Source organism: Lipophrys pholis (genome assembly GCF_963383615.2).
Source record: "Lipophrys pholis genome assembly, chromosome: 20".
Classification (NCBI taxonomy): domain Eukaryota; kingdom Metazoa; phylum Chordata; class Actinopteri; order Blenniiformes; family Blenniidae; genus Lipophrys; species Lipophrys pholis.
In genome coordinates, this window is record NC_137648.1 from 19596482 (window position 1) to 19668011 (window position 71530).

Sequence of the window (71530 nt, forward strand, 5' to 3'; positions counted from 1 at the left end):
AGGAGCGGGTCCACTGCTGAGCTGGTCTTTGCTTCTGCTTTCCAACTTCGTCCGGGACGAACTGAACCGAACGAGAGTCTGATGAGAACATTTCCACCTGCAATCACTGGAAAGCACCTTGTAGCATCCGATGCTGTAACAGCTAAGCAATAGTGCCGTGTCTGTCCAGTTTGCTGATCAATAGTATATGGAGTGGATGGCACAGTTGTTGTTAACTCTGCCAACAAACGTTGTATTTGGCCGCATGTATTTCCCTATTTATTGGTTTGTATGTATGTATTTGACCAACTTTATGCAAAAACTATTAACCCGAATCGCATGAACTCTTCAGGGATGATTAGTCATCATCCAAGGACCAATCAGTTACATTTTGTGACATTAACATCTAATCCTTTCAGAATAAATCCCAAAAAACTGCGAAAAAATGCCCCATGCAAAGAGGATGAGCGAGGCACCTCGTGGAGATCAGTGGAGATCAGCGTCTGTTGCCATGGCGACGTGGCTTTCACAGAAACTGTTTACCTGAGTTGCATGACATTTCCAGGGATGATTTGTCTTTTACCAAAGATGGTCCCATTAAATATCGAGAGCGATCGGGTCAAAGGTCAGGGAGGGGGGTCACACGTCCTGCACAGGAAGACCGTCCTCTTCACCCCCCACACCGTGGACTCCAGCTACGGCACCGGCACCCGTCATCTGGGAATACTGTACTACGACTTATGCCATTGATTCACTAAACCGTGACAATAATAAATCACACAAAAAGATTTGCCATTCAAAGCGGATGGGGTTTCGGTGAAAATGGTAGACAGTACACAAAGAGGACATCAAAACGTGCGGCAAATTTGGGAATAATGTGGCATGACTTTTGCTATTGATTCGCTAAACCGTTACCACAAACATAAAAACAAAACGGCGAAAAATTTGGCAAACCGAGGACAGACCAGTCAGCGGCGAGCGGCACACACAATATTCCAGTTCAGATTTCACATTCTCTAAACTTCACCATCTTCAACAGCCTCTGAATGTTTAACAGATCCGTGATTTGCAGGAATGCAAAACGCCAACATGTTTTTTTCTTCAGGCGGTTTTTCCTGGATCTTCCCTCGTCCTCCACCCTTCCCCTCCCCCGACGAGTTCCTGAAGAATAAAGGCATTATGGACCGAGGCCTGGCTGCACATGCCCCAAATGCCGATTTAATCAAAAGAAAACAAACCTGGACAAATTCACATCTTGGCGTCTGCTTAAGTGAACCTGGAGAAATGAAAACCTTGTGTTCTCGAGCCGCACGCCCTCCGACGTCACGCTGGAGTTAAGGAACCCGAGTAGCACCACGGCTCGCTGTCGCACAAAACATGAGACAAACACCGTTACGGGTTGGTGGAACACGATAAGAAGTAAAGGATCTATCTTGGCTGTCTCTGCGTGTTGGAGTGATCGGGTCGTCGCCACGCCGCGGCGTCCGGAGAGCAGCCGCCACCCGGGGGCCTTCTATGTGTGTTCCTCGCCAGCTGCCGCTCGTACGAACCCTCCGTCGCTAACACGGCGGCGTTTGGGCTTTTCTTTGAACCACAACGCGGCTCCTGTTACAGAGTATTTGGGGATGGATTTTTGTGGCGAGAGGCTTCCGTCCAGGAAAAAAAAACACACACACACACATACACACAGCTCCAGCACGCTGCTGCCTTCGCCGGCGTGGCCTCTTCCTCTTCTTCTGCATCATCCCAGACGGCGATATCGTGTTACCATAATGAAGCCCTTTAGAGGAAAGGGTCCGTCTCTCCCGGGCCCCCAGTCGTGCTTCAAACCCCCTTTTTTCTACTTTCTGTCCAAGTTCTTCTCTTTTCCTTCACTCTGAACTTTGTTTTGCTTAAGAGAGACTTCTAATGATCTCTGACACTGGAACGTGGACGACGACGCTCTTTCAAGATCCGTCGTCGACGTATGATGGGATGTTTCCTCATGCAGAGGGGCCAGGAGGATTTAGGCATGCAGGACATAAACACGACTAACTTAGAGCTCTGAAATGAACAATGATAGGCTGGTTCAAGGGTTTGCTTTGCTACGAAGCCCCAGGGAGCTTGAACCCGACTTCCTTTCTCGATGCCGACAACACGCAAGGGGGAATCGTGTGTGAGATCGATCACTACCATCAGTTATAACATTTCAGGTATCCTTTTTTTTTTTTTTTTTTAAATTAATACTTTTTTTATTTAGTAATTTTTTTATTTACATTTTTTTAATTTTAATTTTTAAAAAAATATTTAAGAAAATTGCAAGTATCCTTTTTTATTTTTAATTAATACATTTTTTGGATTTATTTTTTTGATTTTAACATTTTTAATAAAAATTTTATTTTATTTTTTTATTAAAAAAAATTACAGGTATCCTGATTTGAAGACCCACAGCAATAAGGCCGAACGCATTGCGATGAGTGATTCACTGCAACACTTTTCTGATCGGTTGCTTATTCCGGAGCCGTCGCTCCGGGTCCGGCTCAGGTCGGAGGAATAATTCATCCCAGGGGAAAAAAAAAGAAAAAAGAAGCTGTTAAATTGTTCAACAGTTGTTCGTCGATCAAAAAAAGGCAGAAAGGAAAAGTCTGCAGTGACGGCAGCTCCTGCCGACTGTGCACTGCAGTGTGCAGTCATGAGATACGCCGAGACCGATCCGATTTTTCCTGCGATGGAAATGCATATGGTCTGAGCTCGGCCCGCCTCCACACGGACAGATGCTCACAAATGGCTTTTTCAGATTGGTTGAAAGGTTTTCAGAAGTCTGGATTTCTTAGAGGTCAATAAGTTCGTGGGTCATCGGAGCTGAGCTGAAATTTTGCACTTCAGTTGATGACTGACGCATCTGAATAGAAGTAAATGGGCAAATGTTACTGCTTATTTTGCATTTCTGGCAAGATTTTATGGTTCTTCAAATACTTTGTGTCCATCCATCCATCCATCCATCCATCCAATTACCTCATGGAAGTTTTTGACAACAGCTTCTAAACTTTCTGAAAATGCCAGGACCCCATGGAAATGGCAAATAAGGAACTTTTCTGAAATGCAACGACTGCACATGTGCATTATAGTAAACGGTTCTGTAAGTTCCGGAGAAAGATTCATCCATAACAATCAATGCAGCGTCTTCACTCTCAAATTTAACAGCTTCTCACATAAAGGGAACATTTACAATTTTTATCAATTCAAAACCCAAATCTATATCAAGGTCCAGCGCTGCAACTCAATCGTGTGTTCAGTGGTCGTCGCTATTTAATAGCTTAACTTAGTTTGGTGTCAAACTGTTCAGAGGCGACGTACAGTCTAGTTTCTTTTTGAGCGAGTATAATAGTGCCATAATGACTTTTAAATGTAAAAAATTTAAAACTCCTCTTTGTTGTGTTGTTGAGATTTGAAAAATTCTGTTTCTTCAATCTTAATCTTAACATAAAGTCAATTTAAACGGTGCAAAATAGAGTGAAATGTCCCAAAAAACTTCCTAAAACTGTTGCATTTTGCAGCATTTTGTCATATTTTGAAATATTTTGAAGCATTTTGCAGCATTTCGTAGCATTTTGTAATAATTTGTAGCATTTTGCAGATTTTGTAGAATTTTGCAGCATTTTGTAGTATTATGCTGCATTTTGTAGTATTTTGTAATAATTTGTAGCATTTTATGGCATTTTCTAGCATTTGGCAGCGTTTTATAGCATTTTGTAATATTTTCTAATATTTTGTAGCATTTTGCAGATTTTGTAGCATTTTGTAATATTTTTTAGCATTTTATGGCATTTTGCTGCATTTTGTAGCATTTGGCAGCATTATGTAACATTTTGTAGCATTTCTTACAAACTCCCCCTTGACATGAATGACTTTGAGAATGACATTAATCTGCTCACAATGAGGTAGCTCGTCTGAGTCTCAGTGTTGTGTTCTCTCCGCTTCCATTAAGAAAACGGTTAAAAAGTCTCAGGTTTCATTGCATTTCTTGAAATAAATAGTTTCCTGGGTCAGATTGGAGCCTCTTGGGCCCGTTTTGGAGGGAACGTCGAGAAATGACGGAGAAACTCTGTCATTTACCAGATAAATAGTTAAAGACAAGAAAACATTCAGCGCCAACGAGCTCTAAAGACTTTAAAGTCGTGTCTTGTTGTCTTGCTCTGACAACATAATGATTTAAGCCTGTTTTTGACCAACGAATCAGCAAAAGTAAACAAGCCGGAGTGAGTGCATTATAAAAGTACAGGTCAATCGGTCTGGTCAGCCACCCAGCCGGGCGATCACCCAATCAGCCGCCGGGTCTCCCACGTCAGCGGGCCGCTACAGATGCTCGCTAATGAGCGGCGAGCCTCTGATCCGGCGGGCCTCGCCACATTCCACCGGCTCTAATAAGACCTCGTCCCGCTCTGTGAGCTGATTGCGGCTTCATTAACCACACAATGAACCTGCACAGGAAGCCGACGGGGGGTTTTATTGGGATTTCATTACGCAATAGGAACCAGGCCGGTTTAATTGGAGCCAAGGAGGAAGGTGGAAGATGGCGGGAGGAGGAGGAGGAGGAGGAGGAGGGAGCAGAGGCGGCAATCTGCATTTCATCTCTGCCTTTTTTCTGCCTGATCTTGAGGAAATCAGAGGCGGAGGCTGAGATGAATAGAAATGTGCCGCAAAAAATATGAAAAATAAATAAATAAATAGGATAATACTCCCGAGGACCACGGTATGTTTGTTCCCGCCGAGCTAACCTGGATCCAGACATGGAGGAGGCGTGATGTGTGACAGAAACAGGCTCCGGAGCTTTTTCTTTCTTTCTTTCTTTTTTCTAACATGTTTTTAGGAATTTGGGTTGATACTAAGTATGGACACGGCCATAGTTAGCGCAGGGCCTATATTTATCCGACAACCTCTCCCAGCGTAGACGTTTCAAGTTGAGGCGATATGAGAGCCGCCGTCCCAATTTTAGCTTCAACAGATAAATGCGGGGCGAAGTCCTCGTTCCCCGTGACAACGGAGACGCCGTGACCGATTGGTTGTTTTTTTTGGAACATTTGAATTGTCCCAGTGACGGAAATTAGTTTATACAACTTCAGAAAGAAGTAAAAGAGTCAGGAAGTCTCCTGGCATTGGTGAAACAAAAAAAATATGGAAATTAGATTTGGACATAATTAATGTAAGATGTGAGATAATTGATTTCAATTTTATGGTTTTGTGTTTGTATATTGTAAATACTGTACAGAAATACACAAAAATACATGCAAAACTGTAAATATTTAGAAAGTTGGACATTCACAGGATAAGAGACTGACGTAAAGGAGCAGATATAAGACTGATCTTCTCTTCATTCAGGCTGAATTGGAGGTTTTGTTGTGGGGAGAGTTTTGTTTTTTTTAATTATTAACAAAAAGAACAAACATTTTATTGACATTTGATTGTATTTACGTTGACTGTTGTCAAACAATAACAATAGTCCTGAGATTGGGCCCTAATCTCTCTCTCTCAAAAAAAAAACAAAAAAAAAATATATATATATGGTTGCAATAAAGAACCGGGGGGGAAAATAAAGAATAGACATACTTCAGAAAAAAAAATACTAAATTAAAAAAAGAGGCATAGGCAGCCGATCCAACAAGGCGTCTGCAACCTGTGGCTCTTCAGCCCCTTTCACTGAATTCTACGCCAATGAACAATTCATCTTATTTTTACCATTTTTACCCACCAGTCATTTTCAAAAGGACACTTATAACTTTTATAGCTTTAAAAACAAAAAAACAAATATGGAAACTTGCTAAAATTGGAATGGCTGAAACCACAAGATCTGAGAAAAAACTGCTAAAACAGCTATAAAAAAAACCCTCAGATAAATAAAACTTTTTTTACCTAAATTTGTAAAAGAAAAAGAAAGCTTAAAAATGGGGAAAAAAGATGAAAAACTGCTTAAAAAAAAAGAGATGAAATTGGTAAAACATCTAAAACGTGAATAATTGTCTCAAACAAAAATGCTGCTTCTTTCTATTTAAAACAGCTGAACACACAATGCACTTTATTATCCTAAATCATGACTGAAACTTCAGAAATGCAACATATGATATAGTTTTTGTACGTATAGTAAAAGTATATATAACGGCTCTTTTGGTCATAGCGGTTGCAGAACTCTGCCGCGGGCGGTTCGACCAATAAGCTGTTATCATGAGCTCAGATCAAGAAGTAAAAAAAAAAACGTTAAAGGTTCCCGGGAAAAGTTCCCTTTATTTCTACTCTTCCTTTAACTTCCGTCTAAAAGTGTCGTACGATGGGGGCGACCGATTTGGTTTCTGTTTTTTTTTTTTTTTTAAAAAAGACTAGAAACGTGTCTCCCGCTGTCCCGACGTCCACATCTGGACGGGTTCATGTGATGGGTGGAGGGTGTGACTGGGTGGAGGGTGTGACTGGGTGGAGGGTGTGACTGGGTGGAGGGTGTGACCGGCGGGTGCTTCAGACACAATCCCGGTCTGTGTTCAGCCGCCAGCTGGAGCACAGCACCGGCTTTGTGGCGTCCGCCTTCACGTCCAGATTGTCCCGAACTGAGCCCGGCCAGCGAAGCGCTTGTTTCCTCCCTCCAGGAGCGTCTCCACATTCTTCTTTCCCACCACTCTCTACAAGGAAACACGCATTTGTGGGATGAGCAGCAGAGTTTGCGGGGTTATTCCCCTTAAAAACAAATTGCCCAAAACAGCTTTTCATTGCTGAGGCGACTTTTATTCTGGTTTGGAGTTTGATTGGCAAGTCTGGGAGGAGGAAGGATGTTCAGACCTCGCTGCAGTCCCGCAGAGTACCGGGACGCCGTGAGAACTACAACCAACACGAAATGAAGAGTATAAACTCAATAAATATACAAACATATACGATGAAACAAAACCTCATGTCACGGAAAGAGTCTTTAGCTTTCTTCTTTTCTCCTTTAAAGTCCGTTTACGTGAGGTTGCGTTCATGAACTGTGTGGCCCATTGGTAAAAACACCAAAAGCACTTTCAAAATAATGTCCTTTTATTCATACAAACATGACATTACAAACATAAATTAACACATTTCCTTAATCATATAAAACATAGATTAGGACCTTTTCCAACACTTACAGTTAAAAACAATAAACTTCCTATAAATTGTACCACTTCTGCACAGAGAATAAAGCAAAACACCAAAATAAGAGCATCACCAATCATTTCCAACCTGCAGTTTCCTGAAGTCGATCACACCAAGTCGATACGTTTGCAAATAAACCGTCAAACTGACGTCGTCTTGGGAAACCTGCCGCCCGCAAGGGTTTCTGGGAAATCAAAGATGGCGTCGCGGCAGCTCAAGCGGAAATATCAACATTGGACCCAAAAAAAGATACAAGTAATGTAATGAATTACTGTAGGGATTACATATATGTTTCACAATAAATGCATCGTTTAGCGATGAATACAAAGAATTTATGTTTTAAATATTTATTATTAGCACGAGCACAATAACGAGATGAGTTAGAATTGTAATTACAGTCCTGAATCGAACCGAAGAACTTCAAGTTCCGGGAAAATTATAAAAAGCAAAATGATTTAATATCATAGCCATGTAAACAAGTACCGTATTTTATGGACTAGAGGTTCCACCAGAGTATAATTACTGCGATACAATGGGGTGAAAAAAAACCGTGAAATTGCAATAATAATGTTTTTTGTTTTTTCAGTAACCATGACAACGTAACTACAACAAGTAAGCAACACTAATGAAAGAAATGAATGAAGATAGCGTCAACAGACGTCATTTACTTAAACATACTGAAGTACTTTTCATCCCCGGACTTGGAAACTGTGAGGAAGCGTGGGTCGTGACCTTGGCACCGTGGAGGAACGTTCTCCTAAACCTCACGTTTTGTGGTTTTGATGCCCGGATGAAAGACGCCGTAATGTATTTATTGCCGCCGTTCCTATAAAGCTGAAGTGAGCCTCTAACCTGTGTAGAGCTGATGGAGCAGAGACGGCTCGCTTTCCAACCCAGGATTGACGCTCGCCTCGCGGGGAAGTGTCCTTGGCCGTGACTGAAGTATAATTGTGTGCGGGCATCTTGCGTGGCAGCTGTTGGCGCCAGCAAAAAACCTGAAAAAGGGGTGAAAGTGACGGATCGCGCTGAGACTGCAGAAGCAGTGGAAAACGTTGCACTCTAATAATCACGGATTAAGATTATAGTCATGAGAACCAACCGCTGCCTCTCTTCTGGACCGACGCCATTCAAAGCGGTTCAAGACCAATGATGAATAAAACCACGGCGAAAAAAAAAAAATTAACGCGACCCCGAGAAGCGATATAATAACATGATTATATGATAGCGGCTCCATAAAATGAGCCAAGCGCCACATAAAGCCACATCCATGAAATGCATAAAATTGCCAGGACGAGTGAGATAAAATCTAGTCTGAGAGGCAATGAAATTGAATTATGTACTTAAAACACCCATTATATTTACTTTAGGTTAATTAACAGTGCACGGACGGCCGGAAAAACTTGGTTTGTTCATCGAATTACAGATTCCTCATTTTCTGAGTGGCTTTTAATGTAATAATAATACATTTAAATATCCATAAAGTCAAAATATGACACTATCTCCACGAGTAATGATATGGGTATCGTGGAGGTAGTGCCATATTTTCACCTTATGGATTTTCAAACATATTTTATAGTAAAAACCAGCAAGAAAACCAGTATCAGACCTGATACTGCAACAGGTATAGTCGATAACTGATACCAGTCCGACACCAATGAAGTTACCAAAACTGATATCGGAATCAGTTCCAATACCAGTATTGGTATAGGAACACTAGTATCAGACATGATACCGATACCTGTCCCTAGGCATGTCACCGATAACAAATTTTGCTGGACGATAAATTGTCCCAGAAATTATTGCGATAAACGATAATATTGCCGTTTTGATACAATTTTTCCACTAATATATTAATAATGGCTTAATAATGCAAGTATACCCTTTTAAAGATAAATAAACTTTTATTTCTTAAGAATATTCAAAATTGGAATTGTATTATGAAAAAAGAGATTGTAAATATCCCAAATAAATAATTAAAACAACCTCTCTCTCCTCCTCACGGGGCTCTCATACTGCTCTCAGTGTTGGGAAAGTTCAGTTTCTACATGAACTGGTTCAAAGTTCAGTTCACAAATTTTAATATGAACTAGTTCAGTTCATAGTTCTAAATTCATAGTTCCAAAAATGAACTAGTTCATAATTCTTTTATTTCAATAAGCTTTGGAGTTACGTGATGCACCTGAACGCATCACTTGCTATCAGCAGCATGAAGCTTGTTAACCCTTAAAAAGCAGAGTCGTCCTCCTTCAAAGCATATATAAAAAAAAAAAAAAAAAAAGTAGCGGCTTGTCGTCCGGAAAGTACGGTAACCATACGAAGACGAAGTATTAATCGTGGAGACAGAGTATTGGGTCGTGCTGCTGTCTTATATTTGTCATGACGCTTCACATTTTGATGATGTATGCGGTGGTGTGACTCTGCAGGCTGCTGTTGCCAGATTGGCTGTTTTCCCCCGACATGTTAAGTAAGTCCCGTTTACAGTGAGCCTTACCCGGGTTTTCCACTGGAAGGCTCAGAAATCTGGCAACTCTCTAAGAAAACATTAAACTGTGAGAGTGCCGTTCACCAACACCAGAGTGAGCGCTGTATTTTTCAACAAACACAAGCAATAAATCAATCTGTGTTATAATAAACAATATCAGATTTGCACCACAATGTTTTGAACACACATTTCAGCTGAGAACAACACACTGTAAAGGTCAACAATAACAGAACACAGACATTCTAGTGGATAGACAACCAAGTTAGAGGGTGTATAACGGAGCCCAAGTTTAATAAACAGATGGATTTTAGTTTGAACAGGAACAAACAGATTTTGATGTCAAAAAAAGTTGAGAAGGGGTTGTGTGTATGTGTGTATTTCTGTATTTATTAGTTTGTATGTATTTTACCAACTTTTTGCAAAAACTGTTAACCCGATTCGCATGAAATCTTGAGAGATGATTTGTCATCATCCAAAGACCACTTGATTGGATTTTGGGACGTTAACGGCAAACCGTTTTCGATTAAATCAGCAAAAAAATTAAAAACATGTTCCCATACAAAGCGGATGAGAGGCGCCTAATGGAGGAGATCAAAGGAGATCAGCCGTCTGTTGCCATGGAGACGCTCCATGGTAAAATTCATGCATACAAACCAATCAAAGAGTTCTCTGACATAAAAGAGAAAATACATCATAGGGAAATGACATCACAACCTCTCTTTCATTCACTACAAAGGAAGACGACCTGGTGTCTCCCAGAATTAACTGATTGACTGCAAAACTCACACTGCTGTGGACGAACGCTGTTAGAGAATCACACGACGCACACGACCAGAATCTCCTGCACATCGTATCTTTGTTGAAGACAAAACATTTTATCAGTGAAACTTTCAAAACTCTAGAAATGGCCAATGACAGACCGATCCTCCCAGAGGCAGGAGACAACAACAACAACGATCCTGGTAGGAATCCCACATTTTTCTTTACTCTTCATCTTCATCTCCATCAGTGGAAACTCTCGCTCTCTGTCTCGTGGACTCATAGAAAGCCCAGGGTTTGACTTTGACTAAAAAAAAAACAACTTTTGGTTGGATGTCCCACACTCAGTAATCCACAGCAGCACAATGTCATCCATCACATTGGATTGAGCTGTTTACTGCACTGCCGGTTATTATTTGGTTTATGTGGGTGATTTGGGAAAGACATGAGGCAAAGCTTTTGTTAATGTTTCCCCCATCGTGTTCGGAGACCTTCATATGTTTTAACTGTTTGATATTCCTTCTGTCACAGGCCTACTCAGGTTGTTCTGGAACCATGGACTTAGAGGTATTCCACTAGCCCAACTCCTGAATGACATAGGATTGGACCTACATGAGTGGTTAATCAGGAACTTCGGACACCAGCTTGACAACAATCCCCAAATGAACCAAGAGGCAAATGGAATCGCGTATGACAGAGGCGATGTCTTCATTGACCGCCTGCATTTTGAAGCAGAGGTTGGGGACGTCCCCGCCGTCATCCCAGATGATGAAGAGGCATTAGAAAATGTAGAGGACCCCCCCGCCGTCCTCCCAGATGATGAAGAGGAGTTGGAGGATTTAGAGGACCCCCCCGCCGTCCTCCCAGATGATGAAGAGGACTTGGAGGATGTAGAGGACATGGTGAACTTAGAACAGGGTTGGCTCTTACCCTCTCACCCTGAGGCTCTTCAGCGGTCCCCCATGTTTCCCCCCGCAGTTGCGTCTCAGGCTCAGGAGATTCCCGATCGGCAACTGCAACAAGTTGACGAAGCCTGGGCTCCTGAACCGGCAGGCCCTGGCTCTCCGGCCAATAGAAGGCGCGACGAGAGCCACGAGTCTGAAGCAAGCGATATCTGGGAGCTGGATTGGTACGATAGTGACGAAGACGAAACATCCAACTCAGACCTCAGCCTCGTCTGGACCAGCAACCACGAACAGGACTCCAGAGACCAGGATTCCGGAGACCAGGCTCCATCCACCTCAGGCCTCAGTTTTCAGACGAAGAGGAGGCGTGACGAGAGTCGTGAGTCTCGGGGCAGGAAGAGACGGAGGCTGACTTTAGTTGATACGGGCCTCGGCTCCGTCTGGACCAGCGACCAGTACCAGGACGAGGAATCCCAGGACCTTGCTCAGTCCACCTCAGGCCTTGTCAGGCTGAGGCCTGAGGATTCCGAAGACCAGGACTCCAGAGACCAGGACCCCGGAGACCAGGCTCCGTCCACCTCAGGCCCCGGCTCTCCAGCCAAGAGGAGGCGTGACGAGAGCCCCGAGTCTCAGGGAAGAAAGAGACAGAGGCTGAGTTCAGCGGATTCGGGCCTCGGCTCCGTCTGGACCAGCGACCAGTACCAGGACTTCAGAGACCAGGACCCTGGAGACCAAGCTCCGTCCACCTCAGGCCCCGGCTCTCCAGCCAAGAGGAGGCGTGACGAGAGCCCCGAGTCTCAGGGAAGAAAGAGACAGAGGCTGAGTTCAGCGGATTCGAGCCTCGGCTCCGTCTGGACCAGCGACCAGTACCAGAACTCTGGAGACCAGGACCCCGGAGACCTGGGGCCGTCCACCTCAGGCCTCGGCTCTCCAGCCAAGAGGAGGCGTGACGAGAGCCCCGAGTCTCAGGGAAGAAAGAGACGGAGGCTGAGTTCAGCGGATTCGGGCCTCGGCTCCGTCTGGACCAGGGACCAGGACCAGGACTCTGGAGACCAGGACTCCGGAGACCAGGACCCCGGATACCAGGCTCCGTCCACCTCAGGCCCCAGCTCTCCGACCAAGAAGAGGCGTGACGAGAGCTCCGAGTCTCAGGGAAGAAAGAGACGGAGGCAGAGCTCAGAGGATTTGTGACTCGACTCCGTCTGGACCAGCAACCAGTACCAGGACTTCAGAGACCAGGACCCCGGAGACAAGGCTCCGTCCACCTCAGGCCCCGGCTCTCCAGCCAAGAGGAGGGGTGACGAGAGCCCCGAGTCTCAGGGAAGAAAGAGACGGAGGCTGAGTTCAGCGGATTCGGGCCTCGGCTCCGTCTGGACCAGGGACCAGGACCAGGACTCCGGAGACCAGGACCCCGGAGACCAGGACTCCAAAGACCAGGACTCTGGAGACCAGGACTCCGGAGACCAGGACCCCGGAGACCAGGACCCCGGAGACCAGGGTCCGTCCACCTCAGGCCCCGGCTCTCCAGCCAAGAGGCTGAGGTGAGCGGATTCGGGTCTCGGCTCCGTCTGGACCAGGGACCAGGACCAGGACTCTGGAGACCAGGACTCGGGTCTCGGCTCCGTCTGGACCAGGGACCAGGACCAGGACTCTGGAGACCAGGACTCGGGTCTCGGCTCCGTCTGGACCAGGGACCAGGACCAGGACTCTGGAGACCAGGACTCCGGAGACCAGGACCCCGGAGACCAGGACTGAGAAGACCATGACTCCGGAGACCAGGACTCTGGAGACCAGGCGCCGTCCTCTCCCACTGAGAACACCACCAGGGGCGAGGACGAGGACTCTGTGGACCTGGCTCCGTCCACTCTGAGAACCAGGTCCTCCACCCCTCCAGGGCTGCACGACAGCAACTCTGACTGAAGCAAGTCAGTTTTGCTCGTTGGTCTGTGCTGATATCTGCCACCTTTGATCCGTTTATGTAAATGTAAATATAAGTCAGTATACCTGGGGTCCACCTCTGGAGTCCTGATAACTAGGTTTGCGAAGAAAAATTTAAAAGTCAACCAAATTGAATGCAACTGGTACCACTGGAAAGAGCAGGGAAAAACTAAGGAAATGACACCAAAACCATTCAGTTATCTTAACAAATAAGGAAATAATTGGCAAAAGAAGTTTACTAATTAGTGCAATTTTCTTAAAGGTGAGTAGTACACAAATCTGTGACCAAAAACAAAACTTTTTACATAAAAACACTTGTAGTTACTTTAATATTCAAGATATCTCTGGGGGCTTTTTCAAAGGAAAGAACCAGGTTCTAGTTCGGAGCCAGGGCCAGCCTTAGCACCAGTTCTTTGTCTTTGCACTGCCAAAGCCCCGGCCAAACAGGGGCTAAACTGGTGCTACGCTGGCCCACTTCATTGCTGGGCCAAACGGGAGCCAGACCGGGGCCCCGACACGTCATCAGCTGGGGGCGGAGTTATCGCTGGAGTTATCGCCACCTAAAAGGCGGAAGCGAGGTTTTAACCGGCTTTCTGAAAACTACAGCGAACACGGAGCCCCAGAGTGGTTATAGAGAAAAAAGTAAAAAAATAACACGTGGGACAGTATAATAAGTCGTTCCCTGAAGTTAATAATACGAGGGAACAGGATTATTTAATCCACGTTCGTTGCGCCGCGTCTCTCGAGATGCTGCAGAGCTCCTCCTGTCAGTCAGCTACGTCGGATATGATTTAGAAGCAGTTTTCCATTGTTGTTTATTTTTCACACTTTTCATGGTAACATTATTATAACTAACGTCACGTCCAGGTCTTGTTTCACCTTCTGACCGCCGACTGAGGCGCTGCAGCCGCTGAGCAATGCAGTGTGCGGTGCTCATTTAAGAACTGGCTCTGGCACCGGCACCGAACTAGCTCCTGGTTCTTTTTGGTGGAAAAGCCCCCATTTTATTAGGATTAAGATTGGAGCTGCCACACCCGTACGCATACTAGTAAGTCCTGAATGTTGCACTCATGTTGGTTAATCCCTGCAGAAAGAAAATGCATTCATGAAGATTACTAATAAATACTGTCTTGGTTGACTAAACAAAATGCGTCTTGCCTGCCTCACATCATTAAACTATTGACAATTAAATCTGCTGCCAAGGCCCAGGGAGACACGTCATAGTCTGTGGCATCATAAGTTTCGTCCTCTGACCAGTATGCAACAACATACTGTTTTCTCTTGGCCTTCAAGCTTTCTATTTTGCCATTGTGTATGATCTGCTGATCCCTCTTGTACCGGAGATGGTAAATGTGGTCCCCAACACATTTTCCTGGGACAAGGTTTGCAACCTGTTCCAGTTTCTCAGTGTCAAGATCTGGAAACTTTGTTGTTAATTGTTCAACGGGAGTGTTTTTCAGTCTCCGCTCCAATTTGTTTCTTTCCATTGTCTCCCTCATTTTCTGTTTGTCTGCCTGTCTTCCTGCCATCACCTTCATTAGATCATTCTGCTTCAGTTTCTTCTTCCTTCAAGATGGCGTCTCGCTTCTCCTTCGGCATTTCATCAAGATAAGCAACGGTGCGATTCTTCTGTGCTCTCAACTTGGATGAGAGGAAACACAGGGTGGCCTTTGGTGATTTCTTCTGTGCTGCACAACATCCCCATGACTTCCTCAGCATCCATGTTGTGGGCCCTGGCTGATTTTGTTTCCTCCATCAATACTTTGGTGACATCAGTTGTGAAGTATTTCTTATACTGGTGATCCAGGACTTCAAGTCTGGGAACTTTGACTTATGCAGGTGTAGGGTTCCACATATATGAAATAACACATGCAGGCGGTTGCCCCGATATCGGTGCAGCAAGCCACGTGCCAAATGTTCCCTCTCCAGGAACAGAAGGAAACCTTTGGGGTCCCCCTTGCCATCTTTATAGCGCATTTTATTTAATCCCAACACAATATTTCCAGCGATGCAATCTTTACCAAACAGCTGTTTTCCTGCTGCTTCCTCACATCCTTTCAGGGCAGAGCCGGTCTTTGTTGCCATAGAATCGAGGGGGTGCAAGTGGCAGTTTAGTTCGTTTAGGGCCTTGTTCCAGGCTTGATTCAGCAACCGTATTGCTGCGTGGTTTGTGGCACATCTATCAGTAAGTGTGTTTGAAATGTTGGAAATAATTATCTGTCTTGTGTCATGGTGATCTCCATCATGGAAGTAGGAGTGGGTGGAGGCCAGATTGTTTATAGTGTCACATATATGCTTGCAGTAGTCATCAGCCGTGCCCCCAGGCAGCTCCTCTATGGCAGCTGCGAAGCAATCCCTGACCGCTGTAACATGGGCACTGTTTATGTGCTTGTCCTCCTGGGCAGTTGCATCAAATCCTAATGTGGTATTTGCATTTTGAAGAACTGCCTCAGCAGTTTGAAGTTCTGCAATGGCCCCCAGCTCTCGAACAATATGTTCCACACTCGATCTGTGAGGAATTTCTTGCAACATCACACCGAGGCCTGTCACGATAACAGATTTTGCTGGACGATAAATTGTCCCAGAAATTATTGCGATAAACGATAATATACCGTTTTTCCACTAATATATTAATAATGGCTTAATAATGCAAGTATAGCCTTTTAAAGATAAATACAGTTTTATTTCTTAAGAATATTTAAAATGAGAATTGTATTGTGAAAAAAGAGATTGTAAATGTCCAAACTAAATAATTAAAACAACCTCTCTCTCTCTCTCTCCCCTCCTCACGGGGCTCTCATGGTGCACTCAGGTGTGCCAGGTGCCCCCCCCCCCAGAGTGATTGACAGGCAGTGTTGGGAAAGTTCAGTTTCTACATGAACTGGTTCAAAGTTCAGTTCCCAAATTTTACTATGAACTAGTTCAGTTAATAGTTCTAAATTCATCGTTCCAAAAATGAACTAGTTCATAATTCTTTTTTTCCAATATGTTGCTGCGCAGAACCCACGTATCAGCAGCATGAAGCTTGTTAACCCTTAAAAAGCCGAGTCGTCCTCCGCAGGGTTCAAAGGATATAAAAAATTTAAAAAAAGTAGCGGCTTGTTGTCCGGAAAGTACGGTAACCATACGAAGATGAAGTATTAATTGTGGAGAAAGAGTATTGGGTCGTGCTGCTGTCTTATATTTGTCGTGATGCTTCCCATGTTGATGTATGCGGTGGTGTGACTCTGCAGGCTGCTGTTGCCAGATTGGCTGTTTTCCCCCCGACATGTTCAGGCCCGTTTACAGTGAGCCTTACCCGGGTTTTCCGCTGGAAGGCTCAGAAATCTGGCAACATTAACAAAACAACATTAAACTGAGAGAGTGCCGTTCACTAACACCAGGATGAGCCGCTCACAGTGACGTCTTTGGTAAATGAAGAATTATCGAGCCTGGCAAACTTATCAAGCTCATTTTTAATTATCGTGCAATTAATTGATTTATTGATTTATTGATTATCGCGACAGACCTACCTGTCCGATACCTGTAATGGTACCGATACTGAAACAGGTATTGGTATCAGGTCTGGGACTGGTATTGGTACCACCAGTATGAGACATGATACTGATACCTGTCCGATACCAGTCAAGATACAGATACAGTATCAGGTCTGGTGCTGGTATTGGTACCTTCAATATGAGATATGATCCTGATACCTGTCAGATACCAGGAACAGTACCGATACTGAAACCGGTATCAGGTCTGGTACTGTTGTCGGAGTCTTCGTGTCTAATTTGGGATTGAGTATTAATTAGGCTTTATGACATTTAATAAGTACTTCTTTTTGTAATCAGTATCAGCAAGTAGCTCGTCGGTTAAAAATAAAGGGTTTCAGTCCATCCATAATCTCCATTTTAATCTAGCGTAGTGTGGTTTCTGGACGCTTCACCTTCCTCTAGAAATCCTCCCTGATGACGTCCAGCAGCAGGCTGATGTTCAGTTTGAACAAGACTTCCTCTGTTGTGCGTCGCTGCTTGTTTTCAGTCCGTCTCTCTTCACTTCCTTCACTCTCTCATGCACAGATCTCCAATTTGTTCTTACTGGAAATACAGTGAGACGGGGGAGGTAGGGGGGGAAGGGGGGGGGGGGGGGGGGGGGGGGTTGAACAAACACGCTGCAGCATTTCAGGAATTCACCAACCACCTACTAGGGACATCTGAAGTTAATTGCCCGTGGAGGAGTAGAATTTGAATATGTTTTCCGTGGATGTGAGACGTGTGGAGATCCCGGCCCGCTGGAGGAAACACACCGCGGAAGGGAAACAATCTTTTTGCGCTCGACGCGAGTGAAATGTTGTGGCTTTGATTGGAAAAATAATCAAAACAAATACAGGCAGCGATAGTTTCTGATTAGAAAAACAGAGTGGCTGAATTGTATCTTTATGATTTCCTGGAAGGAATTCCATTATGTGTGAATAGCGAGCGGCCAAGAGGAGCCAAACGCCGGCGAGAGAGTCACACCAGGAGAGATGTTTGAGAGCCACAGAGCAACAACATCCAGATTATAGATCATCTTCCTCCTCAACGTCCAGATCATAGGGCATCTTCTTTCTCCAACATCCACATTATAGAGCATCTTCATCTAATAACAATAGGATTATAGCGCAATGTTCCTCCTCTAACATTCAGATTATAGAGCATCTTCCCCCTCTAACATTCAGATTATAGAGCATTTCCCCCTCTAACATCCACATTATAGAGCATCTTCTTCCTCTAACATCCACATTATAGAGCATGTTCATCTAATATTAGGATTATAGAGCACATTCCTCCTCTAACATCCAGATTATAGAGCACCTTCCTCCTCCAACATTAAAATTATAGAGCATCGTCCCCATCTAACATCCAGATTATAGAGCATTTTTCCTCTTCTAACATCCAGATTATAGAGCATCTTCCTCCAATAACATCTAGATTATAGAGCATCTTCCTCCTACTAACTGATGGAACTCATCGGACACTTTTAGAAATAAAGTTAAAAATAGAGGAGACACTTCCCAATTAAATATTTTTTTATTCAGTAACCAGAAACCAGTATTCTTTTTAACATTCCATTATGTCTGAATGGCGAGCGGCCAAGAGGAGCCAAATGCCGGAGAGAGAGCCACGGTGCAACAACATCCGGATTATAGAGCATCTCCTTCCTCTAACATTGAGCTTATAGAGCACCTTCCTCTAATAACATTTAGATTATAGAGCATCTACCTCCTCTGACATCCAGATTATAGAGCATCTTCCTCCAATAACGTCCAGATTAGAGACACAAACTATAATTCACTTCTAATTTTCAGTAACCTCCACAACCTTGCTCATGGTGACGTTGCTACCTTTCCGCGTAGTTTAATCTGAGGTTCTTGAGGTTATTAAAGCCTGGCACGACGCCGGCGCGTTGCCCTTGAGCTGTGCGGAGTGGCTCCAGCCCTCCTCAAATCTCTCCGTCTTATCTGATTTCACTTTGCTCCCCCGGGGGAACGAACGGCTTCACACAACATCCCCGACACCTGTAAACACACTTTGATGTGTCGGAGCGGCAGAAGGGTTTTCCTTTTTAAATATTCGGCATGCTAATTAGCAAACTGAAAATGGCGGCGATTACCCGAGTTTCGAAGGTATTTGATCGCCAGTCGTAAAGCCAAGCTGCTACCGTCGTGCAAACCGACGCAAGTTAAATGGCCACATATGCCTCTGGGCGAGGCAGTATTAGCCCCACAGAAGTAAAAGACAGATGTGGGGGGGGGGGGGGGGGGGACTATATAGTCTACAGCGTTGAAATCTGTGTTTCTTCTTTTGCCTACATATAAAACTCCCGTCTGCCTCTGAAACCGCTGCCGTGCGTCCTTGACCGTGAACTTGAACTCGTCCATGGTATCTGCCCGGCCAGGTCGGCCCGGTGACGGGCGCCAAGGCCGGGGCTGACATGCAGGCTCTCACTCGGCTGATAAGGCGCTGGCTGGCTGTGGTGCGGACTGTAGATTAAGCCCTTACAGAAAAAGCGGGGCGAGAGCGAGAGGGAGAGAGAGAGAGAGAGAGAGCGATCTGGCTCGAGAGGATGATCGTCGGAGAGGGGGATGTTAGTGATCTCATCCCAGAGCGCCAAGTATAGGGCCAACATCATTATCTCCACGAGCCCGACGCTGTACCCTCCCGCCCGCGCCGTCCTTGGAACAGCCTGGAGTGACGATCTGGACGGAGTCAAGCTCACCTCAGGGGTCCAAACCTTTTACCTTCACTTAAGCCCAGTTAAAAGCTTTTACACAGTCTGGCTTCTGTTCTTATGACTTCACAGAATCACGTAAGAGAAATAACAAAAACATTGGCTGTTTGCGATTGTTTGGCCCGATAAGGAATTAAATTAGCTGGATAGAACAAGGCCAACTATAAAGGCCAATGATTTTTCCTGTGAATAAATTTGCTCCCGAGTACCGTCACCACGGTTTGTGGTTCCTAGAGGAGATGAAGGCCCATTTCAAGAGAAAATGTAAAACTTTAGTTGTGTTTTTGGGGGTCCGTTTAACAACAACTGTACTCAGAGCCACTGAAAGTGCAACAACGCGTGAAAACGCGTGAAAATTCAACTTCTTTGAATTCCTGCTTGAACAACGAGAGTCCACGGACATTCGCATTTGTTACCACGGTGACTGTCGACTATAAAGCCACCAAGTCCCAGGAGAAGATGGACCGCGAGTCATGACACTCTGGAGGAAAACATCGTTGCTATTGTCCGTCTACTGAGCATGTGCAGGATCTATTTACTATGATCTTGGTGCACATGTGCGGTCGCCGCGTTGCTGTACCAACTACTACGGTTTTAGGAGCCTGAACTTCCCACAATGGCACTGCTGTAAATATTTACCTCCGTTGGGTGAAGGTTATGTTTCCGTCTGTGTTTATTTATTTATTTATTTATTTATTCACTTCATGGAGGAGATCAATGGAGATCAGCGTCTGTTGCCATGGAGACGCTCCCTGCTCAGTGTTTCACACAGTGATGTTGCTACCTGACATGAGCTAACGCGTAGCATGCTAGCAATGCTAACGCTGCTCTACAAACAAATGTGGCACTGGCGAAGGTCTGCGCTCTACCAAGTGTAGCTCCAGTTTATCTATGTGATCGTCATCTATGTCAAGGCATTGTAAATGCAATGCGCATATTTCAGTTGAAAAACTACAAAGCCTAAACTGCCACGTATACCATCGTTGATGGGAGCTGGAGGCGTGGCCATTTGAAGCTGACGTCAATATCAACAAACATTTAATCAGTTTTATGATGAATTTTTCTGGACGTGCCAACTACTGGAACACCGACTTCACGAATCGCTGGCAAATTAAAAGCGGTTTGAATTCACCGGAGGAAGAACGGAAGCCTGCGTCTAGTTGCAGCGCGTTGGATCAGCCTCGGCTTTCCTCTCGTGCTTTGAAGAAACAACAAAAGCACATGTGGCGGCTTTAAACGTGACACCCAGAGCTCTGGGAACTCGGTGTGTCACATGTTTGTGTGTGGCATCACATGCCAGAGCGGCACCCGGGAGAGCTCGGTGGATGAGCGGGTGGCGTTTCCATGGATACACACCCAATGTCATAACGGCAGCGGCGGCGGCGGCCAGCCGTGCCGTCGCTGCTCGACCGTCCGGCCGGTGAAGGAATGTGCGCAGACCGCCAGTGACTGGTGCCAGTCTCCAATTACTCAGTCTCGTGTCCGACGCTCAAACAATGGTTCTGGTGGTGGTTCCAGTAAGTCCCAGGCATTCCCACACATCACAGACACACATAGCGCTTTCCACCGGAGCGTTTTATTGTGAAGGGACAGACATGAGGATTCAGGCTTCTGGTTGGCGCGCCAGAAACTTCCCAGCCAAAGATACAAGGGGGCGATAACCTCGGAGGCCTCGACGTGTGACAAGTGCATTCCGGTACCATAAAGTCAACCGCGTTGCTGATGAGGCGGGTGGGAGGGGGGGCGTAATGGCCTTTCGTAATGTTGCGGGTGGGGGGGGAGTGGGGACAATTCGTGGAACTGCTCGAGGGGAAGTGCTTGGCAGATTACTTTCTCCACACGTCTCTCTCCGGTAGTCCGCTGAGGTAAGTGGAAGGAGTGGCGCAGAGATCGGGAGGCGCGATACAGCGACTTCTGAAAGCGCTCCAGCTGATAACGGCCTTCCACATCAAACGGCACGCCGAGCGGCGGCGAGCTCTCCCGAAGCGTTCCCTCGAACTGCGGCGGGGCTTCCAGAGGGCATTCAGGCCTCCCAACGTCGTGCCCAGATCCTTGTTTTTCCCTGCCCCCCTCCCTTCCCCCCTCGTATTTCCTCAAATACCTCCCGTGTTTTTCAAACCCTCCAGCCACTTTCTCACATTCTTTCCGGCTCTGAAGGCGCTTTAGGAGCCAAGAAAAAGGCATGAAGTGCAGCCGGCGCCCCGATGAACCCCTGGACTCCCCTAGAGAGGACCGATCCATCTTGGGATGCAGTTTTTGATAATCAATCAGGGAGCGCGGCGTGCCGCCTACAAGCACCTGGGAGGAAGGTCGCCGCCGGAGCAGGTCACCCAAATACAGTCCCTCCTCAGCCTGGAGTGCTCCATCACTGGAAGGCGCTCGCATAAAACCTCCGTTCGGCAGCGCAGTGACCGTAACCCCCGGCAACCTTTTTTGGCAGAGTTTCTATCCATACCGTAATTACCCCATAAACTGTTCAATAAACAGAGAGGGCGCCGTCAAAGGAAGGTCCATAAAGTCCGAGGTGGAGAACCGGCACGGCGTGTTCTACACCTACAAATCAGGAGATCCGCGGCTCCCTTTTCCTCAAAAACACCCAGAAGTCACATTTCATCCAATTCCCCCGAGGGGCCGATCCCCCATCCGCGCCCCACCCTGGCGTTTCATAACCGCTCCGCTATTCCACCGGAGCAGATCCATCAGTCAGGAGCTCACCCCGTGGAAATAAACAACCCCCCCCCAAAAAAAAACCGCTCAAAGAACGGCTGTGAAGAGAGGAAAACAGATGAGTGCGATAGAGAAAGATGGAGGCGAGGAGGAAGGGTGGGGGGGGGGGGGGGCTGATAAGTTCAAAGCCGCCTTGCTCTTTCCCGCCCATCTGTGCATAAAAAAAATAATAAAAAGGTGGGGGGGTGTGGTGGAGGAAGGTTGTTAAAAGTGGATCCTCTCACCCCGGCGGCCTCCCACTGCACTGAGTGGAAAAGCAGCTGCGTACCCCCGCTCCTCCGGCCTCGACGCAAACACTCATCGGACGTGAACCTGTGGATACCCCCCCCCCCCCCCCCCCCCCCCCCGCCCCCACTCCCCCCATCCCAGAGGCGACCTTTTCCCAAAGCGGCCCGCGTTGGGAGGAAACTTGAATTAAAAGTCGACTCTCTCTCTGTCTGGACGCCTAAGTGCTGCGTCTCTTCTCGCATATTTGACGCGACACATCAGCCGACGGGGCTTTTTCCGAGAGGGTCAATCCATCCGGCAGACTTCACCGCCGAGCTGGCCCACAGTGAACTAAGCGGCCGAGCCGATGGGCTGTCGACTCGCATGCGGACGCCGCCGCGCGCTAGCACCATTATGTCACTGCTGCTGATCGTTCGCTGCTAAAAACATTACTACCGCTCGGAAGTTCTGCTTCTCTTCTCTGCAGATCTTTTGTTTTTCAAAAAAAACAAAAAGAAAACTAAACATAATTCATCTCTCGAGTGATTATAGAGATGCGAAGTGAAACTTCGAGGGACTTTTATGATTTTTAACCAAAACGTCCCAGACGGCGTCTCCGTTCACGTTATTTACATAAAAGTTTAGCCGTTCAGATCAAATTGTACTCGCGTGTTTAGACTTGTGGCTTCATTCAGACGTCTTCTTCCTTCAAGCCGGCGGGCGGGATGTTGTGTTTTCCTCTCGGCCACCTGAGAAGCTGCGACCGCCGCGGAGGGTCGACTCATTAATCTAACTCCGCAATATTTAGATATTTCTTCATGAAAAAATAAGCTACAAGGTTTTAAGTCGGCTCTCGTTCCTCCTCAGCATCAAAGTTCTTGCTTTCAACTACAAATTAAAATGTAGTGATCTGGCCTGAAGCGAATAAGTATTTGCGTACCAATATTATTTAGTTAAAGTGATGGGTTGTTCCGGCACATGATAAATAGGAGAAAAAACACTGAAAGTTAAATTGAAGGTCAAATTTTTGATTTTTTTTTTTTTTTTAAATAGAAGTGGGAGTTTTTATTTCCCCTCATGTTTACCAATGTATAAGAAAAATTAGCCATTCATTTATAAATGAACCGTCCCGTATTTGACGATGTGTAAACTACGTCAGGAGAACTTTCGTAGCGCTTTCGGCGTCCATTTACGCGAAACTGAAAACGCAACTTCATGAAAGTGACACCTTTCCTGAATGTCCACGTACTCACTGTTATCTGGGTTCATCGTTCTCCGTGCATGTGGGCGTGATTTCACTACAAGAACAACCGACAGCAACCACTAGTGGCCTGGCATGCCAACTACATCGTTTTCAGCGTTTCTGCCGTTTCCATGGAAACGGAGATCTTTTTCAAGTCGTTGCCGAGACGAAAACACAATAACTGTGCGAGTCGTTTCCTTACAGTCCAGAAGAATGTGACTCAAAATTTCTGGAGATTCGTCCAGGTTGCATCAGCTTATAACCCGGGGGTGTCAAACGTGAGGCCCGTGGACCAAAACCAGTCCCAAGAGGCTCCAAATCGGCCGAAGCACCAAGAAAACTATGAAGATTTTAATAAAAAAATGAAGACTTATTTCTTAAAGGACACCGCAGAGGCTCGAGCTGAGATATGAGTGATGTTGCCGTGAAAACTAGTAAACCAACACGAGCGTCTCAGCCATCCTGTCAGGGGGAGTCGGGGAAAACCCCCATAATGCAACAGCTCAAGGAGACATTTTGCCCCAGAAAGTGTTTATGTTGGGACTGAAGTCATTTGTGATAGTTATCGTTTGGTTTTATGAAAATAAAGACATTTTAATTACGTGTACGCTGCGCCACAATAAAAGAAAAACTTTGTAGTTTAAATCAGAAGGTTGTTACAGCACGAGTTTACCGCTCCGGCCGTTCAAGATGAACACGTTTGATAAAGTGTGTGAATCATATTGTCTCTTAAAGTCTCAAAGTCTATCTAGAATTAAACAATTAAGGTTAAAGTCCTTTATTATGTCGTCAAGGTAGCAGAACGAGTTGGGTTTTTGTCCATTTGTAATGAGGACTTCCTGGATGAAAGTCCTTTATGATTTTTTTATTTATTTCCCACCCGCAGTAGATTCAAAATAGCTCTAACTCAACTGCACTCCTCCCTCAATGAGTAAAAGATGACGTATTCATCAGCTGCTGGTTGTAACAACACAGTACAAACTCCCGTAACACATAAAACCATGGTCCATTTCGTTATCCAAACACTATATATTTGCTGTTGAAAGGGCTTTAACAACTGAAACGGTTCTCTAAGACTGAGAACGGGCTGAATATTGAGTTTGCTCCACCTGAACCAAACCTGATCGTCATCATGGATTCACGTGTTTCTCTAAACAGCCCAAACACACAGCGCAGGGTTATAGTGACGTCTTGTAACTACAAAAATGTGATTGACAGTGAAGCTTTTAACATGATAAATATCAAATATATATCTGCATATTTAAGGATCTGCACATTGTTTGATGGTCTAATGTTGGATTTTATATATAAATAATCTTATTTCCGTGCATTAAGGATAATATTGAACCTTTTCCTTGGCATAATGTACAACAGTAGTTGTTTGATCACATGAAGCAGTGAAGATCTGAGTGCTCGGTTTATTTACCACACAACTCATCAGGTCCCCATGATATCATACAGGCCTCTCTGGCACCATCCAGTGTCCGTGTGTGGAAGTGCAGTCTTTCCACCTGGTGATGCCAGATCGTTCTAAACCAGATCAAATTGTTCGTATCGGAGTCTTTAGCTCTTCTTTTGGTGATTTTTGTTCTTTAAAGACTCCAGTAAGCTCTTGATCCTCTCGCTGGCCGGTTCCATCTTTCGTTTCTTGCGACTTCTGACCCCCGCGACCTGCGAAGGCTGGAGGAGAGTGGCGAGGCCCCACGGCGCCGCAGCATTCCCCCTGCCGCCGCCGCCGCCTTTAGGCGTGACGTTCTCCCTCTGCTGGAGCAGCCAGGAGCTCTCCTGACACAGAGCCACGAAGCGGTCCAGCTGCGTGGCGTTGACGTTCTTGCTGACGTTCAGCGCCGTCTCGAACGGGTTCTGGATGTGCAGCGGCGCCACCTCGGGCTTGTTCTGCTCTTTGCCCTGGAGAGAGGGACAGGCGGGGGTGAGAACGAGGATGGCGAGCGGCGTGTACCGCTACGGTCCAAATATCTCTTTTGGTCACGGCTTCAGCTGCACACCGCGGAATCTGGGGCACGTTTAGCAGAGTGGAACGCCTCACGTGGCTCCGGAACTTTTAGTTTGCGGTTCGAGCGAGTAACCGTGTACAAAGGTAACCTCGAACCGAAGTTTGAATCCCTCCCTCATCTGTTAATTGAAAGGCATTTCCACTGTACTCATGGAAGAGGTAGGACAGGAAAGTGTCTGGGCTCGCGTTGCGTCGAGCAGATACACGCTCCATCAAAAAAAAAAAAAAGAAGCATGGGTCAGGGATAAGTCAAGAACCTCCCACGCTACTTTGCATGCGGCATCCAGCTGGAGCCGCCGAGGGATGAGCGGCACGTGGCGGCAACATGAAGCCATCAGTCAGGGAACGGCGCCGAGCGGAGAGGCGCGGCTCAGTAAAGCAGATTTATGGCGCCCGCTCCGCCGGAGAAAGCCCATCGGCGAGGGTCACGGCCGCCGTCTACCTGCCGACTTCCTCCGCTGTGTCCAACCTCATATTAGTCTCATATATTAGAGCGGAGCGCCGCCTCCTCCCGGCGGGATCCATTCATTAAACTCCGAGCGCGGGCAAGGTCCCTGCGTCTCGTACGCGGCGCCACCAGAGCATGAAAGCCTACTTCATCAACGGAACTCCTGCACGGGAGAGTAATGGGCGATAAGTAGAGGATTAGTCAACGTAGCAGGTTAATTATCCATCCTGTGCAGGCCGAGACCAGAAATTAGCCCCGAGTTTGTCCCCTGATGTAAAGTACGGAGACGCTTCCTTCACTGTGGCTTTAAGCATTTGTTTACAGTCTGCATGACAGAGCTGCTAATTAGTATCTCTGTTCGGGGGGGGGGGGGGGGGGCTCCCGGTGCGCCGACGACGGCTGTCATACAGACTTTTATTATAAACTCTGCTGCAGCTGAAAGAGATTTCTCTATCGAGGGCGAGGGTGACATTTTGACTGGTAGAGATGTTAGGCGCGCCTTGATTGGCTGCAGGAACTGTCAATCATGGCGATAGCATAGCGATAGCATGGCGTTAGAATGGCGAGAGCATAGCATGGCAATAGCATAGTGAAAGCATGGCAATAGCATAGCGATAGCATGGTAACAGCCCAGCAATAGCATAGAGATAGCATAGCAATAGCATGGTGATAGCATAGCAAAAGTATGGCGATAGCATGGCAATAGTATGGCGATAGCATGGTGATAGCATAGCAATAGTATGGCGATAGCATGGTGAAAGCATAGCAATAGCATGGTGATAGCATAGCAAAAGTATGGTGATAGCATAGCAATAGTATGGCAATAGCATGGTGATAGCATAGCAATAGTATGGCGATAGCATGGCAGTCCTTTGCTCACATGAAAAATAAAAATGAAACACGATAGTGGAGCCGTCTACAAACATCGGGGAGCAACGCAGCCCGGGAATTTAAAATAAAATAGAGCGGTCATTTTCTAAATCACGTGAGGTTCAACGTTCCTACTCCTGTTAGCGGCTCACCGCGAGCAGTTAACTGTTAAATTTGACAGGAGGTGGGTTTATGATATTAAAGGGAGGTTTTGGGGTGCGCCCCCTTGTGGCTGAATCTGGTTTGGAAAGAAAAAGATAAATCAGCCACTTTCAAACTCTGGATTTTCTGGCAAATTTCACCTGAGATCAACACGATGTAACGAGGAAACGTGATTGCTGGGTGATGACTCGTTTAGAATGAAAAGTTGAGTTATCAATCGTTTCCACGGAGACGGAGTGAGCGTTTTCAAAAAGTTGCGCTTTCAGTAACACCGGGCAACGTTGACGCCCAAAAACGCCACGAAAGTTTCCCGTTTGTCACCGGAAACCGTCCTGAGGGCCGAGAGCGACAAACCACAGCAGGACTCAGATGGACGAAGTTGCTTCCTCTCGGCTCTCACTTCTGGTCACCGCCGTCACATATTGCCTCGTCTACGCGCACAAAACAAACACAAATCCGTCTGGTGCCGCTCCCCGACGGTGGGATGAAACGGCGGTGCGCCGAGGGGAAACTTCAAAGAGCGAGAGCGACGCTGCTCTCCTTTCTCATGGCGGCTAAGTTATGCACTTTCTCATAAAGAGGATTATTCATGAGAAAACTGCACAGCTGCTTTCGAAATGTGCTGAAGCAGCTCGAGAAGGAAAACGTGTTTGGCTTCAGAAGAGCAGAAATCAGAATGTGCCGCTGGAATGATGCTAACGGGAGGAATCTGCCTCTTCACTTCTACTCGGCTCACTCACTTTTTGAAAGAAGAAAAACAAGGAAATGTGTTTTTTCTGACCAAAACATGAATTTTTATAGAGTTTGTTTCCACTTAATCAGTGTCCAGGGATTAAATCCTGATAAGTAATGAAAAATGTGAATTTCTTTTCTTGGTGTTGGGCAGTTTTTGTCTTGACTTTAGTCAACTTTGGTCAGTTTTTGCTTAATTTCATCAGGTTTTTCTTGATTCTGGTTCATTTTGTTCTCGATATTGTCCGTTTTCTTTTTTTTTTGTTTTGTTTTCTCAATTTTGGTCCATTTTTGTTTCGTTTGTGTTTTTCTTGATTTTGGTCTATTTTCTTCTTGATTTGTAATTTCGTGTCATCTATTCTAAACTTTCTTCTCTTTTAATTATGATTATTTGATTTGACATTATAGTCCTAAAAATAGTATTTCATTAACAGGAAATCCACTAAAACCTTTAATTACGTAATTTATTTCTGGAGTGTGTGAGAAAAAAATGTTTTTGTGGTGATGATGGTGGTTAGCGTCTTTATATATATATATATATATAATTTTATTAATGTATTTTCCAGGTTTTTTTAGGTCTTTTCAATCATTTTGATTTTATCCTACTATTTTCTACTGTGACCGCCGCATCTTTATTTCCAAAGAAAAATCAGGTACAATAAACAAGAACCATCGTCTCCTCCATCGCCATACATACCTTCCTGATGTTTATGGACATCTTGCTGAATGGAAACGAGCCGTAAAACTCGAAGAACGCACACACGAGCTGCCCTGAAAGCAGAAGCACACACACAAGTCGGGTCAGTGTGAACGATCGGGCCGACGGCCCGTGGAACTGTGGCGCCGCCCTGGTGCTCACCGAGCGTCTCCGTGTTGCTGCCGGGCCGGATCTTCCCGAAGTCGCTGGTGAACGTGCAGTCGTTCCCCTCGATCACGCTCTTCTCCGCCGGGCCTTGTGGGGGGGGAGAGAGGCGGGTCGTGAGGAACTGTGTGTGTGTGTGTGTGTGTGTGTGTGTGTGTGTGTGTGTGTGTGTGTGTGTGTGTGTGTGTGTGTGTGGTCAAATAAAACACATAGACAGCATGGATGGTGTCCTTGCGCCACTGGTTTACGTCTCAATGCTCTTGTTACCGGTCTCCTTGACCGTGTGTGTGTGTGTGTGTGTGTGTGTGTGTGTGTGTGTGTGTGTGTGTGTGTGTGTGTGTGTGTGTTTCTGCTGTTTAAACAGCCGGCTGGTCGCTCGCACGTGTGTGTCTGGAAGAGGCGGGGTCGTCGACCTTCCCAGAACGATGGGCCTTTTATTGTCCCGTAAGCACTCTGCGCAATGGAGTCTAAACGGGGCCGAGGAGGAGGAGGAGGAGGAGGAGGAGGAGGAGGGGGTAGATTGCTTTTGGAAAGCAATTATGAGACAGCCAAGGTGACGGAGGCAGGAGGAGACGGAGTGCTGGTATTAGAGCAGCAGGCTGCTTCCTTCGTCGTTACAGTGATTATTAAAGCAGCGGGCAAATCTTCAGGCTCCTCCGAGGAGGAAGTGAAGATTCTCAACGAAACACCAAACGAGTGGCGACGCTCCAGGAGCACGGATGAAGAACAAATGTTACTTTACACAACAACCTTACCGTTTCTTCTATTTTTGTTGAAGCAAAGTTTCACGTTTAGACGTTTTGAAACATGTCTGTTTCCACGGAAACGGCAGAAATGCTGAAAATGATGTAGTTACCATGCTGGGCCACTAGTGGGCGTTGTTGTTGTTTTTTTTATGTAATAAATCCACCGAAGTATGCACACACAGAACAGTACGCTCTAAACATTAAAACTGTATTTCTTTGTTGTTTTGCTCCAAAATAAAATAAAAATTTGGATTAGAATTAGAAATTAAAATGTAAAAAACAAAGTGTAAAAAATTTAATTAAATTAAAAATTTAATAAAATAAAATAAAATAAAATAAAATAAAATAAAATAAAATAAAATAAAATTAAATACAATTAAATTAAATACAATTAAATACAATTAAATTAAATTAAATTAAATTAAATAAAGATCCAGTTAAATCCGAAATATTTACTACAACCCAGATGTGCAGTTGCGGCATTTCACAAATGTTGCATTTTTTCCCCCGTTTCCAGGGAGACAAGAGTCAGTGCGTTTTGACAATGTTGCGTTTCCCTCCCGTTTCCAAGGAGACTGAGCATTTCTGACACGTGGTGTTTTCAGTGGCTCCGTAAACAAACGCCCAAAACACGACAAAGGTTTTCCCTGTTCACTTGGGAATATCGTGGCTTTAAACGGGGGAATTTATCTGTTGTTGAACAGACTGTTGGTCACGTGGACGAGGCGCCAAAGAAGTTTTATCTGTAACTCTGCTGGTTCAGCACCACTCAGGGTTGTTTTTTTTATTGGGGGGGGGGGGGTTCAAATTAAAACTTGTGCCAAACTGCACGAGCTGATCCTGGAAGGAAGGATTTCCCATTTTTCACAATTGTTTAAAAGATTACGTCCTGATCTGAGGCGCGGCCTTTTAATTATTCAACTAATCTCTCATTTGTTCCCATCGGGCTTCGCTATTGTGGCTTTTCCCCTTTTTTTCTGTTTGGCGATAAAGATGGGAGGATTTGGGTTCTGGTTGGTTTGGCAGGAAAACCAATCCTCGAAGGGAAAAACCCCTTTTTCTGTTAAGATTCACAAAGCAAAGAAAACTGTGTTAGTAACCACTGAACCCAATCAAAGCAGTTAAAGAGCAAAGCGCTAAATTATCAGACTGGATATGGATCATCAAGCACTTAGTGACTGTAAATAAAAAATACACAGACTCTTCCGTACATATTAGTGGAGATTAGAAGTTAATAATGGTTTTATCTCGAGTTCGGAGTCCGTTCATCGGCGCTCGGCAGAACCAGGAGACAAACCGTCACTTCCTGCTCTCCAAATAAAATTAGTAAGACTCTCGGATTTACATTATCAAGACTTTTTATTCGATTCGTTTCCCCAATATTTAAAAAAAAAAAAAAAAGCTGCGTCCCCCAGCTAGCTCAGTAGGTAGAGCATGAGACTCACAATCTCAGGGTAGTGGGTTCATGTCCCACGCCGGGTGTCACCTTCCCGTGGGCTCACCACCTGCAGGAAGGTTCTTAATCGGTGCATTGTGACCTGGGTGGCTGTTCTCAGACTGTCACCCCCGCGACCCGGAAACGGTTAAGCGGAAGAAAATGAATGAATGAATGAAAAAAAGCTGCAGTCTTGAAGCGTTTTCAAAAAGTTGCGCTTTCTCCCGTTTCCACGGAGTCGGAGCGTTTTTGAAAAGTGAATATTTGAAATATCTAAATATTCAAAAGAAATGTTTTTTTAATATTTCAAAACAAAGCCTCAGACGGGAAGCATTTTCAAAAAGTTGCACTTTCTCCCATTTCCACCGAGTCAGAGCATTTTTGAAAAGTCAACATTTCAAATATTTAACAACGAAGGCTCGGGCTCGCTTCCCTCTTTCAGCCTTTCCCGCCGTCTCCACGGCGACGGAGGCTGAGTGTTGACACAAAGTTGCATTTCACCCCCGTTTCCGTGGAGACGGAGCGTTTTCAAAAAGTGTGCGTTTCCAAAATGCAAACGAATGTCTTCCGCTTTCGTGTAAACGGGCGCCTAAACGCGCTCTGGTGAGCTGATGGGGGTCAAAGGTCATGCTTAGGAAGCCACAGTGGCGACTTGTGGGTTTAATCTGATAGCTTTCAACTGACTAATTTCAAAGTTTGAAAAAAGATTTTTTTTTAAATAATCCTCCCAGTAAATGGGCTGATTTGTTCGGATAACGTGGCGGATGTGTGCGTCGTGCCGAGCGGCGAGCGCCTGCTACCTGCCAGCTCCCGGAGGCGGTCCAGCGTGGGCAGCACGGCGTCGCTCCGCCGCTGCAGGAAGAACAGCACCATGACGGTGAGGGAGAAGTTGGAGATCCAGGCCCCGGGGATGCTGCTGGTGACGCCGTGGGCGCGGGCCCAGCAGCGCACGGTGAAGACCAGGCCGCGCACCCGAGGGTCCAGCTGCCCGAAGACGTACAGCAGCTCGCTGCTCTTCATCGCCACCCTGTGGACGAACACAGAAGAGGTGGGGGGGGGCTGTTACTGAGCGCTCAGCATTTATCGTTTAATTGAATTTCCTGCAGTTTGCGTGAGGAAACCTGTGATAACAAGATGTGAAAGAGTCAAACGAGGCTCGAGATTTAGAGGAAACGGAGACGTGTGGTGCTGAAAGTCAGAGCCGCTGCATTTCCCCGCACTTCAAACTTCACGAAAGTGAATTCATTTCCTTCTCTGAGTGACACAAAGACAAAATCCTGCTTTTGTAACAAACACGTCCGGCCGCCGCCGCCGCCGCCCTCTCTCCTGAGACCTTCATCGTTGTGATACGTCACTTTTCTCCCTGAGCTGGTCACAAGCTAATTATGTTGGAAGTACTTCAATCAGGTCCTCAAAAACAGTCCCCTTTCCTCATCCCCACTGTTTCGGCTCCTTTTTCCAGAGAGGAAAGTAAAAACATGGAGAACATGGAGATTTGATCGGGACGTATCTGGATGTTTAGCAGGATTCTGCTTCAGTAAATGTGATCTTTTGAGTTTCAGTGCTTACTTTAATCACTACGTTTTTATCCGGACATATAAAATTCAGATAAACTATCCTCGTCTTCATCACCCGCCACTAACTGACTTCTTCTGCTGTAAAAGACGTGTCTTCAGTTGAGGGAGGAAGACGCTCAGAAAGCCAGAAGCTCAGACTCTGACAGGAAAACGCTTCACTTCATTTCCTCAGAAACTGTGGTTTTCAGTACTCCACTGCCGGGCAGCAGAAGTCTCTGAGCAGGATGACGAAGAAGTGAAACCAAACCCCCGGTCGTGACCCCTGAAGTCGAGTTTCAAGCAGCTCGAGAGCGATTCGCTTTCTGCCGAGCTCGGGGTTTCTGTTTGCGCCCTTCAGTTTCTCGCAAAGCCGTTTTTTTTTGGTTTCTTTTTGTTTGTTTGTTTGCTTCTGCTCACCTGTTGTTGGCCGTCAGGTCGCACTGGAAGCCGGACGGCTGGTGGGCGAAGCGGACCAGAGGGCAGCGTGCGTTCAGGATCTTCTGCACCCCGACGCACCCGGGGCCGAACTGGTCCACGCACTCCCCGATGACGGACAGGACGCGCTGCGTGACGGCGCGCTCCGAGCTGGCCCGCTTCATCTGGAACTCCAGCGCCGGGCCGGATTTAGGCTGCGCCAGACCAGAGAAACAGCATATCTGAGGACACTCAGGTACTAAGGACACTACGCTGGGTCGATACCGAAGCTTTTCAGGGTTTTTTATCACTAAAGAGTCATTTTTTTTGTCCATTTTCACCAAATAAAATTCATCTGGAGCCACAAAATGTAAGTTTAATCGTAAAGCATCAGTCAAGCACCAGGACAGTCAAACTGCTTCACAAAGGCAAAGAAATATATATATTTATGTTAAAATCATAGATATAAAACAAGATATTAAATAAAAAACTATAAAAAAAAGATTGTTTTGTGTCAATATGTATGAGTATATGTATATATATCTACTACTATAACTATTCTTATTTTATTTATTCTTGTTTTCTTTTTTATTTCTTTTAGGTTTAGGGGTTCTGTTTGAGGGGAGTTCTTTTTCTTATACTGTCTATTATCTCAGCCAATAATTCCATTTCATTCACATGTGTGATTGTATTTTGTTTAAAAATAAAATTAATAAATAAACAATTGTCCCACTGTTGTGATCCTGGTCTGTACCCTGTTTTCTTCTCTTCTCTCTCTCTTTTTTTATTGTTTGTTTTGTTGTTGCTTTTTCTTCAGGTTTTTTTTTTGTTGTCTGTTGATGTTTTCCTTTGTCTTTTAGTTCCATTTTATTTGGGATGTTTATGTTTGTAAAAAAGTTCCAAAAATGTAAATAAAAAGGAAATTTGAAGAAAAAAAAACAAGAAAGAAAACAAAATATTGAGAAAACAAAATAACATTTAAGAGACAAAAGTCCATTCAAAACAGGAGAACGAATAGTTGAGAGTTTAAAATGAAGACGATAAAAATTGCATTTAGAATAGTGAACAGATAGAATTATTAACAGGAATGATGTATTAGAATCATGACAATGCTGCAAAGAAAGTTTAATAAAGAGAAAACAGCTCATGACTTCTTATTTGAAGCTGTTAGAAGCAGAAAAACTGAATCTTCTGAATCACAACTTAGAACGACAGACATTTATACGGAAGAGTTTTAGGGCCACTGAAGAAAAAAATACTTCGGAGGCTGATAAAAAAAAAAAAAAAACTTCGAGGCCTCAAAAAAAAATCTAAAATGAAATTCAAGATTGTTTTTTTTTCACGGTGGAAAAAAAAGTCGGTCCATCCACATGCCAGCACTGTGACTGCTTCCTCAAAATGGATACCAGGCGGTTTAATGAAGTGATGAAAAGAAGCTTCAGGACAGAATGGAGCTCATAAACACAGAGCAGTTATCATCAGTATCAGGACCAGAAGAGACAGAGCAGCCTGCTGCGTTCTTCCATCGCGGAAGTTCGTCGAGTACGAAGGACAAAGGCTCGGATCCCGGGCTGCTTGTTTAAATGTTCTTATTAATCAAGGAAATCCTGTGTACAATCACACGTCCATAAGCAGTAAGCAACCCGATATAGTCAGAATTAAGTGATTTAATGTGAATTCACATCTACGGGCAAATGATGAGGGATGGATAGACGTCTCTCCGTGGAAAAAAAAAATCTCGGATTTGATTTTCGACTTTTTCTGGGGCCGCGAAGGTTTTTTTGGTTTTTTTTAGCCTCCGAATTTTTGTTTTTCTTTAGTGGCCCTAAAACTCTTCCGTACATTTATTTACAAATCCAACCAGTCCCCCCCCCCCCCCCCCCCCCCCCCCCCCCGACTCATTTTATCAATTATGTTTTTACGTTTTCTTTTTTGGCCCTTTTGCTTCTTTCAACCCTTTTTATTTTATTTTATTTTTTTTACATTTTCACCATTTTACAGTTTTTGCCATTTCGGGCCCCATTAATTCACTTGAGAAGGTTGTTGTGTGAACGGGGTCTTATGAGAAACGGGTTTGACTGGAATCTAAATGGTTGAAGACAGAAAAAAAGCTGCTTCATACCTTGATAGTAGACTGACGCGGAAACATTTTAAAAGTTAAGTGAACTCTTAAGATTGAAGTCAGCTGAAGCAGCAGTGGTTGAAGGGAGGAGTTGAAAAGTCAGTTCAAGAGTTTCCACTTCCACTTCTACTGTAAAAAAAATAACGAGTAGGAAAATTTTAAAGATTAAAATAAATTTGAACGTCGAGGACAAAGATGACTAATTATGGCGAGTGATTTTTTTTCTTCTATTTTTAGCACCTGTAAGCAAATGTTTTCATTTGTTTAAGTGGTTGAGTAAAATCAAAGTGATTATGTTTAATTAATACACTGCATTGTTTAACGTTCCTGTTGTTTACCGTTGTTTCTTTAATATATTTTTTTTATTTTCTTGTTTGTATCCGTTTTGTTTTTAGTCTGCCATTTAAAAAAGACCAGTTAGAGACTATACTATACCAATAAAAATAAAAAAATACCGTGTGGGAAAGCGAGAACGGAGCCAGAATGTCCTCAAAAAGTTCCACATTTTGACACTTGAGTGACTCAAATCGGATTAAAAGAATCTGTACGGAGACGCTTCCCGCATTCACACGCAACAAGCCCCAGTGTTTACCTGCTTCACATTGAGCCCACTGATGCTGTCCAGGTCCAGAAACATGTCCAGGTCACAGCCCAGCTTCCCGAAGCCGTTCACCGACGAGCCGAACGGCTTGATGGTGCACTCTGGGAAGTAGGCGGCGGCGATGTCCTTGAGCAGGGAGCAGACGAGGAAGCGCAGCCTGCTGTTCTCCTCTGTGAGCTGAGAGGCGTCGAGCAGGGCGGTGACCTGCCGGTCTATCTGAGAGGAGACGGGGAAGGCGAGCGATGGTGAGCGCCAATAAAGAAGAAAAAAAGAACAACAGAGAGGGATGTGTGTTCGCTCTGAACGTACGCTCTCCTCTCCTGACAGTCTCTGTATGAGCTCACTGATGGGGATGGTGGTCTGGGGCTGGCACGGCAGGCCCGCCGGCTGGCCCGAGGAGTTCGCCGAGCCGCCGAGGTTCCTGAAGGACAGCAGCCGGGATTTAAAAGGCACCGTGGATTCATGGCTCCCGCTGGGGATGGCGGCCACGTCGAGTAAAGAGGCGACACTTTCCCGGCTGGTAAACTCGACGACGGCGTACACCCCCTGCACAACAACACACATAACGTCACCATCCGACTGGATCACTGCTCCTTAAAAAAAAAAAAAAAACAACCGTTAACTTACGTAGCTTTCATAGAAGAAATGCTTCTTGATGTCTCCATGTCTCGACAGGAATTTGAGGAACCCTGTCTCGTTGGTGCTCGATCCGCAGCTGATGAGAACTGACCTCTCCGCCTGCTCTTGTCTCTCCAGCTGGAGACTGTGCAGTAATTTACGCCCATTTATTACTGAAAACAGAGGAAAAAACAAAAAACGCATTCAAATAGTGTTTATCATCAGTTTACAGCTTGAACATTACGGGATAATTCAGGTTTTTCTCCTTATTTAATAAAATCTGTGAAACTTTTATTGCTTTTAGGCTTATATATGAATCATAAATAGTTAAAAAAAACCACAATATTTTCAATTCAGGCACAACAAAATCTCAGAAGAGCCTCAGCTGATTTTGGCAGACAAAACTTTAAGCCAAACTTCATGCAAATAATGTCAAAATTTAGAAAATTTGTGAAACGACGAATGAAAACACATAAGCAAGCTTCATTAACAATGTTAATTTTTTTCTATACGCAGGGAAACAATTCCAAAAATTTTCCTTGGAAAATAATAAGAAAAAATATTTAGTTTCATTTTAAGACATCAAGAGAGAAACCGAGGAATTTTTAATTTTGTGAAAAGATTGAAAGTAAACAGTTTTTGGTTGACAAATTGTGAGCCGTACTTTGAGTAACAGTCAAATAAATACCTATGCTTTTGGAGTTTCTAAAATACAAAACAAATGTAGTGTTAAATCCAGTTTTTCTTAAATATGAAGTTTTCTGGGCGGAGTTCGCAATGACGGCTCCTCCACCGCGGGGCCAATTTTGGAAGCGAATTCGCTTTAAAAGCTTCACAGACCGTTGTCGTGTTTCCGAGCGGCTTCCTCTTCGGCAGCGACGGCCTTGGTTACCAGACTTCTCCGGAGAAACGTGTGGATTCTCTGTAAACTCCTTCTAAAGGTGGCTTTCCCCCTCATATGTAAGCCGCACTGGGCAATGGAGGCCGCCATAGTGGGTCAGGCGAAGAGGCGCAAACGGCGCATGCGCGGCGCTCTCGGTCTACGGCATCCGAGGGAGACCAAACAAGAGAGAAATATGGCGATTAAGAAAATGTAAAAGTGAATATCCATGTGTTGTGATGAGTTTAGTGTTGTAGTACTCAAGATCACAATTACAAGGCACAATGTCAAGGTCTTGGGATGCATTATTCCTGGTCTAATGACACGGATGTTGAACGTTTAATAGGAAATCTCATATGAAGAAATCAGTTTTCCTACAGGACACCGCCACAACCCTTCACTTCTGTACGTGTGATTTTATTTATTTTTATTGTATTCATTCCAGACCAGTCAAACCCTTGGTATGAACAAAATACAAGCACATACAAGAAAAAAATATTTTACCTAATATCTATCGATCTATCTATCTATCTATCTATCTATCTATCTATCTATCTATCTATCTATCTATCTATCTATCTATCTATCTATCTATCTATCTATCTATCTATCTATACGGTACATATAAACATAAACACAAACACGCACAGATGTACTGCACTGAAAAAAAGAATTCTCAGTCATTTCCACAAACACAAACATAATTTGTTGAGTTAATGTAAATTAATCATGTCACACATTTCGATCTGTTCATATTAAGTAGATTGAATCCCATTTATTCATATTATCTGAACAGCATGTATTAGAATGAACCATTTAACAACAACAAACTCAATATGTTCATGTTAATCAAACATATTTCTGATATGTAAACAGAAAAACCGCATAGTTGATTTTTTTTGAGTGTGTACACACATATATATATAAAATAGAATAAATCTCGATAAATAAGTGAATCTATTTTTATGCATATACATCTACACACATACAAATACACACATATCTATTTGAACATGCCTGAAAACGTTGTTTCTAGTTTGACTAAAGAGAAAGAAAAGGGAAAACGAAAGCGGCAGAGTGATATAAAAGCCTCCTCCTCCTCGCCTCCCTCCACTTCCTCCTGTTTACCTCTCAGTGCGCTCAGTCTGGCTCTGGAGACGCACCATGAAGTCACGCGACTGACCTCCGCGCCCGCTTTACTGTAAGTTCTGCCTTTGTGTATCTGATTCTGCTTACGAACGACACGTTTTCCGTAAAATCAGAGCATTTTCTCTCCCTGTTTATATATTTCTGGAAGGACCTTATTGTGAAATAAGTTTTTACATTGTTTGGCACGGAAGATTCACTGCTTCATTTAACAGCCCTGTAATTACTTCGTGAGCTGTTTCCCCCTCCCTCGACAAATAGATGATCAGCAGGTTTTCTCGCTGAGAAAAGCAGCCCTAAGCTCTCCTGTGAGGTGCTGTTGGAGGGAGGGAGGGAGGGAGGGAGGGAGGAGGAGGGGGGGGGGCTTCCCGGCTTCACTGCAAAAACTCCCTTTCTTCTTCTTGGAAAACAGTTCTCTTCAAGCTCCACCTCTCAGCTGTTGTGCAGCCAGCTGTATGAAACCCTGAGAGCTCCAGTGAAGTGTCACAGTGTTCACGTCCTCGTCTCTCACCTCAAACCTCATGTTCCGTTCTGTTCCAGCTCCGGCGGCACAAACCCGGCATCAAGATGGATTACAAATATGACCAGGGGCTCGAACTGCTGCTGGCTCACATGAACGTGGAGGACATCATCAACGCCGCTGAGACTCTGTACCGGCTGGAGGAAGAAGAGGAGGAGGAGGAGGAGGAGGAGGGGGGCCTGTCGTTTGAAGAAGAAGAAGAAGAAGAGGAGAGTCTCTCCCAGGAGGAGATAGACGAGAACGAGGAGGCGGGGAACGCAGTGGAGGAGAAGGACTACACAGCCGGGGGGGTTCGGTACGGGACGGTGACGGAGCTCCTGTCCTTCGTCAACCTGCTGTCCAGCATGCAGACGGAGACCCGGCAGCACCTGCCCGAGGAGACGGGTGTCTTCCTGAACAAGGTGAGTGTCCGTCCTCACCCCGCCGTCCATGCACGCCGCTGTCCATCTCACCCAGCCTCTTCCCTTGCAGAAGTACATGGCCGTGAAGAAAGGCCGCTACCAGGTCAACTCGGACGTTCTCCTGTTCCCCTGGAAGCTGACCTACAGGAACCCCGGCTCTGGCCTCGTGCCCAAAGGCTCTTTTGGGAAAGTCCACCTGGCCCAGGACACCGCCACCAGGAAGAGAATGGCCTGCAAACTGGTGAGTAGAATCCCCCCTCCCCACCACCCGCCCCAGTCTGCCTCGGGTATTTTGAATGTCAACGTGACATTATTTCCTTGACGTCAAAGAGGAACAGCGCTCTTTGAAAGAAGAACCGCTCTGTGGCGAAGTTGCAAAATACACGGAGGTTAAGCAAACACTGAAAATCCATCTGAAGTTTTACCGGCTGAGCAATGCGGCGTTTGCACAACACGCTCACCTCTGCATGGACAATATTGACAAAAAATGTGGAGGGAGTGGTTTCCTACCTGCCGCGGCCTTATCATCAGAATGTTGACGGAGCGAGCGGAACACACTGACGATTTGCGGGAAGCGTTTGTCATCGGTTCCACAAACAGTTTGTCATCCTGGCAAATACAGGCTTGTTCCCGTTTTTTATTGTTGAAAAACAAAAAGCGCAACGCCAACATACTGAAGACACTTAAAAACACGTTTCTTTGCTCTTCAGCTTGGGTTTCTAGGGGAAAACTACTAAACAGGGAGTTTTATATTCACTCCGGCTTCTTTGTTTACGTTAATATAACCAGTCGAATACAAGTTTTCCCAGCAGAGGAGGAGTCTGGTTCTGCAGGTTTCTTCCTGTTAAAAGGGAGTTTTTCTTTTCTCACTCATGGGGAGTCGTTGGGTTTTCTCTGCAAAAGTGTCTTGAAATGTTGTATTTGGCGAAATTTCAGTAATAATATAATAATAATCAATGAATTTAATTGAATTTTCTTCAAAACAAGCAGAAAAATCGCTATTGTAAATTTAAATATGACATTTTTTATATTTTTTTATTTTGAAAATCCCTCCTCTCATCAATCCCAGATCCCGCTGGAGAACTTCAAGGCGGCCGACGTGGAGTTCCAGGCCCGCTTCCGCCACGAGAACATCGCCGAGCTGTACGGCGCGCTGCTCTGCGACCGGAGCGTGCATCTGTTCATGGAGGCCGGCGAGGGCGGCTCGGTGCTGGAGAAGCTGGACAGCTGCGGCCCCATGAGGGAGTTCGAGATCATCTGGGTGACCAAGCAGGTGCTGCGCGCCCTGGAGTACCTGCACTCGCACAACGTCATCCACCACGACGTCAAGCGTAAGAGAGCTCAACCACACCTGGGTCACGCCAAACAGTGTTGCCACAGTTAAAGGACTACTCCTTTAAAAACAAAAGTAGCTTATTTACTTTACTGATTGCTTGTTTACAAAAGTTACCAAGTTAGATTACACGTTATTGTTTTAGTTACTGTCGGAAGGTGTCGGACCCCACCCCTGGTCTCAATGTGAAAGTGACAACCGGTTTTTCCAGAAGCTGTTCTGGTTACTGCCTGACCTCCTGATGATACATATTTAACCTTTGACCTTCATTCATTGTTGAATTTATATCTGACTCATAGTTGTAGTCTGTTGTTGCATTATTTATCTATTTATTTATTTGAACCACCTGCTCTCAGCTACCTTTTAATTACCCCCTAGAGACAATTGATTGATTGATTGATTGATTTTCACTCTGGAAAAATACAAAAATAGTGTAAATCTCTGCAGTTGTGTTGCTGCAATGTTAAGGTTTAGTGATGATGTTTGTTGGTTCTGATTCCTTGTGTCACCTGAACACACCGTGATAGCGAGTTGGCCTGTGATTGGCTGAGCTACAGTAGTAACGCTACAGTAGTAATTGTACAATAGTAACGCTACAGTAGTAATGCTACAATAGTAATACTACAGTAGTAACGCTACAATAGTAACGCTACAGTAGTAATGCTGCAATAGTAACGCTACAGTAGTAATGCTACAATAGTAACGCTACAGTAGTAATGCTACAATAGTTATACAACAGTAGTAACGCTACAGTAGTAACACTACAGTAGTAATGCTACAGTAGTAATGCTACAGTAGTAACGCTACAGTAGTAATGCTACAATAGTAATGCTACAATAGTAACGCTACAGTAGTAATGCTACAATAGTAACGCTACAGTAGTAACGCTACAGTAGTAACGCTACAGTAGTAACGCTACAGTAGTAACACTACAATAGTAATGCTACAGTAGTAATGCTACAATAGTAATGCTACAATAGTAACGCTACAGTAGTAACGCTACAGTAGTAACGCTACAGTAGTAACGCTACAGTAGTAATGCTACAATAGTAACGCTGCAGTAGTAATGCTACAATAGTAACGCTACAATAGTAACGCTACAATAGTAACGCTACAATAGTAACACACAGTGATTTGGATAAGTAACTGTAATCTGATTACTGGTTTGGAAATAGTAACGCGTTAGATTACTCGTGACTGAAAAAAGTCATATGGTCATATGAGAGCATCAGTGACGTGAAAAGCCACGCCCCAAAGGGGTGCAGCTCTTGTGAATAACTATGGTGCAGGAAGTGAATCAGTCCCAAACAAAAGCAGAGTTCACCGTGTGCCGTCGCCGAATCTCGTCGCTAACGAGCGCGACTACTCAACAGCAACCCGGTTAAAGGAGGCGTGTCTCCGCTGAGGTTGGATTGGTGGCTGTTTGGAGTTGGTTAAACCGCGGCGGCGGCGCCGGGATCAAAGCCTCGGGGCCTCCAGACTTTCTGCAGCCTGGGAATTCCAGCCCGACCCTCGGGGCCATTATCAGGGAGTCCGGAGAGACAAGTGACACACGACAACGACCGCCCTGACCCCGGCGTTTACCGCCGCGGCTCCCGCTACTTCCTGCCTGCATTCATGAGGCTTTTAAACAAGTGGATGACCCATTTCTCAGAAAATCTGCCCTCAAATTATCTCCCAAACTGCTTCTTTAAAAACAAAAAAACAGTGATTAACTCGACAGGCTGCACGGATCATCTGTTCTGGCGAAAACGCTTCAGTTTTTGTTTTGTTTTTTTCCATCATCCCACAGCCAGCAATATCGTTCTGATGTCGGACAAGGCGGTGCTGGTGGACTTTGGCCTGACGGTTCAGATGACGGAGGACGTTTACATTCCCCGAGACCTGCGAGGAACCGAGGTAAGACTCATTCACGCGTCCGTCGAGAAGCGAACGCCTCTAAATCAAGCTTCTTTTGTATTTCTCTCCAGAAGGAAAAAAAAAAACCTCAAAAAAACCAACCACTGTTTGACTTGTGACTCAAGTCGGACTTCCTCAGGGATTTTAAACAAATTAGTCTCCGTACTTGTCAGCACTCGTCTCGTCTTCTCCCAGAATCGTTTGCGAAAGACACGTGTGAGTTGCCGGCTGACCTCGCAGCCGCTAATAATAGTTTGTGTTCTGGCTTTTAATCAGCGCTTAGAAAACTCGATGGATTAATACGGCCCAATTTTTTCACACAGGTTTTTTTTTTCTTTCTTCTTCTTCTTTTTTTCCACCCTTCCTCATCTTTCTCATGCACTGCCTTTGTTTGCGCGTTGCTCTTTATCCGTGCACGGCGCAGACCTCTTGTGGAAAGTCCCGGGGTCAGGCACCCTGAGGTAAATAATAAAGGCTGGTGAGCTCTCTGGACGAGTCGGGCTCACATGAACGGTGGAGAGAGAGAGGGGAGACTGGAATTTCCAGAGAGGGAGAGATTAGCTCAGTGTTTACTCCTCACACTGCAAAGGCCAACACGACACAACACGACACGACACAACACAACACGGGACAACACGCTGCCCTTACCTCGACACAGCGTGGGTCTCATAGCTTTGCAAGCAGAAAGCCCCTTTTACTGCAAGAGGCCATTTCCTGTTTTCGTCCACTCAAAGAGGAACCGCTGCGTGTTTTTTTTTTTTTTTTCTTCTAGTACCTCTCTCTGCGGCTCTAACTAACCCCCCCCCCCCACCCCCCCCCCCCTCTGTCTTTCAGATGTACATGAGTCCAGAGCTGGTTTTGTGTCGGGGACACAACACAAAGTCAGACATCTACAGCCTGGGCGCCACCATCATCCACATGCAGACAGGAAGTCCCCCCTGGGTCAGGAGATACCCGCGCACCGCCTACCCGTCCTATCTCTACATCGTGAGTGCCGCACGTCCCCCGACAATTATTGTCTCCAGAGGTTCGGGGCCGCGTTTCCGTGAAAACGCTTCAAGTGAAAACGCATCGCTTCGAGCTATTACTTTTGTGTTCACACAGCAATGTTTTGAAAAACGATGTCCATTTACACGGAACCGGCAGAAGCGCTAATAACGATGTCGTTTTCATGTTGGGCCACTAGTGGGTGCTGTTGTTTGTTTATGTAATGAAACTGCACACACACACACATACAGCTATAAACATTAACAACGTGAGAACACGGACATTCTGGTGGACAAACAATGAAGTTGGGTTGTTATTACGGTGACTGTCAGAATAAAAGTTCCAAGTCCCAGGAGAATATGGACTGGCAGTCATAATACCACGGGGGAAACGTTGTTCTTATCTACTGAGCATGTGCCGAGCATCTATTTACAACAGTTGTGGTGCACGTGTTTTCCCCCGTTTCCATAGAGACGGAGTCCGAGCATTATCAAAAAGTTGCGTTTGCAGTGGCTCCTGCTCATGTCTAACATCTGGCCTTATTAAACCGACAAGCATCAGCAGCAGCTTCTGCAGCTTGGCCCGGTGAAGGTAGCCCGCCATGTTGTTGTGGTTAAGTGGCGTCGTGGGGTTAAGAGTTGGGGCGATGACATCATCGTTTTCAGCAAATATGCATCTTGTCCGTCCACATTAAAGCCGAAGCATCGCTTTCAAATTTCTCCACTCTGGAACCCGTTTTCAGGCTCCTAAGTTTCTGTGGACGATCGGACAAAAACAATCCAGCTGCATGAATCGACGTCGTCGTGTCGACAGGCAGAGCTTTCATCTACTTTTTAAGACTCCTTTTCTTGGCAGTGTTTTCTGCCTGGCTGCACAAACACATTTCTCTCGGGTGTTTATAGGATCCAGGGCCAAAATACACTGAGTGTCTTTCAGTACCATGAAAACTCGACGTATACTTCAGATGCACTGTTTGCATTACAGCCAGACAGGACCTTTCTCCAGAGATAACGTCTCGTGTTTTCATCAGATAGTGTTTTTACAAATACGCAGAGTTTTCCGTGACCTCGGTCTCGTCCTCCCTCGGTCAAGATCAACCCGAGATAACGGCGGCTGATGTGTGAACTGTGACCTACTTCAGCGTAAACATGTTCCACGACATGACTTTTGGCTGTTGAGAAGTGGAGTTTCTGTTTTTGAAGCCATGATTCGGACGGTTACTCACTTCCACATGAAACCACAGGTCACGTCTCCGGGCGCCGCCGGGTTCAGCCTGACAGCCGCTCTCGCTTCCCTTTTTTTACCAAAACTGGCTTAGTTTCATTCACAGCTGATCGCAGTCTCGCTATTCAGGGTCACAGATCCAGTTGAGTTCGGAAAACTGTTTCAGTTGTTTGGAACGATTGTTGGGGCGGCTGCGGTTCAGATTGGTTTGGCTGTGGATTGGTTTGGTGGGGGGGTTATCTCGATTTGGGGTTTGTGACTCAGATTGGGGGGTTTGGCTCGGTTCGGGGCCGCAGCAGCTCGGTTTGGAGGGGTTGTGAATCGGTTTGGAGGCTGTTGACTTGGTTTGGGGGGATTGACTTAGTTTGTGGGGTTCGACTTGGTTTGGGGGGTTTGACTTAGTTTGGGGGGGGTTGACTTAGTTTGTGGGGTTCGACTTGGTTTGGGGGGTTTGACTTAGTTTGGGGGGGTTGACTTAGTTTGGGGGGTTTGACTTAGTTTGGGGGGTTTGACTTAGTTTGGGGGGTTTGGCTTGGTTTAGGGCAGCTTCAGCTCGGTTTAGGGATTATTTGACTGTTTGGAAGGAAGTTACTTGGTTTGGCGCGGTTACCTTCTGGTTTGGGTGTCTGCTGCTTAATTTGGAGCAGCTTTGGTTTGGTTCGGTTTGGTTTGGGGGGGCTGTGGCCCAGTTGGTAGAGTGGTCGACTCTGTCAGAAGGTTGCAGGTTCAATTCCCCGTCCACCCCTGTCCGCATGTCAAAGTGTCCTTGAGCCTGAGCTTGAGCAGCCGCCTCCCTTGTGGGTGAATGCGACTAACAATGCGAAGCCTTTTGGGGGCTGCTCCTTTTATGAATAAACCCCTCTGTTGTTTTTCTTTTTGTCTTCTCACGCTGCCGTTCTGTCTCCTCCGCCTCCCGACAGATCCACAAGCAGGCTCCGCCCCTGGAGGACGTGGCGGAGGACTGCAGCCTGGCCATGCGCTCCTTCCTGGAGCGAGCCCTGGAGAGGAACCCGGCGCTGCGGAGCTCGGCGTCCGAGCTGCTGAAGGACGAGGCCGTCAACCCGTCCAGGGAGGACCAGCCGCGCTGCTGGAGCCTGGACTCCGCCATGGAGGAGGCCAACCACACGCTGCTGCGGCAGCAGAGTCACCAGCACGACGCCACGCAGGGTGAGACGCCGCGGAGGCCGCAAATTCAAATTGAAAAAAAAAGAAAAGACCTTATCGTGACCTTACCTTCTTCTCCGCCCTGCAGAATCGTCTCTGTACTCCGAGGACTCCGGCCACGTGAAGAGGAAGGGCTCCCTGTACATCGACCTCGGCGCCTTGTCGCCTTACTGCAAACTGGTGGCGGGACCTCCGGCCTCAGAGTACGGCTAACGCCGCGCCGCGAGGTCAACGGCGCAGAACTGTCGGAGCAGGTACTTCATCCAGCTGAGGCTTGGGAGCATCTGCAGGACTTTGGACATCTTCATACTCGGTGGATCGTTTCCACACCGTGAGGCGTCGGCGAAGTGTGGCGAAGGCCGAATGCCTCAGCGTCTCTCACACACACACACACACACACACACACACACACACACACACACACACACACACACACACACACACACACACACACACACACACACACACACACACACACACACACACCTGTATTTGAATTGTCAACCGGAAGTGTCTGTTCATCAGCAAACCAAACGAATTCTACAAGAGTGAGTCACCGGCCTGCAAACACCGGGGAGTCAAACAGGCTCCGATCCGGGAAAACCACCAGCAGAGGCTAAACCTTTCAAAGAAAACAGATTTTCTTTTTTGTTTTTTGTACATTTTACCGTATTTTGCACCAGAAGGTTTGATTAAAATTGACTTTATGTTGAGATTATAAGTCATTTTTTGTAGTAACAACAAAGAAGAACTTTAAAGTTTAAATTTGAATGTCATTATGTCGTTACTATTTTCTGTTATTACGGCTCGAGATGAAATGGAAGTGAATGTGGCCCCTGAACTAAAATATGGTCGACACCCCTGAGGTAGTTTTTCAAAAAAAAAATAATGATGATAAAAGGTTATTATGCTTCACTTTTGTTGGCTAAAATGTTCTCCTGTGCCAGCAGATGGCAGACCTGTTATTATTGTCCTTATATACAGTGTACACACATATAACTATAACAATCACAGTTGCAGACTATAATCATACGTGCAGTCGGTTTCATATTTATCAAAAGTTTCACAGTGGGTTTCATGCTCCGGCTAATCAGTAGTTGTAGATCTCGTCTTGTTTTAATTATAACTTCAATTATTATACTTCTTTACTGAGCTATTTAAGTGATCTGGTGAAAAGTTTTTTTTATTTTCATTCTGGAGTATACAGTATATACGCCTGTCCTGAACACTGCAGGACAGTGGGGGGGGGGGGGGGGGGGGGGGGGGGATGCTCTCTAACTCAGGCCCCGTTTACACGCCGATGTTTTAAAGTGAAAATGGGAACATTTTGTCATGTTTTGTGTTCCCGTTTCCGTGACGACCGTGCTCAGAGACACTGAAAACGCAACTTTTTGAAAATGGCTCCCAAGGAGAAACTTTTGGAAATGGCTCTGATTTCGTCCCCCTTGAAGTGGGGGAAAATGCAACTTTTTGAAAATGCTCTGACTCCGTCTCCTTGGAAACGGGGGGAAAAAAAAACGCTACTTTTTGAAAACGTTCTGACTCCATCTCCTTGGAAACGGGGGGAACACGCAACATTTTGAAAACGTTCTGACTCTGTCCCCTTGGAAACGGGGGAAAGCGCAAGTTCTTGCAACGTTTTTGAAAACACTCCAACTCTGTTTCCACGGAAACGGGGAAACCCACAAATTTTTCGAAAACGCAACTTTTTAAAAACGCCAGTGGAGAGTCACCCCTAAGAATAATCCAACTGTCCATACGAACGTCCCCGTACTCCCACTGTTAAAGTTTACCGTGTATTGTTCTCCGCGTGCATGTGTGCGTGGATTCATTACAAAAACACCAAACGGCGCCAACTAGTGGCCGTACATGAAAATCACATCGTTTTCAGCATTTCAAATGTAGATCAGTTTCAAAACGTTGCCGTCTAAACAGGAATTTTTTTCCGAAGTGAAAGACGGCTGTGTTTTCAGTTGAAACGCTGGCGTGTAAACGGGACCGGAGCTTGTTGTTTTTCCAATCTTCTCTGCAGGATGTTGATACTTTATTCAAGTTATTGCAATATTAAATGCATGCTGGGTTTTTTTTGTTTGTTTTTTGTTTTTTCGATGAAGCTATTGTAAAAACTCTGAATGTATGCACGCATGTGAGCTCGGCGCGAACATGCTCGGTATGTCGTCCTCTGTGGACTTCCTCCTGTTGATTCCTGTGGAATAATAGAAAATAATAATAATAATAATGTTAGTAAGCGAGTTTCCGTGGGACGCGTGTGATGTCTGACTTGTGGTTTTGGGTACATCCGGTGAGATGAGGTCTGCTGTGCTTTTTTACTCAGATTACATTGAACTGCAACGTGTCATTATGTTAAATAAAAAGCTGTAAAGTGAAAAACCTGCCGTCGTCTATGTGTGTGTGTGTGTGTGTGTGTGTGTTTCGTCTGCAGTCCTCGACGGGTTAACGTTCGACTCTGCAGCGAGGAGGGATTCCTGTCGAGCAGGAGGAAAATCTTTAAAAAAAAAAAACTCCAGCGTGTTTTCGATTGTTTCACATCCAGTCGGCTTCTGCTTTCTCTTTCCAGTCACACTTCTTCTTGTTGAAAGCACGTGAAGGTCGAACAAAGTCAACCAGCTGCGTCGTCACATTATTCGCGGCGAGATTTGATGATGGATACCACGCGGCGACCCGACTGACCTACGGAGGAACCGACGCATGCAAATGGAAAGACGGGGGGGGGGGGGTTCTGCTCGTTCAGGAAACTGGCGGAGAGGAACTGATGTGGGGGGGCGGGGGGGACTGTTCGGCACGCCAGAAATCAAACCCAGTCAACATGAAAGTGAACGTGGTGCAGTGCAGCGAAGGGGTCAGGTCTTCTGGTGCACGGTGAAAAAAACACTTGGTAGCAGAGGACAGGAAGTTACAGTTTTATCGTCTGGAATCAACCAGGCTGAAAAATTAGATTACGTTTAAAAACGCAAGGTTGCAAACTTTCTGTATGTAATAGAAATTATATATATATATATATATATATATATATATATATATATATATATATATATATATATATATATAAAGTTTTCACCATTTTCTTGGTGTTTTGGCCGATCAGAGTCTCTTGCGGTCCAGTTTTGGTCCCTGGATGGAAGATTTTGACTGCAAAATGTCTATTTACCAATTATTGTGCTTCAATTTTGACAGTCTGGTAATAAGATCTTCACGTGACCCCTCTTCCATAGTATTTATCAGTTGAAAGTAAAGACGAAAGTGTCGTTTCTTGAGAACCTGCTGACAGTCAGTTTCCCCGAAAGCCCTCGGCTTTATCGAACAGATGACATACAAAAGGGAGCGTTCCGGTGTGTTTTCATCCTCCGTCATGGGCAGTATCCGCGAGGTGTTTTTTTTTTTGCATCAGGGAAACCCTGACGAGGGGCCGTGCGAGGTGTTTCTGTTGATCTGCCGCCCACGCTTCCTCTTCAGAGAGCAGAGAGTGGGCGGTGAGCAGGGTGAGGGTGACGGAGGCCCTCCGACAGCTTTTCACTCACCGGTTCTAGTTTCCAGCGGCGAACAAACGCTGACATCTATTGGTAAAAGTAGAAAACGAGCCCTCGTGTAGAGCCACTGCGTACATCAGAGGCCACATACTGCCCTAGTTCGTCTTTAGTAGTAAAATAGTGCCATAATGACCTTTAGAATTAAACTTCAGAGTATTTTTTGTTCTGGTGCAGAGTATTCGTGATGGAAATTGCCGATATTTTCACTAAAACCAAACAATTACGACAGAAAATGACTTCAGTCTCGACAATTTTAATGACGCAAAATACTGTGAAATGTCCCGTAAAAATAATTAGCAGCTGTTGCATCACATTTCTGATTATGGATGTGATGTGATGATTTAACACAGGACTACTAGAACTATCTCTGCATTTCTATTCATGGTGACCTGAAGCTGAAAGCTGCAGAAAAACATCTTCAACTTGCTCCTGATGATTCCAATGCAGCTGCTGCCCCCTGCTGGTAGATTATGGTACTACGACCAGGAATCCAAAATACAAGTAGAAACGCAGCAGAAATATTTTGTGCATGATTCATTTGTCAGGTACGAAACACACACACACACACACACACACACACACACACACACACACACACACACACACTGAGTCATGAGTACCATCTGAAATACATAAGTACAGTTTTCATAGCGTTTTCTCAGAGTCCAAAAAGTTTAATGAGTTTATCTGCAACAGCAAGAAGTTTATTGATGAAAAAAGTTTTCGTCGAACTGCGATGGCCGGGAATCGAACCCGGGTCAACTGCTTGGAAGGCAGCTATGCTCACCACTATACCACCATCGCTGTACATGAAGACCTCCCAACCGCCACATCACGAATTTACAGAGGCGGAGAGAAGAAGAGGAGGAGGAGGAAGAGATGGAAGGAGGGAGGAGCAGCCCAGAAAAAGGAGGAGTGAGAGAGAAACACCTCGAAAGGTCTCTGTATTATCATCCGTGGTGTGAAATTATGGAACAAATTATCTATGGAGATTAAACAATCAGCAAAATGAATTGATAAAAAAAAAAAAAAGATATTTAAAAAGATTATTCTGGTGAGATACATGATTTTTGGACAATGATGGTTTGGGAGCTCAGGGTGTTGATGGATGTTCTGTAACGGTTGTTTAAAATTAGAACTGTGGATATTTGGGTCTATGGCTTTAATGACACTGATGTTAAATTAAGAAAAAATATATAGTTTGACTCATAAATGAAGGAATGACAAAGCCCCTGTTTACAAGATAATGTTTCTTGTTGTCATTAAAAATTAAATTAAAAAAAGCTTTGTGTTTACACTGCAGCAGTGGACAACAGTGTAGTTAGTATGCCGGGCCACAGGAGGGCACCGTCGCAATGAATGCACATGTTGTAATGAAACCACTCAAACGTGTGAGGAGAAAAATAAACGTGAACAAAATGGAGAGAAGATGACATTTGTACGGACTGATGAGGAATCGGATGGTATCAGCGGTGAGTCTCAACTATTAAACAATATGGACGATAAATCCACCATATGGACCGCGAGTCAAACCACGACGGTCCGCCATGTTTGTTTTTGTTTACTGGTGGATGAGCAGGGAGTGAAGAAAGTTTAATTCGTATTATTACTGGAAACGGGGCCAGTGATGCAAAAATGGGATTAGACTCTTCAACCAAGCCTGCTCCCAGTAGACCACGGACACACCACAACCGGACAATATCACTCCAAACTGTGCAATAATCTATAAAAACGTATTTACTATTTACTATGTGCAATACATCCACCCCCATATGCTGTACATGTCCACACTTACAGGCACCCTGTGCATATTTGAATTATATTGTATTTTTATCTGCTTTCCTAGTTCCTGCTATGTGTGCTTCTTTCTCTTTACTATCCTGTTGTACCACTGCACATTTCTCCACATGTGAGATAAATAAAGGATAAAGGATTAAATACGTTTTCACTCCTCCTTTTGAAAATGATGTCGTTTTCCTGCGGGGCCACTAGGAGGTGCTGTTGTTTGTCTTTGTAATGAAACCACACACATTTGCACAGGGAACAACACACCATAAGCATTAATGATGGGAGTTCGCAGACATTCTAGTGGGCAGACGACCAAGTTGTTATTAAAAGTGACGCCTTTACTCAACAATGTTGTCATGTAAACAGACACCTAAAACGAAGGTTTTGCAATTTCGCTTGAAAACGTCACGTGAACAGGCCCTGGTGAGCCTGAGTGTTTCCAGAAAGTGGCGTGTCCGTGGAATCATTTTGAAAAAAAAATTCTCTGTTTTCAAAAAGTTGTGTTTTCAGTGACCGAGCGCCGTTGTCACGGAAACGGAACCTCAAAAAGCAGCTGTGCTCACGACTATAGACGGCAGCTGAGTTTGTTTGCAGGCCTGCGGATGCTTTTCCCTCTCAAGTAATCCTGTACGTTCCGACAAAAAGATGATTGCATAAAAGAATGTGGTGTCGGTGCTTCCCTATGTTGTATTGTTTTCCACGATGCCTCTGAAAGTCCCTGACGAAATCTAGTCTGGGAGGAGAAGTCGTTGGTTTGAGTTGCGACTCTCCTGAAGCTTCTTTTGTCCCGCACACATTCAATCACACAGTCTTTCCTCGTGCAGTACATAAAAACAGCCAGCAGATGTCACTGTCGTAACTGTATTGTCATCCTCGTTACAGGATTAAACTTTTTTTTTTTCCAAATCAAACAAATATTAATTCTTGAAAATGATGTGTAACGGAAACAGCCTTTTCTGCCACTTTCCACCAAATTAAATCCACCAAAACATTTTTAACCTATAAACTGAAGATAACACAGCTCATTAGGTTGTGGGTAGTTTGATCGTTTTTATTTTATTACAGTTTCAGCTGCTTTTCTCGCTGTTTCACTCTTTTTTTAGGCAACCTAAGAAGACTGAGCTCATTAAGCTCTGCTAAGCACTTTTTTCCTGCTTTTTATCAGTTCAAGCTGTTTTAGAAACTCATTTTACCCGCAGTACTAGTTTAACCAATTTAAAAAATGTTATGTTAATGTTAATGTTACTAATTACTTTAGTCATTCTGACAGTTTTTCCTTTACACCTATTTAAAAATATATATATTTTTTTTAAAGTTATTATCTACGCCTGCATGTGCAGATGAACTATTCACTACCACCGTTTTCCAAAAATTGCGTTTTCAGCGGCTCAGACCGCCGTTGCCTAAATGTCATTTGAACCAAAACGCTGCTTTTTGACGTAAACCCTCTGAGCTGTGGGTTCAATCCTTTTTAATGATCCACTGTAAAGAAATAGCACATGTGGACACGCCCTCATGCACCTGCCTCCTCAGTCCAAACGGCGTAATTACATAAGGTGGGCTTTAAACCTTAATCGGTAACACACACTGAGGGAGGCGGCGGCTTGCACACAAAAACTACAAAAAAAACAAACTCTTGGAAGGTCGAGGAAGCAGGTTGCATCATGTGGTCATGATGTGAGAGACGTCGGCGTTTGTGATCCGTAAACAGGAAGAGGTTCAGATCCGTCCTCTGCTCTGGATCGCAGGCGCCGTTTCTCCCTTCGCTCTGCTCCGCTGATTAATCCCGGCGCGTTCGCAGCTGGAATCCGAACGACGACCAATGTGCTATTTTCATCTTGGCCCCGTTTCAGTTCTTTCTTCACCCAAAGTCTTTTTTCTTCCTTCGGTTCTGATCTGTTTTGGTTTTTCTTTCTCTCCGGCTCTGATCAGACACACGAACCCAAACTGCATATATAGGAGGCCCGGTAGCGAGAGGAAACACCAGACAGCGCCAACATGTTTCAGTGAAACAAATAATGCGTCTTCAGCATTCGGGAAGAATTCTGATTTGATACTCACTGGATTTTTTGAAAAACCTTTTTATCACCAAATGTGGCGTCATGTCACCCGAAAGCAGTGAATCACAACCACGTAGAGAAGAGCTGACATGAGTAGTCGGATTACTATCTCTGATTGAATCAACCTCATATATTGTTGATTTCCTGGGCAAAGTGCAGAAGAACTATTTACTGCAGCCACGGTGTGTGTATGTGCAATGCCAATGTTCCCGCCATCTCCATGGAGACGGCGTCGCCGCGTTAACAAACTGTTCCGTTTTCCGCCGTCTCCGCTGAGACGGAGCCGAAACGTTTTCTGAAAGTTGCGTTTTCGACAGTTTTTCCGCAGAGACTGAGTCACCGTGTTTTAAATTTTTTTTTTACATTTTCCACGGTCTCCACGGAGACGGAGCTCAAGTTTTTTGCTTTCAAAAAGTTGGGTTTTCGCCAATTTCCATGGAGACGGAGCCTGAGAATTTTCCGAAAGTTTCATTTTCGCCCGTTTCCATGGAGACGGAGTTGCTGCGTTTTTTCCAAAAAGTTCCGTTTTCTGCCGCTTCACGAAGACAGACTGAACCCGAGCATTTTCAGAAAGTTGCATTTTCACTCGCTTCCATGGAGTCCGCTGCGTTTTCGAAGGGTTCCATTTTACAGATGAAGCGCCAGCGTTTGGTTTTCAGAATGTTGGGTTTTCGGAGAGGGAGCCTGAGCATTTTGCAAAAGTTGCATTTTCGCCCGTTTCCATGGAGACAGAGTCACCTCGTTATCAAAAAGTACAATTTTCTGCCGATTCCATGGCGACGGAGCCGGAGTGTCTTCAGAAATCTGTGTAAATGGAAACGATGCATTTTCATACAGTTTATTTTTTCACCCGTTTCCCGCGGAGACTGAGCGTTTTCTAAAAAAACCCACCTTCCACCATCCCTAAAGTAGCAATTTTCGGTAGCTCCGTTGCACCGTTGTCGTGTAAACTGACGCCCCCAGAAAAAAGGGTTTTCTCAGTCAGCCCATCCACTGCACACCACACTCTGTACCACCGCACATCAAAGTTGGAGAACTACAGACTTTTTTTAATCTCAATTGGTTTTCAGCTCCTTCATAATCTCCCCAGTTTTGCTCAGTTTCTCATTTCCTCTGTTTTTCCTCCCATGATTTCTTCTTCAGACACGAACAAAACCCAAACCCTGAAACACGTCAAGCCACCGTCTCCCCCTGAAGTGCGACCGGACAGACAGCCTCATCAGATAATGACGGTGTCACATGTTGACGGGAGCGTCACACAGCCGTTTGTCTGAAAGTATTTCAGGAATGGAGCGGTTTGGAAACAAGTGCAGCTTCAAAACGGGATTTTGTTTTGCTCTGCGGTCTAAGATCGTCCCGGTTGTGGCTGGAAATTACAGCGTGTGGAGAAAGTGGAGGGCAGTTGTGAAGCCCCGGGGCATTTCTGAGGGGAGAAAGGGTGCGACATCGCTGTGACACAGCAGTCGGCCATTGTTATTGTTCATTTCGGGGAACCAACCGAGGGAGACGGCAAGTAAATAGTAGACAAACCTGTGTGGACCTGTCTCCTGAGGCCGGTTACACAACGTTTTCCAGTGAAAACGCGAAGCGGCGCCCGCAGTTACCGAAAATGCAACTTTTTGAAACCGTCACGAGTCCGTCTCCATGGAAACGGGGGAGAAACGCAACTTTCCGAAGCGCCGCTACGACACGCGTGCGCCACGGCCGTGGTAACTCGTTGTTCTGCACACGCTCAGTAGATACGAAATACACAAACAATGTTTTCCTCCGAGATATTTAGATAAACTTTAATTCAATAAATGAATAAATAAAAATCAATATATAAATAAATAAAACAGAATAACTTTAAATAAATAAATAAACGCATTTATTCAAATAAATAAACGCATTTATTCAAATAAATAACAGCTTTAAATAAATAATTAAATAAATAAATAAATAATTACTGTTGTTTATTTATATAAATTTAAATAAAATAATAACTAACTTTGCTTCTCTAAATTTTCTTCTCTAATATAGTGTTTATATTTTTTATCTGGGCGACCGTTTTTTGCAGTGTACAAAAACAACAATGCCCACTAGTGGCCTGGCATGTGCACGCTATCCTATTTTTTTTAGGATGTGGGGGGGGGGGGTCGTTTCTGCCATTTTCATGTAAATGCAAAACTTTTCTGAAACGGAAAGGCAAAAAAAATATTTTCACTGAAAACGTGAGTTTTAAGAGTCACCAACTGACTGAAGAGTAAAACACCAAAATCCACACATGGGGAGTTGCGATGGCTCCACTGGTGTGTGAATGTGTGAGTGAATGGGTGAATGTGATTAAGAGTATAAAAGCGCTTTGGGGCGACTGCTCAAGCAGTGAAATCCATTTGTCACTTACCATATATACTGTATAGATATCTCCAGGAGCATAGGTAAAATGGACCTGTGCGTTGGTGTGTGTGTGTGTGTGTGTGTGTGTGTGTGTGTGTGTGTGTGTGTGTGTGTCTCGGCTGCGAGGTATTTCCAGAGAAGGTGGTAGATTCAGATCTCCTCATGTGGACACTTAAAACCTGACATTTAATCTCAAGCTGCAAACCGCGCGCCGCCTCCAATCCCGATGTTTTCCACCGAGAGCCCCTGCCATGTCCGTCCTCCCTATTTATACAGCCGTGGTTTAAATATAGACACAGCGAGCAGCAAAACTGCCAATTGTGGCTTTACTAGTGTCTTTTTATAGACGTTGTTCAAACGGCTGCGGTGGAAAGTGTGATTGGCCGCGTCGGATAGAAACAGCAGATGTGCTGCTGGATTTTCATTTTATCTGCTTGAAGGACGCGACATAAAAAAAAACAAAGTTCCCGTTTGAACGTGGCTGTTGATGAATTGTTACTACATTTGGCGTCAATAAAAAATGTTGTTTTATTTTCAAAATGTGACCATGGGGCCACTGGACCCGACTTGTAAACGCTGCATTATCCACATCATTAAATTGTTTTGTTACCGAGCGGCTGCACATGGAGCTTCACTTATATAACTTGTTTTTAACCAAGTTTCAAATCTCCTGGGACACGTTACTGCGAAACCACGACACGAGGGAGAAACGCAGTATTTGGGGTCGGATTATTACCGTCGTCACATCGATGGACAACGACTTTAGCTGAGTGTGAAAACAACATTGGAGCTGCTGTCTCTCATGGACGAATATAGAATCACTCAAACCCACAAAACCAGACTTTTTTACACATGAACCTCTTTTTTTTTTCTCTCTCACTGTCTGAAGTTAAATCTGATTAAAAACTCACGTTTTAGGTCAGTTAGGATTCATAAAATTATTTCTATTTGCTTAATGCCACAATAGAGAGAGAGAGAATTTCTTAGAGAATTGTGCATTACTTTTCTTGGAATGAAAAATTTGCATACACATACATGTCGTCTTCTTCTTCTTCTACTTCTTCTTCTTCTTCTTCTTCTTCTTCTTCTTGGTTTAACAGCAGTTTGCATCCATAAAGTTGCACTACCGCCATCTGCTGGTTCTATCTACATTGTTTCCCACCTCTCTCATCGTCCCTGATGACTGTTTCCCTTCTTCTTCTTCTTCTTCTTCTTCTTCTTCTTCTTCTTCTTCTACACGCCTGGGGGATCTATTTTAAAGTCACACCTCAAACACCCTCCCTCCTTGTTGGACATCCTGAGGAAATCAATAGAAATCAACCAGGAAGAGACTCTGGTTCATCCTTGGTTTCAGTTTCCAGACGCTTCAAGGTGCAACGTTCATCTGTTCCAGCAACGATACGCAACTATGAAGACCAGAGGGGCAACTAAGTTTCCTAAAGGGCCACATGAATAATTAGGACTGCTACTGAGGGGCCGAGACATGAAGGAATCTCTCTTGATTAAAAAAGGAAGTTTGTTTTATAAGCTACTGTTACCCTGCGGCACTTTTTCCTCATTCTTTGATTCACATTCTTCGAGTTCAGTAAATATGTGAATAAATTTTTTTTTTTTTTCATTAACCATCATATTTACGCAGTGGATGTAAACGTCTCGTTTCGACGCAACTTTTTGAAAAGGGCTCTGAAGTCAAGTCGTAAGTTTTATTTGTCATGAACATAATAATTCAGTGTAACATGCAGTGGAAGGTTTAGCGCCTGATCCAGACCGCAGCAACAATAAGAACGAGAGCTACACTCGGTAGAGCGCAGAACCTTCGCCAACGCCAACATTTGTTTGCAGAACCGATTTGGCATCTCGCGAGTGTTAGCCGTTAGCGCACATCCATGCTAACTCGGTACTGTGTGAAACGTGACTTGTCGCCATGGAAACGGCTCAGCGAGGCTTGCAAGGCGTTCTGGGAGACGCGTCAGTGATTTTATTACTAGAACATTTCCAAGCAAATTTTGTGTCGATGAGATGAAAGGAGATGAATGAGACATGTTTTCTAACTTTTTGGTGGATTTATTCGGAAACGGTTTGGTTAACCGCTCAAAATCTGTTAGAATACATACATACAGATCAATAAGTAAATCAACAGATAAATACACATAGACGAACATACAACCTTCTCAGCCAACTTCATTGGTCGCCCAACTTTTATTGGCGAAGGTAAACAACAGCGCCGACTTGTGGTCTTGCATGTAAACTACATTGTTTTCTGCGTTTTTGAGCATTTCCCAATTTTCGTTAACAAACACTAAAACAGAGAGAGAGAGAGAGAGAGAGAGAGAGAGAGAGAGAGAGAGAGAGAGAGAGAAAGACAGAGGTCAAATGAATGCCAGTGTATTAAGTACTGCAAAACAAAGTATATACGCAGGTTGAAAGTATCCAGTTTGTCTCTTGAGTCTACTGTTCCACGTTCAGCCGGCGGACAGTCTGAGGGGAGGAGTTCTGTGTCTGGGTCTCTGTATTGCCTTCAGGCCTTCAGGCGGCAGTAACGCCGCCCTGATGGCGGCATAGAGAACAGTCCGTGGCTGTTCCTCCTGACCTTTAACCTGCACGGCTTGTCGTAAATCATTGTCAACTTCATATATGAAAAAACAGATTATTGTTCAGGGCCTTCAGGCTCCACGGACAAGTGTCTGCTTTCATGAACGAGGTTTGTCTTTGTTGACTCCGTGTCCATCAGATTCTGAGACTTTTCACCTCGATCAGGTGGTTTTGTCCACCGTGTAGTTATATGTCCTTGTTCTTCCAGTAGGGGGCTCCCATCACACTCTCTGTCACTGTGTATCTGTGTGTGTTGTATCGTGTGTTGTCCGTAGTCTGCTCCATGGTCACACACAGGTTTTTGGTGGACCTGGATCAGGTTTCTGAACGACTGCTGCTGCGCTGCGTGTCCCTCCCGGGTGTGTGTGTATTGTGTGTGTGTATTGTGTGTTGTGTATTGTGTGTGTGTATTGTGTGTGTTGTGTAACAGTTTTGGCCTCAGAGGACAGACTTTGAACCCAGCCATGAATCAAGCCCATGTGTACGTACATATGTGCAGCTCGCATTGCTGTTTTGAAGTGCTGCGCGCACGCGTACAAAGGTATTTATTAAGAATATGAAGCGCGCGCACACACACACACACACACACACACACACACACACACACACACACACACACACACTAACAGATGTTGGCCTCCACGAGTCCAATCTGTGTTTAGAACAACCTGAATGTTTGGCGGGTTCCTGCAGCTGTGATGATCTAGTTTACCTTTAATTCTCTGAATCCTGTAGTTTTAAGGTTCCTCCTGCATCTGTCCACCAAAGTAGCACTATTTTAGAAAAGTTTCCATGGAGACAAAGTCAGAAAGTTGCATTTCCCTTATTTCCGTGGAGATGGAGAGGGAGATGGGGTTTTTTCAAAAAGTCGCGTTTTACTCCTTTTCCATGGAGACAGTCGGAGCCTTTTCCAAAAGTTGTATTTCCCCCCCATTTCCATGGAGGCAAAGTCAGAAAGTTTCCGAATAGTTGTGTTTCTCCCAGTTTCCATAGGGACAGAGTCAGAGGATTTTCAAAAAGTTGCGTTTCCCCCATTTCCACGGAGATGGAGAGGAAGTCTTGGTTTTTTCAAAAGTGTGTGTTTTCAAAAAGTTGCGTTTTCTTCTGTTTCCATGGAGACTGAGTCGAAGCATTTTCAAAAAGCTGTGTTGTTCTCCCGTTTCCACGGACACAGAGTCAGAAAGTTTTCAAAAAGCTGTGTGTCCTTCCATTTCCACAGAAACAGAGATGGTCCATTTTCAAAAAGTTGCATTTTCAAAAAGCTGCATTCACCCCCATTTTCACAGCGATTGAGAGGGAATTGAGATATTTTTAAAAAGTCGCATTTTTCGCTGTTTCCTTGGAGACAATCGGCGCCTTTTCCAAAAGTTGTATTTTCCCCCCATTTCCATGGAGACGGAGTCAGAAAGTTTCCGAAAAGTTGTGTTTCCCCCAGTTTCCACAGAGACAGAGTCAGAGCATTTTTAAAAAAGTTGCATTTCCCCCATTTCCACGGAGATGGAGAGGGAGTCTGGGTGTTTTCAAAAATATGTGTTTTCAAAAAGTTGCATTTTACTCCGTTTCTCTGGAGGCTGAGTCGAAGCATTCTCAAAAAGTTGCACTTTCCCCCTCGTTTCCATGGAGGCGGAGCATTTTCAGAAAGTTCCTTCTCGAGAGTCGTTTTCAAAAGGTTGCCTTTCCAGTGGCTGCGAGCGCCACCGTCATGGAAACAAACACCCAAAATGCTACAAAAGTTTTCCGTTTTCTTTTTGAAAACGCTGTCGTGTGAACGGGGCCTCAAGTCATCCGGCCCTTCTACAGGTTCAGTCCCACTGAGCCTCTCCGTCCACACACCCGTCATAATATGACCATGTCATAATTAGAGTCATTCTTTTGGCTTCAAGAAGCGGATTTAAACGTGTTTAACTTTTTTTAAACTGAACGTGTTTAAAAGGAAACCTTCATGGAAAGAGCAGCGATTCTCGGCGGGCAGCGCAGATCAAACAGCCTCTGATTGCTTCACTCTTGAAAAGGAAAAGCAGCGAAAACAAGACTTTTATTTTGTTGTTTTTTTCTCCTCGCAGCTGACGTTCAGCTGAGGAGAAACACAAAGAGAGGCCCGCTGTGTCCCTGGTCTCCGTTAGTGTAAAATGTGGTTTGAATCTTTGGAAGCCTTTCATGAAACCGGGATGTTTTTTTGTTTGTTTGTGTTTGTTTCTTGAGGCCTGATGATGGGGAGCGCCTCCGATAATGACGACGTCACAGCTGCCCGTCTGACTGCTGATGTGAAACACCTGCTGTCACCAAGTGGAGTACCTGCTCAGGAAGCTGAAACACTGCCTGGAAAAGTACGTGTCAGTCCCACGACCAGGTACTTTCGTGGTTCCTCCCTCGATCCGGTGTTTCGGATTAACCGGTTTCCCAGTTAACTGGTGACCGGCTTCCTCGAACGTCGGCGTCTGTTGCCATGGAGACGCACTGGAGTGCCTCAGCTTGCCGTAGCCGTCTGCTGGCACACTGCTAATTCCCCTTCCCCACTCTCGGCCAATCGCAGGCCAACTCGCTCTCACGGTGCGTTCAAGGTAACACAAAAGAATGGGAACCAACAGGACGTCATCATGTAACCATAGCGTTGGACGGTGGCGTTGGAGGTCTGCCCTCTACCAAGTGCTCCGCCTAGTTCACTTTTCATTTACTGGATGACATGAGGAGACACTTTTTATTCCTTACAAACAGACACTGAGTCCTCCAAAACAAGGAAAAGTGACAAGGCGCTTCACTGTTCACTGCGTGCATGCAGAGGTGGTTTTAATTCATAAAAACAACACCCACTAGTGGCCTAACAGGAGAACTACATGCATAACAGACAAATCCTGTTTGTTTTTATTATGGTCTGTCAATCATTTGCTTTGAACACGATTCCTACGCTGTGGAGGAAACAGTGATTGAAAGACTCCTTAGCCTCCCTCTCTGGCGCTTTGGACTATTAATGCTTTGGACTATTAATGCTTTGGACTATTAATGCTTTGCACTATTGATGCTTTGGACTATTGATGCTTTGGACTATTAATGCTTTGGACTATTAATGCTTTGGACTATTGATGCACGTACCTGTGAGTGTTTGTGTGGTGACGTTTGGTCTCCATCCGAGTGGAAACACTGGAGGACCACAGCTGGCTCATGTCGTCCTTCTCCACTCTTCCCTGGGCAGACATGTGCATGGGGGGGTGGGTAGAGTGTGTGTGTGTGTGTGTGTGTGTGTGTGTGGGGGGGGGGGGGGGGGGGGGGGGGGGGGGGGGGGGGGGGGGGGGTAATAATAGGAAACCATATGTTCCTGTTGTCATCCATCATGGCTGACACCCAACTGTACCTGAGTCCACGTGTGTGTGTGTGTGTGTGTGTGTGTGTGTGTGTGTGTGTGTGTGTGTGTGTGTGTGTGTGTGTGTGTGTGTGTGTGTGTGTGTGTGTGTGTGTGTGTGTGTGTGTGTGTGTGTTTGTGTTTTTGGGGGGAGTGTGAAACATTTAGACCCAGACAAGCCTTCACTCGTCACAGTGGGGGACGGTTAGTGTGGAAGGTGTCGTGATGAAGAGTGTTCCGTGATGAAGAGCATTCAGCGATGAAGAGCGTTCAGCCTCAACAGGCCAGGTTCAGGTTTTCAGCTGTTCTGCATCGTGTTTATAAATATATTATATTTAATGTCTCTTTGGTTTAAGTGGTGAGTATGACGGTGATCCCTCCCTGCCTCCCTCCGTCCCTCTGTCCGTCCCTCCCTCCATCCCCCCCCCCCCCCCCCCCCCCCTCCCCCTCCTCTGCTACCCTTTGCCACACATCAGACCATCATTTCCAATGACTTCATGTTAAAATGTTACATACTACGACAATGCCCGGAGCCACTGAACTTTTTGAAAATGTTCTGTCTCCATGGAAACACAGGGGGGAAAAAAATTTAACTTTTCTGAGCTGCTGCTACGGCACATGACCGTAGTAAATAACTGTTCTGCACATGCTCAGTAGCTAAGAACAATGTTTTCCTCCATCGTGTCACGATTCCCACTCTATATTGTCCTGGGACTTGGCACTTTTATTTTGACAGTCGCCGTGATAACAATCCAACTTGGTCGTCGTTTTATTTTGGAAATGGTGAAAGGTGGAAAGTTGGTATTTCTTCTGTTTTATACATTTAAATTTGTGTTGCTTCGCTTCATAGAGGTCCATAACATAGACATATAAAATACATTTAAACAAGATAACACTCATTTCAAAAGGGACAGAAGATACCTGAGAAAAAGGGAAAAATACAAACAAAAACACCAGGAATAGTGACGTCAGGTCAAAGTGGTCATAGTGATAATGGTGATAAAAATAATTGAACAAAACAAAATAAAGAAAAATTACAAAAAATAACAAAAAACAGTGAAACCAAAATAGCTTTTTACTGACCAAGATAAGATAAATGATCTTTAAATCAACGGTATCAAATCTTCCTCGGTATCGTCACCCAGAGTACTCTCCTCAGTATCGTCACCCAGAGTACTCTCCTCGGTATCGTCACCCAGAGTACTCTCCTCAGTATCGTCACCCAGAGTACTCTCCTCGGTATCGTCACCCAGAGTACACTCCTTGGTATCGTCACCCAGAGTACTCTCCTCAGTATCGTCACCCAGAGTACTCTCCTCGGTATCGTCACCCAGAGTACACTCCTTGGTATCGTCACCCAGAGTACTCTCCTCAGTATCGTCACCCAGAGTACTCTCCAGAGTACTTTCTGTTCCCCCCCGGAGCAGCAGACATGCTGTCAAACATCTGCTGGGCGCCGACAGCGGCAGGCCTGATGGGAAACAACAAGAGAGGATTCCTCCTGGTGTCTCGCTGCTCCACCTCCACAATGGAGCTTTGTGTCGCAGCCGGACTCAGCTGGCCGGTCGGTGATGGATGGAGCCTCCGTCCTCCAGGCTCCTGCTGGAGGCTGATGGCCGGCCAGCTCCTTCAACAGATGCTTTATTCTTCTTTATTCTTCTTTATTCTTCTTTATTCTTTTTTTTATTCTTCTTTATTCTTCTTTATTTCTCTTTATTCTTCTTTATTTCTCTTTATTCTTCTTTATTCTTCTTTATTTCTCTTTATTCTTCTTTATTTCTCTTTATTCTTCTTTATTCTTCTGTATTCCTATTTATTTTTATTTATATCTCTTTATTCCTCTTTATTCTTATTATTTCTTCTTTATTCTTCTTTATTCCTCTTTATTTCTCTTTTTCATTCTTTATTCTTCTTTATTCCTCTTTATTTCTCTTTTTCATTCTTTATTCTTCTTTATTTCTCTTTATTCTTCTTTATTCTTCTGTATTCCTATTTATTTTTATTTATATCTCTTTATTCCTCTTTATTCTTATTATTTCTTCTTTATTCCTCTTTATTCTTCTTTATTCCTCTTTTTTTCCTCTTTATTCTTCTTTATTCCTCTTTATTATTTTTAATTCCTCTTTATTTTTCTTTATTCCTCTTTTTTCCTCTATTCTTATTTTTTCTTTATTCCTCTTTATTCCACTTTTTTCTTCTTTATTCTTCTTTATTCCTCTTTATTTTTCTTTATTCTTCTTTATTCTTCTTTATTCTTCTTTATTCTTCTTTATTCTTCCTTCATTCTTCCACACTATTGTTGCATTGGGCAGTATGAAAACCCCAGGGTTAATCCTTGAAGTTACCTCGATAAGAGAAAATCCAGAGTTATCGTAGAGGCCTTTGGGTGTAACGACGTTCTCTGAGTGTCGTTCTGAGCGTGGATTCTTTACACAGCTCTCAGGATCTGTTCACACGACTTTTTGAAGTGAAATCCTTAAACTTGCCGTCTTTACGTCGGTGCTCAGAGCCACTGAAAAAGCCACTTTTTGAAAATGCTACAAATGCTCACGCGCACCGCGGCCGTAGTGAGGAGTTCTTCTGCACATGCTCAGTAGGGAGCTGAGAATTACAGCATGTGGAGACCGAGGAGGGCAGTCGTGAAGCCCCCCCGGGGCTTTTCTGAGGAGAGAAAGGGGCAACATCAGTCGGCCTTTGTCATCGTTCATTTCAGGGAACGAACCGAGGGAGACGACAAGCAAACAGTCCAACTGTCTTCAAGTGAGAACAGGAAACGGTGCTCGTAGCCACTGAAAATGAAACTTTATGAAAACACTCCTTCTCCATGGAAACGGGGGAGGAAATGCAACTTTTCTGAAACGCTGCTACTGCAGATGTGCACCACGGCCATAGCAACCGGTTGTTCTGCACATGCTCAGTAGAGGGACGATAAGAACAATGTTTTCCTCCGTCGTGTCAGGACTCCCCGTCTATGTTCTCCTGGGACTCGGTACTTCTATTTTGACAGTCACAGTAATAACAAAGCACCTTGGCAGTCTGTCCACTAAATGTCTGCGTTCTCCCGCTGTTAATGTTTAGAGAACGAGGTCTGAGTCAAACGGACTGACTCTCTCTCTCTCTCTTCCTCTGGACCTCAGTACATCTGTATGAACACATGGCTGCCGCCAGTGACCCCCCCTTCCCCATGGGGGCCAAACTGCTGACTGCAGCCTCCGACATCCTCCTCGCTCCTGACCTCCGACCCCGGACAAAAGAGGGAGTCTCCCCCAGGACAGACATTTCCCTGCTGTTTGACGGCTGCGTGGCACAAAAAGCCGGCCGGCCCTGTTGACACGGGCATTAACGGGGACAATGAGGGGACCGGCCGGGGGGGCCGCCGCGGAAAGCAACACTTCCTGCTGCTCGGCGGACGGACGGACCACAGGTCCACTACAGACATACGTCTTCAATCAACGGTCATTTTCCCCCATTCAGCCGGGACAATGTGGAGCAAGACGAACCACGTGGCCTATTTGGACATTGTTATCTTTTAAATGCTTCATAAGAAGAAGGAACTGATGGCAATAATGGGAATTAAATATTCGCCATGTCGCTCGCAGTTTTATGACCAACCAATATATTAGCTTTTGATTTCTCTACATTCAAATATATATTTCTTTGGCATAAAACACTAAATTTCGATTGAAAGTACATTTTAACTTTAACCTGCAAATAAAATGTACTTATCAGATTGTAGTCCCAAAGCGCTTTACATGATTCATCACATTCATCCATTCACACACATTCACACACAAATTATGTTTATGTGTCCATTTATATAAGCTTATATGTGTACTTGTATATGTCAGTGTTCTACTTATATATGTTTATATATTTACTTTTACATGTCGGAGTGTCTAAATATGTTTATGTCTTTCCTTATGTATGTCAGTGTCTCTATTTGTTTATGTCTATATATGTCATCCATTCTGTTTATCTACTTATATACCTTAATATGTCTACTTTACCTATGTATGTTAATGTCTCTATTTGAATATATCTGTGTATGTATTTAGTGATGACACGTCTACGTGATATGTCAATATGTTCACATGTATCTGTTTCTGTGTCTACTTATATATGTTTATATTATATATGACTATACGTCTACTTGTATATGTCTAATTATATACGGATATATGTTGATGGATGGATGGATGGATGATTATGTGTGTAATTACATTTGTCTGTCTATTTATAGTTTAAGTAAATATAAGTAGACACAAACATATATAAGTAGATACGTACATGTTTATATGTCTATTTCTATGCATCTACTTAATACATCCGTGTCCACTTATATATGTCAATGTCCACTTATATATGTCTATGTTTCTAACTAAATATGTTTACGTGTGTACCAAAATCATGTACATGTGTCTTCCTGTATATATTTATCTGTTTCCATATATCTACTTGTATATGAATGTATTTAAATTATTAATGTCCTTAATTTTAATAAATTGTATGATTATAAGTCCACATATATATGTGTATATGTCTACGTTTATATATCTTTTTACTTATGTCTATTTTTATAAGTACATGTGTCTGTATATATGTCAAAGTTTCTGTTAATTTATAGGCTATAATATATTTGCACGTGTGTGTTAATGCATTTTTAATTAGAAATGAATTCTGACGTCTTTCAAAACAAAAGACAGTCAATATATTTATACTATCTTTTAAAGTTTCACTTGAATCATGAGATTCATAAAACGTGTGTTTTCCAGCTGAGTGGGATCCGGCTGTGCGCATGCGTACTGCGCGCGCCCTCCGTGCGTATCGCCGGGGTCTGCGGAGGAGGCGCAGGGAGGGAGAGAGAAACAGACTTTCCAGGGATCCATGGAGCAGCATGTCTCAGCCACACTGTTTCCCAAGTCTTCTCGTCCACGATGCACTTTAGGATTGCAATAAGATGCGTGTGTGTTTCCAGATAATCACTTTCCTCCTCGCCGTCATCTTGTGCAGCCAGCCGCTGCGCGCTCAGGGTGAGTGTGTGTGTGTGTGTGTTTAAAAAGTGTGTGTGATGTTTTCTCCTCCATAACTCCGACTTCAGCTCCCAGTCCAAGAAACCAGCAGTTTTTTAAAAACTGTCCTCACTTGTTGATCCACTGACAGCTGGCAGCGACGCGCGTTACGCTTCACGCAAAACTTCCGCCAGAAAACTCAAGATTTTAACACTTCTTGCCATTTTCACAAACTTTCACCGCTCCGATCATTACAAACTGAGCTGTAACGAAGTCGGTACGCTTTCTTTAAAATTCGTTCACGTCGAATCTCCAGGAAGTGACTATGTTTTAGGTTTTTTTTCTGTATATTTGCTTGTTATAAAACCAAAACTATTCAGTGACTTGAGATGAGGAGCTACCGCCCACCGCGGAGCGTCCAGCAGCGATTATTCTGGGAATAACGGTGCAAAGACTTGAGGAAAAGTTTAACTTTATATCCGTATAAGGAGCTTTAACACTCTCTTGATGTCTCCCAGACTCAAAACGTGACTTTAGAATGAGTTTTAAGTGCGTATGTTGGCTGAAAAGCTGGAGTCTGTTCAGAATGACGCGCCGTGTCGGACAAGTATGAAGAAACTATTTGAAGTTTTTGAACCAAACGGACAAAAAAACGATCCTTTAACACAAGTTTCTTTAAACTAATGGCTGCTGAAGATGTTGTTTTAGTTTTGAAAGTCGACTGTTTGCATGTGTGTGAAATAGCAGGGGGTTGGAGGAAGGAAGCAGCGGATATAGAGGAACGGGGGGAGAAAGAAAATCAGAGGACCGTTATTGCGATTTCCCACCAGACTCCGTGATAATACTGCGCATTTTAAGATTTTCCACTCACATAGCACTACGCACAACTTTTGGAATAACATTTTCAATTCAGTACAAATCTGTACAACTTGTTCTACAATACGGCATGAAAGATCGTCCTGAAAATATAAGAATTAATAATCTATTTCACGTTTCCTGGTGCAAATCTCTCTTAACAACTGTTATTATTAGAATGAAGAAAACAATGCACACACTATTAACAGGCCTTTTAAACAAACAACAACATTTCTTAAATTGTTTTGATCATTACGGCCGTGTATGACATTTTGCAGGACTTACTGTTTATATATTTTTCTCATCTTCAGCCCTCTCAATGCATTTTGCACCTTTTCCTTTTCTGGCTACCCAAAACTGCAATTCAGTCATCACACATCAATATTTCTTATTTATCTTTGCAGGGTTTTAACCTTTTTAATGCCAGTTTAGGCATTGGGGAGTTTTGATCCCAATAACAACTGAAAAGTTTAATATTTTGCATAAAATAAAGGACACGACTAAGAGAATAACACTTTGTTGGTGATTGTGTCAGGATTTTCTCGAGGTTTTTGTACATTTTTAGCCATGAAGAGGATAAAAGACTGTCTCTGGCAATTAATAAAAAGTAGAAATGTGATCATATCAGTTCAGTAGCTGATCTTTGACATATCCAAGCTGATAACTACTGTTAGAGCTCAATCCTCCATTCAGAATTATTTGATTATTGTCTAGTATTTCCATCATATAAGTATGTTGTAGGAGGTTGATGATGAGAAAACGTACACAAAAAAATGAAAACAAGAGAGATAGATAAATAAATCCTAAAAATTATTGAATGTTTATTGTTTAAGTTAAGTGTTTTATGGGGGAAAAAAAGCTGAAAAAATATTGATGCAGATGATTTATTATAATGGTGTTTTTTCTTTTGTAAAGATGAAATACTGCAGGAGTTCATGCTATAAGCGTTAACATGGCCAAAATAATCACATTTAATAAAGAAATCTTGAATGAAATACACAAAATCTGGCAGTCTGAGTGTCTCCCTCCCCCAATCAAGAGAATCAAGACCTTTATTTGTCATAGACACAATTATACACATATATAATGGGCAATGAAATGTTTTTACTACCCGTTCCAGACGGAAACAACAAAGTTCACAATAATAAACATTAATACACAGCAATAATGTTAATAACAATACAAGTTGAACACTGAATATGGTAAATATGTGTAGAACTATGTGTATTTTTCACCCATCTGGGTCTCCTGTACCTCTATGTGTGAAAATACATATATTTATATGATTATGTGCTTATATATGCATACACTATTCTCTTGTGTGCCACTAGCCTCACTATCTTTTACTAATTCTGCAATGTGGAGAATTTCCCCATGTGGGATTAATACATTTTTATCTAATTTAATCAAATACAAAACACACAATATGAGAATAAATGTAGGAAATAAGCAATATAAATCAATCAAATCGTCAAATGGTGCAAAAAGGTATAAATACAAGGCCGTCAATAAGAAATAAAGCATTGCGTGCAGCATGAAGGCCATTGTTTTTGCGTCTTTGTTTCAGAAAAGTTTCGTGTTTACACGGCAACGTTTTGAAAACTAAACGGCGGAAACGCTGGACGATGGTGTAGTTGGCATGCCGGGCCACCAGTTGGCGCTGTTAGTCTTTTCTGTAATGAAACCACACACACGTGCAGCAGAGAACAACGCTCTGTAAACATAAACTATGGGAGAACAAGGACGTTCTAGTGGACCGACGACCAAGCATGTGCAGAACTATTTACTACGTAGTGCTCCTGTGCCGTAGCAGCGTTTTCAAAAAGTTGCGTCTTTCGCGGCTCCGAGCACCGTGACCACGCGAACCGACCCGCAAAACACAACGGGAGTTTTGAATATTCACCTGGAAGACGTCGTCGTGTCTCGCTCCCTCAATGAGAAGCGTTATTTTCATTATTCCGTATAAGGACGTAATAAAATCATCGGCGTATATTTGCACGTCTGTTTAGCAAGATTACGTCAAAACTACTGCACGGAGTTTGTTGAAATCGTCTCCTCAGATAGATGTTGGGCCAGATGGAAGATGGATCGTGGATGAGGATTATATTTTATAGGCTTTTTAGGATTACGTCAAAACTACTTGACAGATTTTCACCACTGATGGATGTGTGTTTTCGGAAATCTCTGGTTGCTCTTGTAATTAAGAACGCATCGTGATATTTAATGGTGATATTTAAAGGTGACGCTTTGACGTACGAGGAGCTGAAATCTCTTTGTTTTCCGAGTGGAGTCTGGCTGTGGGGAGTGAATGAGGAGTGTGTTATCTTGTCGGGGTGCTAACCAATGAATGCAGCAGGTCAAACATTGAGGCGTGTGTGTTAGGAGTGTGTGTGTGTGTGTGTGTGTGTGTTAATTGTCCTGAGTCAACACGGCGCTTTGCCACTTTGCGCCCCGCCGTTACTTTTCTCAGCCTTTTGACGACGTTTTGAGACCCTTTCAGCTGTCCTCCTCCTCCTCCTCCTCCTCCTCCTCCTCCTCCTCACTGTTTTCCTGGACGAGCGGCTCCGCCGGCCGGGTTATAAATCGCTCTAACATGCTGCCCGGTCGCTCTTTGATGTGCCGCTGCACATGGGTGCCGGATGTGGATTTGCTCTGGTTAAATATCATTTTGTGTAGCTAGTTTTTTTTTCTTCTTCTTTTCTTCCTGACACATCTGTCTGGAACATGGTAGGCTCTTGTTCGGGTTCCACATCGTCTCCTGAAACCTGCCGTAGGTGTGATGAACAGCGCCATGTGGTGGTGGTGGTGGTGGTGGAGGTGGTGGAGGGAGGATGGGGGGTCAGCTTCTTCTACAAATTCCGTACATTTTTTTTGTCCTCCTCTGCCAAGCTTCGCGAAAACTTCTCTCCTCTGCAGCTTTCATGTTGCGATCCGGTGGCGGAGGCTCGCCGTGAGAGAATGCATCTGGAACCAATTAGAGTCCACAAAGCGGGAGGAGGAAGAGGAGGAGGAGGAGGAGGAGGAGGAGGAGGAGGAGGAGAAGGGGGAAGGAGCCCCTTTTTTTTTTTTTTCCCCCCCAGTTTTTTCTTTGCGTGTCCACTGCGAGCAGACAAGGGCCCGAGTCCCGCAAACCTAATTATACTTTAGTTGAGCACATGATTAAAGTGCAGCTCGCGGGGCTGGATTTCTCGGCCTTCAGGCCGGCGGAGTCGTTGTCGAGCCGTCGGGGTCGGAGGGGGGGGGATGTTCTGTTTGTTCAGCCTGGAACGACGACGAAAAGCAGCTGAATTTCGTCCTCAGATGGCAACGTAAAATACAGATGTTTTTTTTGTTTTTTTTTGGTATACAAAACCAAACTAGATGCAGTCGGGATGTGCACAACTATGAATCATGCTTCCATAACAGGGGCGTCAAATATTCATCTTGAGTGGTGAAATAGTGTCATAATATTTGTAGTGGTCAGACTATACGTGATGAAAATGTATATAATTTCACAAAACCAAATAATTACTCCCAAAAGTTACAACAATATCAGCATAAAGCCAATTTTAGTGAAACGTTTTGGTGCAAAATACAGTGAAAATAACGTCTCCTATAACTGTTGCATCGTTGGTAATTTTACAAACTCACGCTGATAGCATGGCTTTGAGGCTAATGCTAGTTTGGTAGCTTTCATGGCAGCGTCATCGGTATCTCAGCTCGGGTCTCAGTGTCGTGTTTTGTCTGCTACTCTTAAGGAATTAGTTTAAAAATCAATTTTTCTTTGAATTGTTTTTACAATTTTCTACCTATACATTCTTCTCTTTGTGTGGTTTTATCACGAAAACTAGATCTACACTCGGTAGAGCACAGACTTTCGCCAACGCCACATTTGTTTGCGGAGCCGAGTTAGCTAACATGTTAGCCATTAGCTCATATCGACGCTAACTGACCTGTCAAGGAGCATCACTGTGTGAAACACTGAGCAGGGGGCGTCTCCATGGCAACAGACGCTGATCTCTTTTGATCTCCTCCATGAGGTGCCACTCTCATTCCCTTTGTATGGGAAATTTTATTTGCAGTTTTTGGGGATTTATTCGGAAACGGTTCGCCGTTAACGCCACAAAATCTAATGGATTGGTACTTGGATGATGACAAATCATCCCTGAGGGTTTCATGCGATTCGATTGAGTATTATTTGTGAACCGTTACTAAAATACATACATAGA

At 44.5% G+C, this 71530-nt stretch overlaps 3 protein-coding genes across 5 annotated transcripts in view; 2 read left to right on the forward strand and 1 right to left on the reverse strand.

Moving 5' to 3' along the window:
- Positions 1–24387: 24387 nt before the first annotated feature.
- Positions 24388–37243, reverse strand: mtpap (mitochondrial poly(A) polymerase). 2 transcript variants are annotated; one of them, XM_080489716.1, is made up of 9 exons: positions 37044–37243; positions 36213–36376; positions 35895–36131; positions 35577–35801; positions 32866–33077; positions 31693–31919; positions 28709–28801; positions 28547–28620; positions 24388–25531 (listed from the first exon to the last, which is right to left on the reverse strand). In XM_080489716.1, the coding sequence occupies exons 1-9, from the start codon at positions 37192–37194 to the stop codon at positions 25187–25189; spliced, it is 1728 nt and encodes a 575-aa protein (XP_080345842.1). In that variant the 5' UTR covers positions 37195–37243; the 3' UTR covers positions 24388–25186. The 2 variants fall into 2 exon arrangements, with proteins under 2 accessions (XP_080345842.1, XP_080345843.1); XM_080489717.1 differs by having other exon boundaries at positions 35930–36131; positions 37044–37216.
- A 969-nt stretch (positions 37244–38212) lies between these two features.
- Positions 38213–48137, forward strand: map3k8 (mitogen-activated protein kinase kinase kinase 8). 2 transcript variants are annotated; one of them, XM_080489719.1, is made up of 8 exons: positions 38213–38284; positions 38770–39150; positions 39221–39391; positions 40220–40481; positions 42276–42382; positions 43217–43369; positions 45514–45760; positions 45846–48137. In XM_080489719.1, the coding sequence occupies exons 2-8, from the start codon at positions 38797–38799 to the stop codon at positions 45968–45970; spliced, it is 1419 nt and encodes a 472-aa protein (XP_080345845.1). In that variant the 5' UTR covers positions 38213–38284; positions 38770–38796; the 3' UTR covers positions 45971–48137. The 2 variants fall into 2 exon arrangements, with proteins under 2 accessions (XP_080345845.1, XP_080345844.1); XM_080489718.1 differs by lacking the exon at positions 38213–38284 and having other exon boundaries at positions 38721–39150.
- An 18140-nt stretch (positions 48138–66277) lies between these two features.
- Positions 66278–71530, forward strand: part of reck (reversion-inducing-cysteine-rich protein with kazal motifs) — a 64100-nt gene continuing 58847 nt past the window's right edge. The window contains exon 1 of the mRNA XM_080489851.1: positions 66278–66488. Coding sequence (XP_080345977.1) covers positions 66416–66488 — 73 coding nt within the window. The 5' untranslated portion in view covers positions 66278–66415. The remainder of the gene's footprint in view (positions 66489–71530) is intronic.

Coding starts and splice junctions, on each gene's coding strand:
- mtpap (XM_080489716.1), bottom strand. CDS start 37,194: ATGGCGGCCTCCATTGCCCAGTGCGGCTTACATATGAGGGGGAAAGCC. Junction 36,377..37,043: donor CGCTCGGAAACACGACAACG/GTCTGTGAAGCT, acceptor CTCTGTTTTCAG/TAATAAATGGGCGTAAATTA. Junction 28,802..31,692: donor CCGCCTCCGGGAGCTGGCAG/GTAGCAGGCGCT, acceptor CCCCCCCACAAG/GCCCGGCGGAGAAGAGCGTG.
- map3k8 (XM_080489719.1), top strand. CDS start 38,797: ATGGATTACAAATATGACCAGGGGCTCGAACTGCTGCTGGCTCACATG. Junction 40,482..42,275: donor CATCCACCACGACGTCAAGC/GTAAGAGAGCTC, acceptor ATCATCCCACAG/CCAGCAATATCGTTCTGATG. Junction 42,383..43,216: donor GAGACCTGCGAGGAACCGAG/GTAAGACTCATT, acceptor TCTGTCTTTCAG/ATGTACATGAGTCCAGAGCT.